The 72,089-nt window shown below is 39.5% G+C and overlaps 1 protein-coding gene across 4 annotated transcripts; it reads right to left on the bottom strand.

Moving 5' to 3' along the window:
• Positions 1–31,690: 31,690 nt before the first annotated feature.
• FDX1 (ferredoxin 1) lies at positions 31,691–67,528 on the bottom strand. 4 transcript variants are annotated; one of them, XM_036861113.1, is made up of 6 exons: positions 67,127–67,528; positions 62,341–62,465; positions 37,666–37,795; positions 37,056–37,101; positions 32,606–32,652; positions 32,362–32,498 (listed from the first exon to the last, which is right to left on the bottom strand). In XM_036861113.1, the coding sequence occupies exons 1-5, from the start codon at positions 67,324–67,326 to the stop codon at positions 32,620–32,622; spliced, it is 534 nt and encodes a 177-aa protein (XP_036717008.1). In that variant the 5' UTR covers positions 67,327–67,528; the 3' UTR covers positions 32,362–32,498; positions 32,606–32,619. The 4 variants fall into 4 exon arrangements, with proteins under 4 accessions (XP_036717006.1, XP_036717008.1, XP_036717009.1 ...); XM_036861114.1 differs by having other exon boundaries at positions 37,070–37,101; positions 67,127–67,527; XM_036861112.1 differs by lacking the exons at positions 32,362–32,498; positions 32,606–32,652 and adding an exon at positions 35,288–35,347.
• Positions 67,529–72,089: the final 4,561 nt, after the last annotated feature.

Below are 72,089 nucleotides of genomic sequence, written 5' to 3'. Positions count from 1 at the left end.
AACCCAGGCCCTCTGCATTGTGAGTGCGGAGTCTTATTCACTGTGCCACCAGGGAAGACCCTAGAATATAACTTTTAAAAATTGTGAATCACTATTGTTGTACACCTGAAACACATAATATTGTACATCAACTATACCTCAATTTTTTAAAAAATGACTAAAAAAAAAGCCCACTATGTTGAAGAGATCTGCACCCACATGTTCATAGCAGGATTATCTACAATAGCTAAGACATGGAAACAACCTAAGTGTCTATTAATGGATGAATGGATAAAGAAGTTGTGGTTTTATATACAATACAGTTATTCAGCCATAAAAAAGAAGAAAATCCTGCCATTTGTGACAACATGGTTGGCCCTTGAGGGCCTTATGCTAAGTGGAATAAGTCAGAAAGAGAAAGGCAAATATTGTATGATTTCATTTGTATGTAGAATCAGAAAGAAAGAGAGAGAGGGAGGAAGGAGGGAAGGAAAGAAGGAAGGAAGGAAGGAAGGGAACCAAATGCATAGAAAAGAGATCAGATTTGTTGTTACCAGAGGTGTGAGGGTGGGGAATTGGATGAAGGTGGTCAAAAGGCACAAACTTCCAGTTATAAGAGAAATAAGTAGTGGGAATGTAATGTACAACATAATGACTACAGTTAACACTGCTGTATGGTATATTTGAAAGTTAAGAAAGTCCTAAGAGTTCTCATCACAAGGAAAAAAAGCTTTTCTCTCTTTTTTTGTGTGTCTATATGAGTTGATGAATGTTAACTAAACGTACTGTTGTAATCATTTCACAATATATGTAGATTAAGCTGTACATCGTAAAATCATACAGTGCTATGTGTAATTATATTTCAATAAAACTGGGACAAAAAGTGTCTCTCTCATAAACAGCATATAACAGATTCTTGCTTTTTTAAAAATCCTGATAATCTCTGCCTTTTAATCAGTTTCATCTATTAATATTTTATTATTTAATATTTTAATATTATAGTATACCCACAAAATTCATGTCCACCCAGAACCTCAGAATGTGACATTATCTGGAAATTGGGTCTTTACAGATGGTAATTTGCAGAGGTTATTCTGAATTAGGACAGAGCCTAAATCTGATGCAGTTACAAGCCAAGGAAGAAAGAATTGCTAGCAATCACTAGAAGCTAGGAGAGAGGTATGGAACAGATTCTCCCTCAGGGCCCCTAGAAGAAACCAGTGCTGCCTGGCACTTTGATTTTGTATTTCTGGTCACCTGAACTGTGAAAGAATAACTTTCTGTTGTTTTAAACCACCTAATTTGTGGTAATTTGTTAACGGCAGTCCTAGGAAACTAATACAACATTTATGGTAGTTATTGACATGGTTGAGTTTGTATCTACTATCTTCCTTTTGGTTTTTATATTTCCCATTTTTCTTTCTTTTTCCTTCTTTCCTGTCTTTTTTATTTTTAATTAAAATAGTAATTTAGTAATATTCAGTATTCCATTTTACTTCCTCTGTTGTTTTTTTTTTTTTATATGTGCCATCCTCATCGTTTGTTTTTATTTTTTAATTTTATATTTATTTACTTTTGGCTGTGTTGGGTCTTCGTTTCTGTGCGGAGGTTTTCTCTAGTTGTGGCAAGCGGGGGCCACTCTTCATCGCGGTGCGCGGGCCTCTCACTATCGCGGCCTCTCTTGTTGCAGAGCACAGGCTCCAGACGCGCAGGCTCAGTAGTTGTGGCTCACGGGCCTAGTTGCTCCGCGGCATGTGAGATCTTCCCAGACCAGGGCTCGAACCCGTGTGCCCTGCATTGGCAGGCAGATTCTCAACCACTGCGCCACCAGGGAAGCCCCCCTCTGTTGGTTTTTTATCTATATTTCTTAGCTGTGTATGTATATTTAAGTGGTTGCTCTATGGCTTCTTATCACGTAATTAATATTATACCTTTTCACATAGAATGAATGAAGCTTACAGCACTGTACCTTCAGGAACTCCCCTCTCATCTTTTGTGTAACCAGTTTCTGCAGTTTTCTTTCCACCAAGCCTCCCATTTTCTCTCCCCATTCTCTTTTCCCACCTTTCCCAGGACCCAGTGATCTAACAGTAAGGCCAGATTTTAGCCCCATCTTACAGACTTGAGCACATCTATTAATGTGGAGTTTTTTTCATGAGGTAACTGAGAATTTGCTCAAGAATTTACCTCTTTAGAGAAAAGTATGAGCTTGTGGCAGCATCACCAGAACTCAGGTTGATGGAGCTGGGAAGGACTGGGTGAAATTGTCAAACCCAGAGCACAAGGGAATAGAGAAGAATGCAGGAGTGGGCTGGTGAGGGGGTGATGCGAGCTGGGGCTGGGGGCCAGTGAGGCCTGATGTCAACAGGGGCCCTGGGCCTCCCTTAGAAGGAGCCTGGATTTTATTCTGATCAAGATTTTTAAACCCACTAATGGAAATTAAGGAGGGGAGTGACATGACATGATTATTGTCTAAAAGATCAGTCTGGCTGAGCTGTGAAGAGCCTGGCTTGTAGGAGAGTAAAAATGCAAGCAGGTTAAGAGGCTACTGCCTTAATCCAGGAAGAGCTGATGGGAAAGACTGATTTCTCTGAACTTCCCTGAAAGCCTGTTTTAAAACTCCATTTCTCTGAATCAGTACGTGTATTTAATAAGGGAGCCGTCTCAGAACATGAGATGAAAGAAGAAATAGCCTGTGTGCACCACAGCTGCAGAGCCTGCTGTCAGACGGAATACATTGCATTTACCTGAAGAGCATAAAGGAAGTGGCTGGATGGAAGCAGAGATTAGCTACTTAAGGGCTTATTCCCTGCTCCCTGCGACCCCTTCAGTGGACGTGGGCAGAGTAGACGTGGGTGAGGCCAAATATTAGGGGTTCTATCAGTTGCCTTGGCTCATTCCATTTTTCTCGAAGTTGAGAAAATCCTCTTCCAAGTTGGAAAAGCAATCCTTGAAGTGTTTGGCTAAACTGCAGACTATTACCAAGGCCCTGGGAAAGCTTTTAATGTGTGTTTGAAGGAAAAACCTGCCCCTTTGAAGATTTGCTGATCTCTTTGAACTCTCTTCTGGGGCCTCCCTAACAGGCAGACACTGGGGGGCTGAGGGGAGTGAGAAGTGAAGGAAGCAGTCTGGCCACCCCAAGGATTAGGGGCAGTAATTAGGAACCTGGCCTAAATAGTCCTGCCATCTCCCACTTCCAGACCCTACTCCCTCCCATGTACGTATATATAGATCAACAGGCCCTACCTGTCAGCCTGGCCCTACCCACTGTATCCCAGAGCAGATAAGATGGCCCTTACCATCAACAGGGGATGGGAGCCTCGCGGCTTGTAGACTTAGGATGTGCTAAAACAGACCAGCACCAGAGAACCTATTTTTTTTTTAATATTTATTTATTTATTTGGTTGTGTGGGGTCTTAGTTGCGGCTCACCAGCTCCTTAGTTGGGGCACGTGAACTCTTAGTTGTGGTATGCATGTGGGATCTAGTTCCCTGACCAGGGATCGAACCCGGGTCCCCTGCATTGGAAGTGCGGAGTCCTATCCACTGCACCACCAGAGAAGTCCCAGAGAACCTATTTTTATGCAACAGATTTTGTGCTATGTGCTGAGATAGAGCGGTTGCCAAAATTATTTGTGTCTGCTCTCATGGAGCTTGCATTCCAGAAGAGGGACGGGAGAAGAAAAAGTTCCCCAGGAATGAATGGTCTTACATCCACCCCTCTCCTCAACCCCTCTCCTCCCGCACACAGCACCACCACATCATACTCTTCTCTGACTGACTTTGTGGGTGTGGTAACCTGATGGTCAAGTGCCCGAACACTGCCTGTGTCACTGCCCTCGCCTCCAGCCTCTCCATCCACTGTGCCTCCCTGAGTGCCAATACTAGCCGGATTCTCTCCGAGTTTTCCAAGCCCTTTGGCACCCTGCTTGCTGTGTGAGCTAAGCCAGTGTCTCCCGCCTCCATCCCACCATTTTCTCTGGAGCTATGATGAAGTTCACGCCCTAAGATGCTTCCTGCTTGAGCTTACATTAAAATAGTTCTGGCACTTGAATATGCTTTATCAAGACTGGGCCATCTATTTCGTTTTCTTTTTCCTTTGGTTGTCCAAAAAAAAATAAAATTAAAAAAAATAACTTGACTAGGATTTTCATTCCCAAGAATATTTGTCTCTCTAAATGCAACTTGAATCCAACCACCATCTCCCATGAGCTGATCACGCCCTCTTTGAAACATTACTATAAAACTTCTCACTACCCTCTCCAAGGGGGGACACAGTTTTTCGAGGCAGGAGCCCGATGACACACAGTTTTGAGTGCATTAGCCCGCTGTGGCCCCCTTTGCCTGGAAAAGCAATAAAGATATTCTTTTCTACTTCACCCAAAACTCTGTCTCCATGATTTGATTCAGCACCAGTGTACAGAGAAGCTGAACACTTGGCATCATTTTTGTAGAGATCCAGGTCTGATGAGGAATGATTGAGTTCTACACCTTGAAGTCCTCACAGGGAGCAGAGCTGGACCAGTGTTCCCGCGAGCCAGGAAGCTCCAGAAGGTGTCCACAGGAGCAGGGAAGAGGGAAAGGGAATCTCTCCATCCCTCCCCCACAATCCTCAAACTCCACCAGCTGGATGGGTTTTTTTGTTTTGTTTTGTTTTTTTGGCTGTGTTGGGTCTTTGTTGCTGCATGCAGGCTTTCTCTAGTTGTGGCAAGAGTGGGCTACTCTTTGTTGTGGCACGCAGGCTTCTCATTGCGGTGGCTTCTCTTGTTGTGGAGCACGGTCTCTAGGAACGTGGGCTCAGTAGTTGTGGCACACGGGCTTAGTTGCTCCACAGCATGTGGGATTTTCCTGGATCAGGGCTCAAACCTGTGTCCCCTGCATTGGCAGGTGGATTCTTAACCACTGCGCCACCAGGGAATTCCTGGATGGGAGTTTTAACCTGGAGAGCTGCAGGCTCACAGATGTCATAAGTGGTTTCTCTTCAGATCTGGAGCTTAGAGGTAGAATGTGCTCCGGTCAGACAGCTCAATCATTCTCAAACCTGGCGGCACAGTAAAACTTAAAAGACCAGAAAAGAGGGGAAAAATTTCCCAGTTCCCACTCCAGACCAACTGAAACAAACACTCTGGAATGAAGCCCAAACAACTATGTTTTTTAAAAGTGCCCCAGGTGATTCTAATGTGCAGTAAGGGTTGAGAACCACTTCTAATCCAACACGCTCATTTTGTAAATGAGAAAATCATGGCCCAGTGGAGTAGACAATAAAAGGCATTAGGCCAGTATAGGAGCCATTTTGGAAGAAATCAAATGAAATCCTCATCATGCACTACACAGCAAAATTAATTCCAGAAACTTAAATGTAAAAAACTCAATCCTTAAAAAAGAAAAGTAGAAAAAATATATGTGCATATTTATCTGCTAGAAAAATTATAAAGAAATGCTCAGCTCCTTTAGTTAGAAAAAGAAATGTAAATTCAAGCAACACTGAAATGTCCTTTTCCATATAGTATATAAATAGGATTTTTAAAAGATGAATGCTGAATGGTGTGGGTGAGGCAGACACACACTATTTCTCCTCTTTTCTGAATGTCAGCTTGTGTCCTCTCACACATTGCTGGGAGGAATATTCATTGTTAAGTCTTCTGAGAAGCAATTTGAAAATAGCTATCAAAAACTTTGAAAATATTCGAGTGAGAGTTAGGGTTTTCCAGAGAAACACAATTGATAGAATGTGCAAATCTATATATATATAGAAAGAGATATATTTTAAGGACTTGGCTCATGCAATTATGGAGGCTGAAAAGTCCAAAATCTATAGGGTGAGCTGGCAGGCTGGAGACACAGAAAAGCGCCAATGCTGCAGTTCAAGTTCAAAGGTCATTAAGCTGGAGACTCAGGAAAAAGCCAGGGGTTGCAGTTCGAGTCTGAAGACATCTGTTGCAAAATTACCTCTTGCTTGGGGGAGGATCAGTCTTCCCCCACCCCCAGGCCTTCAACTGATTGGATAAGACCCACCCACATTATGAAGGACAATCTGCTTTACTCAAAGTCTACCAATTTAAATGTAAATCTCATGCAAAAACACCCTCACAGAAACATCCAGAATAATGTTTGACCAAATATCTGGGCACTGTGACCCAGCCAAGTTAACTCATTAAATTTGCCATCACAGATGTATTTTAGAATTAGACCAACCAGCATTTGAATCCCAATTTTGCCACTTAATAACTGTGTGACTCTCTGAGCCTTCCTTTATCTGTAAAATATAAATAATAATACAGATCCTGCAGGATTATGAGAATTAAATTATGTAATGAATACAGAGTGCCTAGCATATAGTAAGTACTTAATAAATGGTAGACATTTTTATTACCTTTACTCATAGATTCCTCTTTTGGTACTCTATACTAAAAGAAATAACCTGATATGTGAAAAAGTTTTATCATCAAAGATGTTTATTGCTGTACTAGCTATAATACTGAAAAAATAAGAAATAGGAAATAACCTAAATGTCCACCCATTGAAGAATGGTTAAAGAAACTACAGTAGGAAAGAATATTAAGCAGCCATTAAAACTGATGAATGCAAAGTATCTTCAACACTACAGGAAAATACTCATGTCATATAAAGTAATAAAAGCAGGAAACAAAATTCATATACATTGTATGTGCTTAACTATATAAAAAAGGACAATGAAATATTAGTTATTAATTATTCAAATATTAGTGATTTCTTCTTTATTTTCTAATTCAACAATGAGCTTTCATGTTTTAATAATTAAGCAAAATTAAAATAATATAGCTTTACATTGCCCTCTGTGATGAACTCTCTTTGGTGTGGTGGCAGAGTGGTGACCAAGAACACCTTCTCCCTAGCCTGGACCTTCTCCTCTGAGGGTTGAGGGACCTTCTCAAGCTCTGGGCTTGAGCTGTCCATGGGCAGACAAGGTAGGAACATCCCAGGCTGGCTGCCAGGTTCTTTGATGGTTTACAGCCAAGCTGCCCCATGGAAATTCTCCAAATATTTTTTCATTAGCTGGCTTTCTTGAAGAGTAAAGCCACATTTCTGACTCTGCAGGCGATATAGTAGTAGTTCCATTTTCTTAATTTCTTGAGAAAAAGTGCAAAGGTGCCCATAGGCATTAGGGCTGACTCCAGTCTCCTAACATTGGAGGTGCAGTTAGCAGATAAAGTTCCATACCCAGAGTCCCAGGCAGAACTCATGTGCTTGTGGCTTATGTCCAGCTGAAACTACCAACCCCTCCAGGCAACAAAGAGTTGGCTAACCAGAAACCCAGCACCCAAGAACTGAGAAAATGCCTTGCATTGCTCCACCTCATGAGCTCATGTGACCAGGAAAACAAATTACTCACTGCAGAAATCACAAGGTAAGAGAAGCTCAGGAAAGGAGAAAAGAGGAAAGTTGTCTTCTCTCTGCAACTAAATACGTATAACTAAAGCATAAACTAGGATCAAAATTCTGTCAGTGTGACCAAAACTGAATTTCTGCTGGGGATGGAAAGTCAGGAAATGATTTGTGTGTCATATTAATAATTTAATCATAGTATCTGTAATTATCATCATGAATGAGCAATGCCCTTTCCCACAGGCAAGGCCTCAAGCCAAAGAGAAATGTGTGAGTGGACACCATGGCATAACCCATGTCAACTACAAATTGGCATTTTCCATGGGCACTTGCCATCTAACTCTACAAAGATTAAATCAGGTGCTGCTGCAGCAGCCGACTTTCAACACCCTCTGAAAGGAGTTCAGGGTGGAGAGCAGAAATGAGAGACTCTGTGCTCTGGAAAAAACTGGCAGAACAGGTCTTCAGATATTGATAGTTAGATATTTCCAGGAGCCAATTTTATGGGCCCAATTCTTGTATCTCCTCATACCTAGAAAAGCTCTAAAATCCTTCATGGTGACGTCTGCTCCTTGTGACTAGCAGTAACCCTCATGAGACTAGAAAAAACCTTCAGCAAAAGAATATGTGCTTAATTGCATGTACTCCCCCTTCACCAAAATCACATACATCCTGACCTCCCCCCCCTGCCACTTTGGAGCAGTTTCTCAGAGCTATCTGAAATGCTGTCTCCTGGGCTACAGTCCTCATTTTGCCCTGAATAAAACACAACTCACAACTCTCACATTGTGCATTTTTTTAAAGTTGGCACCCCTAACTCTATCTTAGGGGTTTCGGCATAAGATGGCACCAGAGTGATTTTCAGGAATAGGCTGGCTGGACATGACCATGTGAGGGTAGGCAGGAGAGTGAATGCTTCTGGCTCCAGATGCAACAGGAAAGCATTTCCCACCTTCCTCACAGTATCCTCTTCCTCTTTCACACATCTCTTCTTTTATCCTCCCCCCTCCCGTTCTAACATATTCCTCCACCTTGGGTTGCACCATGCTGTTTCCTGCTAACAGCTTGTCTAGATAAGAGGTTAACCAGTAAAAGTGTATAGTGGCCACAGAGCTCCTACAGAGATTCACCAGTAATTAGACGATTGTTGTGAAAAAAAATTGTTTTTTCCATTATGAAAGATAACACTCAACATTTTGTTATAATTCCCTTCCTTCTTTACCCTGTGCATAATTTTCATTTGGACTTTTGAGTATAGCTGAGATGATTACGAAGCCTACTTTATTTTCATTTAACAAGAATTTTCCCCCAATTATTATAGACTCATAGGAAGAATCATTTTTTTCAGGTGCTGATAAATATTCCACTGAGTGGATAGGCCAGAAATCACTTAATTCCTTTTCTATTGTCATAATTCCTTTTTTCACATTAAAAAAATTATTGAGGTATAGTTGACATATAACCTATTAGTTTCAGGTATTCAACATAATTATTTGATATTTGTATATATTGTGGAATGATTACCACAATAAGTCTATTTAACATCCATCACTGTACATAGTTATCAAAAAATTTTAAGAGAAAGTTTAAGATTCACTTTTAGCAAATTTCAAATATTCATTATAGTATATTAACTATAGTAACCATGCTGTACATTACATTCCCATGAATTATTTATTTTATAACTAGAAGTTTGTATCTTTGACCCCCTTTACACACTTCCCCCACTCCCCACCCACTGCCTCTAGCAACTACCAATCTGTCCTCTATCTATAAGCTTGGTTTCTTTGTTTATTTTTACATTCCACATGTAAGTGAGATCATATATTATTTGCCTTTCTCTGTCTGAATTGTTTCACTTAGCCGGTCCATCCATGTTGTTACAAACAGCAAGATTTCTTCTTTTTTATGGCTGAATAGGATTCCATTGTGTATATATACCACAATCTGTAACCATTCACCCATCAATGGACATTTAGGTTTGGGGTGGGGGTATATATTTTTTGAGTTACTATTTTCATCTTCCTCAGATAAATACCCAAAAGTGGAATTGCTGGATCATCTGGTAGTTTTATTTTTAATTTTTTGAATTAAAATAAAACTACTGCTTTCCAGAGTGGATGCTCCAATTTACATTCCCACCAACAGGGCATAAGGCATCTCTCTTCTCCACATCCTTGCCAACACTTGTTATTTCTTGTCTTTTTGATAATAGCCACTCTAAGAGGTGTGAGTTGAAAACTCATTGTGCATTTCCTGATTTGATCAGTGATGTTGAGAATCTTTTCAGCTACCTATTGGCCATCTGTATGGCTGCTTTGGAAAAATATCTATTCATGTCCTCTCCCCATTTTTTAATTGAATTCCTTAAGGAAAAACGGTCTGATCTTACAAAAATGCGTTTAAGTCCTAGAAGAAATAGTAACAGCTAACATGTATTGAATAGTGACATGTCTGGTATTCTATATTCATTAACTCATTTGACCCTCACAGCAAATCATGTAAGAATACTATTGATTTCACTGCCATTTTGTAGATAAGGAAACTTGAGCAGAGAGATGCTGAGTAACTTGCTGAAGCTCCCAGCTAGAAAGTGGAGAGCAGAGCTTCCAAACCCATGCACTTTGGCTCTGGAACTTGGGGACTGAACCACCATGAGATGGATAGTAAAGGTCCAGGTTTGAACTGGAGTCAGAAGTTCAGAGTTCAGGGACAAGGGCAGAACTGCTCAGCATGAGACGAGGAAAGACATTTGTTGTTGAAGCAAGAGAAGGTGGTGGGGAGAAAGAATGGAGGCAAGGAGAGAAGAGCCAAAGGGTGATGTGGGAAAGGGCCAAGAGAAGAACTCCTCATGGTGGGGAAGCCTAAAACAGGTCTTTGGAGAACAGGAATGTTTACAATTTTTTTTTAACAACAGCTTTATTGAGGTATAATTGACATAAACTGTACATATTTAAAGTATACTATTTGATAACTTGAAACCATCACCACAATCTAGATAGTGAACACATACATCACCCCCAAAGTTCCCTCATGTCCCCTTGTAATCCCCAACCCCCTGCCCTCCCAGGTAACCAATTATCTTCTCTCAGTCATTATAGGTTAGTTTGCATTTTGTAGAATTTTATATAAATGAAATCATACAGTATGTACTCTTTTTCTGTCTGTTGTCTTTAACTCAGTGTAATTATTTTGAGATTCATTGTTGTTTTAATGTGTATCAATAGTTTGTTTTTTTTGTTTGTTTGTTTTTTTTAATTAATTTATTTATTTTTGGCTGTGTTGGGTCTTCATTTCTGTGCGAGGGCTTTCTCCAGTTGCAGCAAGCGGGGGCCACTCTTCATCGCGGTGCGCGGGCCTCTCACTATCGCGGCCTCTCTTGTTGCGGAGCACAGGCTCCAGACGCGCAGGCTCAGTAGTTGTCGCTCACGGGCCTAGTTGCTCCGCGGCATGTGGGATCTTCCCAGACCAGGGCTCGAACCCGTGTCCCCTGCATTGGCAGGCGGATTCTCAACCACTGCGCCACCAGGGAAGCCCAATAGTTTGTTTTTAATGGACATATGCTTTCATCCTACTAGGAGTGAAATACTTGGGTCATATTTTAGGTTTATGTTTAACTTTTTAAGAAATTGTTTTCTAAAGTAGTTATACCAGCAGTGTATGAGAATTCCAATTCCTCCACATTCTTGAGGATACTTGGTATCATTAGTCTTTTTAATTTTAAACATTCTAAAGATGTGTATCTCATCTAGTAGTATCTCATTGTGATTTTAATTTGCATTTCTCTAATGACAAATGATGTTGAGCATCATTTCATGTGTTTACTTACCATCCCTTATCTTCCTTTATTAAATGTCCATGAAAATATTTCCCCATTTTTCTTATTGAGTTGTTTTATTGAGTTTTGAGAGTCATTTATATTTTTGGATACAAGCTCTTTATCAGATATGTAGTTTGCATATATTTTCTTCCAGTCTGTGTCTTGACTTTTCATTCTATTAACAGTGTCTTTTGAAGCAGAAGTTCCCAATTTTAATGAAGTCCAATTAATTCATTTTTTTTTTTCCTGGATCATGTTTTTGGTGTGATAGCTAAAAAATCTTTGCCTAATTCAAGGTCACAAAGATATTCTCTTATTTTTTCTTCTACAAGTTTTATACTTCTAGGTTTTACATTTAGATCCATGATCCATTTTGAGTTCATTTTTTGACATGGAGCAATTATGGATCACAGATCATATTTTGCATATGGACATTAATTATTCCAGCACCATTTATTGAAGAACTATACTTCGTCCACTGAATTGCCTTTGTACCTTTGTCAAAATCAATTGACCATTTATGTGTGAATCTATCTCTGAACTCTCTATTCTGTTCCATTGATCCATATATATCTATCTTTACACTAATATCACATTATCTTGATTACTGTAGGTTTATAATACATCTTAAACTAAGGTAATGTAAGTCCTCAAACTTTATTCTTCTCAAATTATTTTGGCTATTCTAGGTCCTCTGTATTTCCATATGCATGTTAGAACCAGCTTGTCAATGTCTATATAAAAGCCTCTTGGAATTTTGACTGGGAGTGTGTTGAATCTATAGATCAATTTAGGGAGAATTGGCATTTTAACAGTATTGAGTCTTCCAATTCACAAAAGTGGAATATCTCTCCATAAAATGTATTTTTTAAATGTTATCTGTTGACTTCAGTAAAGTCATAAAGTTATAAATACATGCTCATAAATGTTTTGTAGGGTGCACGTGTGTGTTTGAAAACTGTTGAAAGAGCTAAGTTTCATGTTTTGTTAACACAGTAGGGGCCAAAGCAGCATGTGTGGAGCCAAGAGCATAGCACTATAGGAGGGTTAGTCCCTAAGAATTGATAGAAGTTTGGCAGTGGACCTCCACAGGCCGTAAAACTGATGTTATTATGTTATGTTAACATGTTATGGAAAGATATTACCTAGATCTTAGAGGCCAGAGTGCTTCTGGTGACATCTGGGTCATAGACTGAAAACCTCTTGCAAGAGAAAGAAACGCCCCTCACCATGCCACCTCAGATCCAACCCCTCTTTCCAGGGCGACAAAAGAAAAAGTCCAACCATAGCACTTCAGAAAATCTATTCACCTCTACTCCATATGACATGAGGCTCTATCACATTGTAATTATATATGTGCACTCAGCCACTTTATAATCCTACTCAGGTTTGGAAAGTTGCTAACTAGAAGTTAAAGAAATCTCTCTTTCTTTCTCGCTCTTCCTTCTTTCCTTTCTTTCTCCCCTCATTTTTCTTTCCTTCTTCTTAAATTTAAGTTCTCCTTTGATAAATTAATAAATAAAAAGTCTTACATCTCCCTAACCATTCTCCCTCCAAGATTCTAATATGCCCTTGGAGGGTGCATTCCTCTCACTTAACTTCTCATTTATATTCACAAGAAGTTGATGCACCAGGTGCAAAGTTCACCTATCTCTACTTGCTTCCCCAGCTGTAGAAGACTTCTGACTTCTAACCGGTGCTAAATGTTTCCCTGTCTGTACTTTTTTATGTGGCCAGTGTCAATCTCACAGTCTCTGGATCTGCCAGGGTACAGTTTGGAATTGCTGATAGGACAAAGATTCTATTTCATTTTTCAGTAGCGTCTTTGCTACCTGAAACATTTTCTGTAGCTACTACCTTCTTTGTGTTCATTAGGAACTGAGCAACAGGATGACAAAATGCATCCTCCAGCTGGTACAAGTTGGAATCCTACCTCAACAGAGGAGCTAAATGAGCATATAAACAGCCACCAAACAGAGAACTGTGTTATTTTCATAGTTCCTTCCTTCTAGGAATGATTTTTGTTTCTTACAAAAGAACAGCATTCTTCTTGCCTTGAGCCTTGTGCAGAATAACATTCCTTCAGGACTAGGGCCCTGGTGTTCCCTGAAAGTCCTCCTGCCAGGACCCACAAACTATCCTGAACCCCACAATGGAGCTGGATATTTGGAGTGTGAAGAGTGGCTCTCTCTGAACCAAAACACATGAGGGAGAGCACTTCATGGTGCGTTCAGGGCTCTTGTCCTGACTTTAATTTATTCAACATTTTTATCAGTGACTTGCTGGAAAACACAGAAAATCATGGAATTATGATAGTGAACGTAATACAGAAAATCAGTGCTCACCAGATATTTCATGTTTCCCAGCCTCCCTTGAAGGTAGGATGGGGTCACGTGACTAATTCTGGCCAATGGGCTATGAGTCAGGCACCTCCTCAATCTTTTCCTTCCTCTGCAGCAGAGACCCTAGGGTACCTCTGCTCCAGATGGCCCTGCCTCAAGGTAGAGGGGGGCAGCCAGACCCACATTGGACCTCGTGTAAATGAGAAACAAACCTTTCTGTATAAGTCACTGAGGTTTGCCGTTTTGTCTGTTAGGGCAGCTACTGTTATTATGTCAGTGAATAGAGCCAAACTTCTTAATGCGGTTGAGAAACAGTCTCTTGGCCTAATACTGAATCAGGATGAGTAGAGCTTTCAGGTATCAGGTGCTATTAGCTAAAATGGAGGGAGTCACTAGAGCCACTTTTTTGCCTTAGAGGTTTCTGAGCTAGCAGGGTAAGTTAACTCAGAGACACCGTTCAGAGAACTATGACCAAAGGTGGTGGAAGCAGCCTTTTGGTGGATATATTTAATGATGTCTTGAAACAGGAATTTCAGTAACCCCTAGATGAGAACTTCATCACCTACTGTTTACTGTGCTTTGAATTGCAGGCGTGGAGGTGTAGAAACCTCTGCTAGCCCTTAGGCAGAACCCATATAAGCAGGCCTTCCTTCCAGAGACCCTCTGGTTTCTCATTCATGCCGAGGGCTGACATCAAAACTTTCTTGCAACAAAAAGAAAGTAGTGTGGTACTTGCCTCCTCACCATTGACAATCTCCAGCTCATTATTAGGAGGAAAGAGAAGTCCTCCCTCACTGGAAGGACTGGGGGTGGTTTTTATCTGATGCAGTGGTTACATAATGCTGTCTCCCTCAGAAATTAAATTGTAATAGGAATATTGGCAGCACTACCAAAAATAAGTATGTAAATAAAGTTCTCTCTCTGGCTCCAAGCTTACCTTAGATTTGCCTTACAGTGATCACAAAGAATACATTAGGAGATTCCATCGGGGTTAGAGTCTCATTCAAGGGGAACTGGTATTAATCTACAGAGAGAATTAGGAAGTGGCAGCTTGATCGTAGTACCGTTTATATAACGTTGCTTTTTCTTTTTCTTTTTTTCTTTTTTGTAGCCGTGGTGAACCAGTCTATTTAGAGCTAATTGCTTAAGTAGCAAAGTGAGCTCTGGGAGAAAAGAAGAAAAGGAACTTTTAAACAGCACATTAGTCTCAAAATGGCAAAGACATCCACGTCTAAAAGAAGAAAAAATACTCAAGACAGTTTTCTGCTCACCATAGAGCTCAGGTACTTTAGAATTCTTTCAGATTTGGGGACGAAGAGCTTTGAAAAATTAGCCAAAATAATAGGCTGATGTGACAGGACCAAGTGACAACTTATTCAAAATGATATTTTCTTTTTGCTGTCTGCCTATAGAGCTGCTACAACTCTTTGCTGCTACCTAAAGGAGACCAGTTCTCATGAGGTCTCAGTGGCCTCCGAACCATCCCCAGACGAGCACCCTGGTTTCTTCCAGACAATCATGGCAGTGTGCCATGTGGACAGAGTTTTAGGTCTGGAGGCAGGTTTATAGAGGGAGAGCCTGGCTTAGCTGTGGCCTGGACCAGTCATCCCAGACATCCTTATCCAATTTATCTGCACAAGGCCGAGGCAAAAGAGATGGTTTTCCATTACGCTCTCCATCAGCCGGCCTTCTCACTTGGTGAGCAGAGGTGCTAAGCCTCATTCTTTCTCTAACTCCAGGGCCACCTGCAGCCTGACTGGTATCAGCTTATCAGCGGGCTGAGAAGGATGGTTCAGAAGTTGAAAGACAAGAATGGCAACAACAACAGGAAAGGTGTTCGACTGTGTTTCTTATCCAGAACCCAGTTTGTTTACTTAGATTAGAATAACTTCAGATGTGGTGAAGATATCAAAACATTATAAAACATACCAATATTCTATATCTGGGGTCTGCTTGAAACTAACTAGGGGGTGGGACTGGGGTAGGGGTGTCAATTAAGGAATGTCACTCGCCACCCAGTTCTACAAGAATCGAGTCATTAGCCACTGCACCCACTGACCTACAACACACCCTGGAAAGAATTCAGGGTGAAGATCAGCGATGAGGCCCTCTGTGCTCTGGGGAAACAGGCAGAACATGCCCTCAGATAGATATTTTCAGGAGAAAATTCCATGAATCCAGATTCTTGCATCTTCCCATACTTAGAAAAGCACTAAAATCATTAGCTGAGAGACCCGTTCCTCATGACTAACAGTAACCTTCTACCAAGATGTGTGCTTGATTGCACATACCTCTTCTCCAAAATCACATATCTATCTACTGACCTCCTCACCCCCAGCCTCTCTGGAGAAGCTCCTCAGAGCTATTTGAGAGGCGTCTCCTGGGCTATAGTCCTCAGTAAGTCCCCAAATAAAACTGAAACTCACGGCTCTCACATTATGCATTTTTATTTCAGTTGACAGGGGCGTGGAGGGTGGGGGTTTGAGGGGTTGAGGTTATAGATGGAACAGTCATCACTGAGAGCTGATACTTGTTGAAACTGGGTGATGGGTATACGGGGGTAGTATTCTTATAGGATGGTTGTTTGGTTCATACAATTTAATGGATGCAAAGTGCTTAGCATATAGTAAATGCTCAATAAATAGTAGCTATTATCCCCACTTTATACATGAAGATGTGAGGCTCAGAGAAATTAAGTAATTTGCCTGGGGTCACAAATCTGCAAGGCAGTGGAGCGAGGTCTCTAAACCACACCTATTGCATCCGAAAGCCTGAGCTCCTAGGCGCTCTCCTCTGTGTCTCTTTCCTCTACCCTTCTCCAGGTTTCTGTGGTTTCCCATCGTTTGGCTCCTTTCTTCCCTTTCAAAGTTACAGTTGCTTAAACCCCCCTCCACTCAGAGTCCTGAGCGGACCAAGCCTGGTTATAAAGTCAAACTTCTCAATGATTCATTCAACTCACATTTGAGTGACTGGCACTGCACAAGGTGCTGGTGTAACAGAGATAAAGCCCCAGCTCTCAGGGAGCTCACGGTCTAGAGCTGCAGACAGAAGTTCATGGACAGAGTTATCGAGCATCTACCATGTGCCAGGCCCTCTTGCAGACGCGTGGGATGGAGCACACGGGAACATAAAACATGCCGAGTCCCTTGTGTTCAAAATGAGGAGCCTGAGGTAGAGCTGAACTAAAGCAAGCAGGACATGGGGTAGTGGCAGGAAAACCACCAACTGTAATAAATGTTGGTAGGTGCTGCTCCTGTGTTAGAAGCGAGAGCTGGATGCTCCAGAAACACAAGGAAGTGATACCTGCACGGAGTCCTAATGCCGGGAGGCTTGGTGAAGAAGGTGTGCGGTCCCCGGGGCAGCGTTCAGTAGAAAAGGTGTGGAGTCGTGCCACAGGGTGGCACATGTGGGTGGTATGGCTGGAGTCAAAAGGGTGTGCGAGAAACGGTGGAATCTGCAGCCAGGCCACAGAAAGCCTTGTCTGCAGGTCTAGGGTGCCTGGACTCTACCTTGTCGGCCCCTGTGTTTCCTAAATGTGCCCGATAAGAATCACCCAGGCGTTTGTTAAAAGCTGCTTTTCAAGTTCTACACCAGGCCTGCTGCCTCAGAACCTTAGAGGAGAGGCTCTGACTGAGGCCTTCTAACAAGCCCTCAGGTGGTTCTTATGACCAAACAAATTTGGAAACAGCCTGGAGGTGATATTGGGCAATGAGAGCTAATTCTAGACCAGTTCTTAACTAAATGAATCCTCATCTCCGCACCCGCCCCTCCCCCTTGCAGAAGTTCACACCCTTGAATCTTCCTAAGTGTCTGCAGGGCAAGCAGGGGTTGGTACACTGACCCGGTCTGCAGACTTCTGGACCTCATGACCTGATGAGGCTGTGTGTGACCTTTGCCACCAGCAGCATCACTGCAGAGCAGTATATTCCCACAGGCAGAAATCAAACAGCAGACGTAGAAGCAATAGAATATATTGTTCCTTGTTTTCACTGTTGTTTTTTTCTTTTCTTTTTGTTAGGGCTTGTGTTTGCACTGTGCACTAGCTATAGCCTGACTGAATATTGCAATCATAAAAGGAGTAGAAGGGAGAGAGGAGGAATCCTGGAAGAGGGGTTGGAGTGGTGAATAGAAATTTCTATGGGTCAGAAAACTATGTTTGTAGCCATCTGGCAAACGGTAATAGAACATGCCTTGATGAAGAGACAAATATCTCCTCCTTCTAGCATTCTCAAGGAGTGCTGGCAAAACCTTCCTCAGAGAGAGTGGTGAGAGATTTGACAATACAGATTTTATACATGCTGTGCATAAGTGGGCTAGGGATTAGGTTTCCTAATACCAAGTTAGTGTTGCTAAAGCTTCCCATGATGGAAAAATGCTCTCGATGTTAAATATCTTGGCTTCAGACAGTTCAGAAAGGATTAGTGAGAAATTCTACTGCAATTCATGGTTGATACCAAATAAGGGTGGGGGGAGGAGAGAACAGAGAAAAGAGAGACAATGCCAAAAAATGAAAACTCATTTTAGCTCTTCTATTAAAGCCAGATGTATTTTAGGCCCTGTTTCTAAGCAACTGCATAACGGTAATATTCCTGAATCTTTTTTAAAGACTCACAACTGTCAGAGTCAGTAAAGGTCAGAAGGTAATTATAAAGTAATAAGGATGACATACGAGAGGCAGAATCACCCCAGCATCGTTGGGGAAGCAGTGACATTTTGTATTTTGCATTCATTTTCAGAAACTCTAAGATCTTCCTTGGGGCACTCAGACATGCCCCTCTGGGAAGACCACTGACCCAATCAAATTTGAGGGCGACACTGGCATTTAGCCTGCGCATCCCATCATCGCCCATCTCCAATCACCCATGGAGACGTATGGAGCTCCCACAGTGCACACACGCCTCCACTGGTTGCTGAGGGGGTGTAAAAACCCTCTCAGACAATGTAGAACCAATAAAGGACTTTCTAACTGGAAATGCCTTAGAGAGCAGTCCAACAGGCGCCATAGATAGGTATGGAAACTGAACCCACAGACAGGAGGGGAAAAGGAGAGAGAAGGAAACTAAGATCTATGAAGTGCATGCATGTGCCCACTTCAGGCTTTCTGAATGCGGAGGCCTTTTATCAAGCATCGACTTTGTTCTTAATTATGAGTGCGACCTTGGGACAAAGAAGGAAATTAGCATTCATTGTGTTCCTCAAGCACTTTGCTAGGCCCTTTATATACATTAGCATTTGATTTTCACAATAACTGCATAGGGTTTATAGAAATCATTCCTATTTTGCAGAGGATGAATCCAGGGCTTACACAGAGGTCAAGTCTCCCTGACTCGCCCACTTACTGCATGCTTGACTTTGAAAAAGGTCCTACAAGCTCTCGCCTACAAAATGATGACACTACCACATACCTTGCAGGGTGCTTTACAAGATTAAATGGGGTAGTTTATGTGAACACCTAGCACAGAAAGCTGGGCATATGATGAGTCAGAACATCACACTGCTTTTCTCAAAACCCTTCTGCGGCTTCCATCCCACAGCAATAAAACCGAGTCCAGGGCTTCCCTGGTGGCGCAGTGGTTGAGAATCTGCCTGCCAATGCAGGGGACACGGGTTCGAGCCCTGGTCTGGGAAGATCCCACATGCCGCGGAGCAACTGGGCCCGTGAGCCACAACTACTGAGCCTACGCGTCTGGAGCCTGTGCTCCGCAACAAAAGAGGCCGCGATAGTGAGAGGTCCGCACACCGCGATGAAGAGTGGCCCCCGCTTGCCGCAACTAGAGAAAGCCCTCGCACAGAAACGAAGACCCAACACAGCTATAAATAAATAGATGAATAAACCCAAAGGTTTAAAAAAAAAAAAAACCAAGTCCATGCCAGCCTCCAGGGCTTGCTCCCTCTGGAAACGCACCTTCACTCACAGACCTTTTAACCCATCCTGGTCCTTCCCGGGCCTGTCCACCTCACTGGCATGCTCTCCACCTCAGAGACCACCTCACTTAAAATTCAGCTCCTGACTCTCCCCACCTCAATGCCTTTATCTCTCCTCTGCTTTGTTGTTCCCCAAAGCACTTACTGCCATCTAAAATATCCTATATTTTCACTTATTTTCTATTCTACCCCTGCCCTGGAAAATAAGCTGTGAGGACAGGAATTTGAGGTTTTTTTCGTTTGCTTGGTTTTTGTCCTCGCTGAATCCCCAGCACCTAGTAGATGCTCAATAAATATTTGCTAAATGAATAAATGGATATTATCTTCCTTTCTCCTTCCCTTCCTTTCTCTTTCAAGGTCACACACCTTATTAGATCAAAAGTCTCTGCCCTTCCAAAATATGAAAAAGACAAGAACAAAACTTAACCATAAGTAACTATGAAACACATTTAAAGGGCTCCAAGACAAAGAACATGTCCAAACCAGGGACAAGCCATGTTACCAGGGCTTCTTTATTCATACTATAACTCCTTGCTGAGTTTGGGATGTTTAGGACTTTATGGGTTTTGGGTTTTGTCTTTAGTGTTCACATGGCTTATCCCCCTAGCATGAAGGCACCCACTCCCTGCCTTCCAACACTTCAGAAAAAGCCTCTATTGACTGATGAGTGTGTGTCAGGCACCATGTTCTGGGCACTATGATACACAGGATGGGGCTTAGTGGCAGACAAACACCAACAGCCAACCTCAGCACATTCTAATATGGCAAATACCCTGGGGAGGCCCAGAAAGGGGGAATTTAACCCCAGCTGGGAATCCAGAGAAGACTTCCCAGAGACATCTAGAAGAGGATCAAGAGTTAGCCAGGCCAGGAAGGGGCAGGAGGGTGCTCCAGGGATCAGTCTAAATGCAGTTATGAAACTGCATGATGTATTCAGGGAACTACCAGGGAGTTTGTGCTACTAGAGCATAAGCTATGAGGCTCAGAGTCTCTTACATGCTATATGCATGGGCATGGACTTCACCTGTGGAACATGAAATGATCCGATTTGCTTGCAGACTGATCATCCTAATGGAGGATAGTTTTAATCCAGGCTTGTGGAAGGTTTCTTAGGTCTATGAAAGCAAGACTTGGTGAGATCTTGGATGACACACCTAGCCCTTTCCATATGATAACAGGAGAGGATACAGACCCTTCAGAAGCCCCTGTAGCCTGGAGGCCTTCTTAGAATCAGGCAGAATACCTAGAGAGGCTGGGTGATCCACTCCAGCCCATGGTCAGTCTGCAGGCTCCCCCCAGGTCTGGCAAGCCTCCTAACACTGGAGATCCCTTAGCAAGCGAATCAACTTTGAGGCTCCTTGAAAATCAGATTCACTGAAAGAGACCCATGTTGACATTTCAGAGCTTTTTGAGTATAATGAAAGTCCTAATAGTTAGGACCCAACTGACTCACTTCCCAGGGATTCTTAGACCAGAGGTTGCAAGGTGGCCGCCCACTTTATCTGCTCATAGCTGTTTTATTTATCCCATATAATACTAAAAACAAAAGCTAAAACAACTTAATATCCTTGCAAACATGTCACAGTCAGGAGATTTCACATGAAAATATGGGTCCCAGCTTCTCTTGGAGAAAAAAAAAAATCTGAAAATACTGGCCTGCCTTCTGACTGGGCAACAACTGGCTGGAGTGAAATAGCAGCTGTGGCCACCCTTCTGTCCTCCTCCCTAGACAGGCCATGACCTCATGTGCCCTCATGTGTAGGGGAGCCTACAGGTGACTTCTGAGACTTCAGAAACTGACCCTAAACATTCTTAAATGTCTCCACCTTAGTCAAAATCATAGCCCCTCATCTCCAGTCTGGGTTTATCAGGTGATCAAACTGAAAAATTCTTTCCAGACTAATGAGTCCTATCAATAAGCTCTCTCCAGCCAAGTACTCGGTGCTAGTATTGGGTTAGACATGGAAGTTACCTTAGTAAAGGAGAACATAATGGGCACTAACAAAGAGGAGGAAAGAGACAAGGTAGGGTCAGGTAGGAGTCAGGGTAGGCAGAGCACCCCCAAAGAATCAGATCAGAGGGCTTTAAGGAGCTGATTTAAAAAAAAAAAAAAAGACATGAAGTGGGGAGGGGCAGGACGGGCTGGAGAGAAGGAGCTAGTGTGGAATTACTATCTTGGCAGGAGGTGGGAGTGGGACGGGTAGGGATTCCTCTCCTTCTCAAACCTCATGGTCAAATGTTTAAAAGAAAAGCATTAATAGCCATGCACTTCTAAGTTTTATTATGGATTCGAATTTAACATGTTTGGTAGTTTGGGATGAGGTGATAAGTACAAAGTATGTTAACTTGGGCAGGGGTGAGATTTTTCCAGTTCAAAATTAATGCCCCTACAAAAAATGAGAGCAATGGAATGTTTCACCCAGATGGTTTGGCTCTTTAATATCTACAAACATTTTGAAAACACTTAAAATATTTTTCAACTTTTCTGTGCAGTTGCATTAGTTGATGATGGCTGACTTTCTTATTTCCTGTTCAGTTTTTCCTTTGCTCTCTCCCCAACTTTTAGTTTGGAAGGCTGTAGTCAGTCCACAAAATTGGACTTGTGGCATAAAAAACTTGTGTGGGGACTTCCCTGGTGGTGCAGTGGTTAAGAATCCGCCTGCCAATGCGGGGGACACGGGTTCGAGCCCTGGTCCTGAAAGATCCCACATGCTGCGGAGCAACTAAGCCCGTGCGCCACAACTACTGAGCCCACATCCCACAACTACCGAAGCCCACGTGCCTAGAGCCTGTGCTCCACAACAAGAGAAGCCACCCCAATGAGAAGCCCGCGCACCACAAAGAAGAGTAGCCCCCGCTCGCCGCAACTAGAGAAAGCCCACGCGCAGAAACGAAGACCCAACGCAGCCAAAAATAAAATAAACAAATTTATTTAAAAAAAAATAACCTGTGTGGGACTTCCCTGGCGGTCCAGTGATTAAGACTCTGTGCTCCCAAAGCACGGGGCACAGGTTCGATCCCTAGTTGGGGAACTGAGATCCCACATGCCGCAAGGTGCAGCCAAAAAAAAAAAAAAAAAAAAGTTGTGTAATAATGGAGACACATGAGTGCCAACAGGTGGTTTCACAATCTAATGCGTTGTGATAAATTCTGTTATCCTGCTGTTCGGCATGAATTCTGAGCTTGAGGATGGATGTTTGGAGGTGTGCACATTAACCACATCAAGATGAGGCTCTCACCTGCAGGGGATGGGGTTTCACTGGGGCTATGGAAGAGCTCCAAGACTGCAAATGATGACTACACAAAGGTAACCAGCCGGCTGGCTGAGAGCTGCTGCAACTGTTAGACAAACCGTTTTAGTCCCTGGTGGAGAAAGGAAAAGCCAGGGAAGTCAGCTTCTTACCACCCTCTCTTCATCCTCTACTATAAAAGAAGCCTCCATACCCTAAAGGTGTGATCGCGAGGCAGGGCACCCCAGGACACACAGTAGAAGCTGGTAGAGCTAGTTGCCAGGTCAAAGTATGTCCACTCCCCTGCTGGGTATATGAACACTTTATTTTCAGTTTTTTAATTCTGGCAGCATCCTTAAAACAAATAATCATTTTGTCTTCCTGAAGAGTTCAACTGTCTGGTAAAAGTAATGAAGACTAAAAAAACACTTGAGAGTTTGTCTCCTCATCATCCTGAAAAGAGCTATAACCCAAGACTTTAACCTCAGAAGCTGTTGATGGTACATAACCTTTTTGCTTTTCTGTTTGGTTTCGCGAACTCATTTAACATAATCACACTTATTTAATCCAAAACACTAACCCGAGATTTTCTCCTCTCAAGCCCCTCCTATTTTTACCCCAGAAACCTTTCAGGGCACAGTGGTGGGCAAAGGAAGTAGGTCCTTTCAGAGGAGCTTCATTCAATAAATTCAACCAATATTGATTGACCACCTATTATGCCTCAGATACTCCCCTCAAGCCATTTGGAATGTAACAATGAATAAAAGAGACTGAATTTTTAAAAAAAACACCACAGGAGCTATGGAGCCGTGGTCTTGAAATCTGATCTTAAGTAGGTCTCATCACCTGAAATTACTGTATACATGAGAATCTGACTGGCAAGCTCACTTGGTTGCCAGGACCCAGCTGAAACCTGAGCAGCCAGAGCACGCTACTCCCTATAATAGAATTACAAACATTTCCCCAAAGTGTTTTAGCTTTTGTTTGAAGAATGGTTTACCTATCATGCAAGATCTATCCAATGATCACACTTTAAAAAATTAGATTGGGCTGTCAAGAAATATGTAAAAAAAATTTTTTGAGCTTGATTTAAAAACTATATTAAAACTCTTGTGTATATCCCAATTCAGTGGGTGGGGAGTAAGCTGATCACGGTAGTGCTGTTACCCCTTTTAAAACAGGTTTCCATACAGCAATTTGTATTTCAGTATTATGAGGAACTACGTGGTTTGAAAGAATTGATGTTGCTCTAAAAACCAAACAATTTTTTTAACAACTTTATTGGAGTATAATTGCTTTACAATGTTGTGTTAGTTGCTGCTGTATAACAAAGTGAATCAGCTAAACGTATACATATATCCCCATATCTCCTCCCTCTTGCGTCTCCCTCCCACCTTCCATATCCCACCCTTCTAGGTGGTCACAAAGCACCGAGCTGATCTCCCTGTGCTATGCGGCTGCTTCCCACTAGCTATCTATTTTACATTTGGTAGTGTATATATGTCCATGCCACTCTCTCACTTGGTCCCAGCTTACCCTTCCCCCTCCCCGTGTCCTCAAGTCCATTCTCTACGGCTGCATCTTTATTCCTGTCCTGCCCCTAGGTTCTTCAGAACCATTTAAAAAACCAAACACACACTGCTCAGAATGGCCATCATCAAAAAATCTAGAAACAATAAATGCTGGAGAGGGTGTGGAGAAAAGGGAACACCCTTGCACTGTTGGTGGGAATGTAAATTGATACAGCCACTATGGAGAACAGTATGGAGGTTCCTTAAAAAACTAAAAATAGAACTACCATATGCCCCAGCAATCCCACTACTGGGCATATATCCTGAGAAAACCATAATTCAAAAAGAGTCATGTACTAAATTGTTCATTGCAGCTCTATTTACAATAGCCAGGACATGGAAGTAACCTAAGTGTCCATCATCAGATGAATGGATAAAGAAGATGTGGCACATATATACAATGGAATATTACTCAGCCATAAAAAGAAACGAAATTGAGTTATTTGTAGTGAGGTGGATGGACCTAGAGACTGTCATACAGAGTGAAGTAAGTCAGAAAGAGAAAAACAAATACCGTATGCTAACACATGTATATGGAATCTAAGGGAAAAAAAAAAAAAAAAGGTCATGAAGAACCTAGTGGTAAGACGGGAATAAAGACACAGACCTACTAGAGAATGGACTTGAGGATATGGGGAGGGGGAGGGGTAAGCTGTGACAAAGTGAGAGAGTGGCATGGACATATATACACTACCAAACATAAAATGGATTGCTAGTGGGAAGCAGCTGCATAGCACAGGGAGATCAGCTCGGTGCTTTGTGACCACCTAGAGGGGTGGGATAGGGAGGGTGGGAGGGAGGGAGATGCAAGAGGGAAGAGATATGGGAACATATGCATATGTATAACTGATTCACTTTATGTTATAAAGCAGAAACTAACACACCATTGTAAACCAATTATACTCCAATAAAGATGTTAAAAAAAAAATTTATACTTCCACTTTCAACAAGTCCTTCCCTTCTTTCACTTTTATTGGAAGTTGCTCCTTGCTTTTTCTATCAATAAAAAGGCAGAGTTATTTCCAGACCACATACACAGCTGTATTCTTATTTGCTTCCTTTTGTAGTTATTACAGCCTAGAAATTTTCAACTCATAACTACTTCTTGAGAATTTAATATATGTGGTTATCAATGGAATATGTCTCTAACATAAAACATTATAATAAAGCACTTCCATATTTAGTGCATTTATCAGATGGGTAGTTAAGTTTTAAATTAATCCCTTTATACATCTGCTTTTTAAAAATAACTACTCTGAATATAAAAGTCAAATAATCAAGTCTCAGTTTGCAATTCATACATAATAGGAATTCTATGTTTTAATACCTAAGGGTTGAATTTTGTCAAGAAGCAACAACCAAAAACCACAGTGCTTTCCAGTTGACAAAGGTGTTTACACGCATCATTTTTGAATTTAAATAATTACTAAACTTTGTCCAGTGGATATTACTATATGGATGAGAGAGTAGTTTGGCTGAAGTATGGGTATCATCATCTCTACTTAACAGATACATAACCAGAGACCCAGTAGGGTTAAGTGACTATCTCAAGATGGAACATTCATGAGGAGGCATAGCCAGGCCTCAAGCGGTCACTGTACAATTTTCTATAAATTATAAAGAACTCTCTTACAAATATATAGTGATCACATGTCAAAGATTTAACTCATTAGCAAGGGGATCAGCAGAATGACAAGGCTGGTTCAAAGACATGAGAAACTGATACACAAATACACACACACACACACACACACGCATGCACAGAGGAGAAAAAGAAGGCTGTAGTAAGACTGCAGAGATAGATACAAAACTGGATAATGCCTTACAAGGCAAGAAAACCATAACTCTTGGAGTTACCTTTTTTAGCAAACAAATCCTTTGCAACTTATCAAGCTTCTCTAAGTTACTTAACATCTAACTTCAGAGGGACTGGGTCCTAGTCAATAGTAAGTACCAAGTTAAACGTTACCTCCTCTGGAGCAGAAGTCAGCAAACTTTTTCTGTATGTGGCCAGAGAACAAATACTTTAGGCGTTACAGGCCATTTAGTCCCTGTCACAGCTACTCAACTCTGTTGTTGTAGCATCAAAGCAGCAAAAGGCAATAAATAATGCATGAGAATGGCTATGTTGCCATAAGCCATTATTTACATAAAACAGGTGATGGGCTTGATTTGACCCACGGGATAGTTTGTCAACTCCCCTGCCCCAGAACATCAGATGATCCGTAAATGGACCAGTTAGGCAATCCTCTAAGTACAACTTTGAAGAGACCTGCAGTAATCTTTTTGCTTTATTTCCAAGTTTTAAATAATTTTTTAAAACATACCCAGGTTTTCAAACGATAACTTTTGTAGTGCTTTTCCCGCACTACATAAGAGAGCTTACTTTGCTGTCTCTCTAAGGCTCATTCAGACTTTGGACTTCTGTTACAAAACAAAGTAAGGCTCTACTAAAGAACATTAAAACAAAATTACTGAGTGTTTTTCAACATGTCTTCGACTTGCTTGGTTTGGTAAGATTCTGTGACTCCCTACCCCTTTTCCACAGCCCTGAAGAATGCCCATCGGGACCAACAGGAAACATAATGCCGATGAGAACTTGCTGAGTGCTATCAGACATACAGGATGCCAGACACTTCCAAGATGAAACAGCACTGATTTGCAGGCGTGGTCGTAACAGTGTCACATGATTCAAAGGGATGGAGTCCATGTACCACCTATAGGACCTCAGCACACAGACTTCAGGAACCAGTGACCTACAAGATGTAAGACCCAGCAGATGGACCTGCATTCAGCTCATTCAAAAACTGTTTCAGCCAAGATGTTAAAAAAAAAAAGACAAAATTTCATTCTTTTTATGGCTGAGTAGTATTCCATTGTATATATACACTACATCTTCCTTATCCATTCATCTGTTGATGGGCATTTAGGTTGCTTCCATACCTTGGCTATTATAAATAATGCTGCTATGAACACTGGGGTACACGTATCTTTTTGAATTAAGAGTTTTCTTCACCTTTTCTGGTTATATGCCCAGGAGTGGGATTGCTCGATCATATGTAGTTCTATTTTTACTCTTTTGAGAAACCTCCATACTGTTTTCCACAGTGGCTGCACCACCAACACTGTACAAGGGTTCCACTTTCTCCACATCCTTGCTGACACTTGTTGTGTTCTTTTTGCTGATAGCCATTCTGACAGGTGTGAGGTGATATCTCATTGTGGTTTTGATTTGAATTTCCCTGATTAGCAATGTTGAGTATCTTTTCGTGTGTCTGTTGGCCATGTGCAAGTCCTCTTTGGAAAAATGGTTATCCATGTCTCCTGCCCATTTTTTAATTGAATTGTTTTTTTGATGTTGATGTGTAGAGGGTGTTCATATGTTTTGGATATTAACCCCTTAGCAGTCATATCATTTGCAAGTATTTTCTCCCATTCAGTAGGGTGTCTTTTCATTTTGTCGATGGTTTCCTTTGCTGTGCAAAAGCTTTTAAGTTTAATTAGGTCCCATTTGTTTATTTTTGCTTTTATTTCTTTTGCTTTAGGAGACGGATCCAAAAAATTTTGCAATGATTTAAGTCAAATTTTGCCATTTACAACAACAACATGGACGGACTTGGAGGATACCATGCTAAGTAAGTCAGACAGACAAATACTGTATAGTATCACTTACATGTGAAATCCAAAAAATACAACAAACTAGTGAATATAACAAAAAAGAAACAAACTCACAGATACAGAGAACAAACTAGTGGTTACCAGTGGAGAGAGGGAAGTGGGGAGAGGCAAGATAAGGGTAGTGGATTAAACAGTACGAACTATTATGTATAAGCTACAAGGATATATTGTACAACACAGGGAATATAGCCAGTATTTTATTATAACTATAAATGGACTATAAGCTTTAAAATTGTGAATCACTACATTGTACACCTGTAACTTACATTATATTGTACATGAACTATACTTCAATAAAAAAAAAAATTAAAAAGATGGCAAGTTGAACACCGTCCTTTTATAGTGGAGACTACCTGACCTCTCAAGAAAACACTCGTATGTATCCGGACTCCTGTTAAGTTAGAGTTAAGATTCAGGCACAGTGTAAGTCCTATATTGAGCTCATGTAATCTCATCAATAGCAGGTGACTGCCAAAGAGCAAAATGCTAGAAGCATAAGACCAGGTTTTGATTAATTCAGCTATGTATTATATACCTACTGTGGGCTAAATACCACAAAAGAAACTGCAGTTACAAAGTTGAACACAACCCAGTCCTTACTCTTAAAAAGCTTAACCTATCAGGAGAAAAATGTAGGAAGTGCCACATGTAACAAATACTAAAAAGGACAGTCTGAGACAGAGGACTGGGAAAGATGAGGGAGCAGTGAAACCCACTGGGGTAAATCAAACTGAGTGTTAATGGCTTCAGAAATGACTAGCAGGGGCTTCCCTGGTGGCGCAGTGGTTGAGAATCTGCCTGCCAATGCAGGGGACACGGGTTCGAGCCCTGGTCTGGGAAGATCCCACATGCCACGGAGCGACTAAGCCCGTGAGCCACAATTGCTGAGCCTGCGCGTCTGGAGCCTGTGCTCCATCCGCAACAAAGGAAGCCAGAAAGGCACAATGGCTCTGCTTAATTTTATAAATTATTACCAAATCAAGTCTAAAACTTAAATGACAAATAATACATCCAGATAATAAGATAAGCAAATGGGAGTCAAAAGGAAAGAGGAATAAGACATTGATTAGGTTATTACTAACAGTTTTTGGAGAGGTAATGCCTCTCACTGTAAAGATCTTTCCCACCAACTTCTCTCTTAAGTTGCTTCTGGTAGACTTAAATTATCTTTTAACTTCCTATTTCTGTTGTTATAGCCACATTTATTTCTGTCTGCAAGTGATCATGCCTTCCTCCCTCCAGCTGGTTTTCTAATTTTTCAGCTTCTAGAAACTTTTAAACAGAAGAAAATCTGATAAAAATAACTTGATATCATGTGATGTGTTGACATATTAAAGGAATCCTGTTGTTGCTTAACCAAGATCATATTTCTATTCTTAAATGTTTCTCCAATAGGCAACAAGGTTTATGTGTAATATTTGAACATCTCTGAATGGTTTACACTTAGAATAAAGTTTCACAGGCTATTTTTAGAAATGTAATACAATTATTTGTCTTTTCATTTAGAGTGATGTTATCCTATACATAAGAAAGCCATTTAAGAAATTCTGATCCCAAAACGTGGTTTACCACAAAATTTCAAGTAGTTATAAAAAGGAAAAGCAATTAAAAGAGTTGTAAAAAGGAAGAAAAAGAAGAGATGGGAAAACATATACTGAATCTAAATTTCCCTTAGAAAACATTTTTCCAAGTGAAACGTAATTATTCTATTGCTGAATGACCATTATAAAAATCACATGGATCACCATATGATACTTAAATAGTTATTTAAAAAATAGGAAAGCAGTCCTTTAAGACAAAAATTAGACAGTATTTTCACAATGAAAGTTAGTCAAAAGGTTTTGGAAATTTTTAGAATGGTTCACTTAAAAAAAAAAAACAAATTCAGCAATTCTGAATTACTTATATAATTACAGGCTGGTTTTATCGGTGAAAACCAAATACAACATTAAGTATTAGCACGTAACCAACAATGATATGGAGTACTATACCAAAGGAAGATGCCTTTCTTGATGACAGAATGACAGAAAAATGTAAACTAAAATTATACAGCATTGAAAGGAAATCCACCACTCTTCCCTCTGATTTAAATCAACTGTCAAGAAGAAAACTGCGAGGAGTCAGAGAATAAAACAAGTGAACCATCATTACAAAGAAGACACAGGAATCTTCTGAAACACAATACAAGAGTAAAATCTAACCCTTCTTCAAAAGTTTAGAACACTGTTAGTTAAAAGGCCCGTTTTCACAGGCAATGGTGTGCCAGTAAATTAACCTGAAAATAACGGTTACTGTGATGGCTTTAAAACATGTCTGCAAATCATTTGACACCCCTCAATTCAAATGATGGGTCAGACTTGATGCCTCACTTCTAATGAAAAAAACGGGCAGAAGTGATACTGTGTGACGTTCAGCTTCTGCCTAGCAATGCTTATACGCTCTCTTAGGGCACTGGCTCTCAGAAGCCAGCCACCATGCTGTGAGGAAGCCCAGGCCACGTGCAGGGGCCATACACGGGTGTTTCGGTCAACAGCCCCTGCAAGACCCCCAGCTGATACCAGCATCAACTTGCTAGTCACATGAGGGAATCATAAGCCTTCAGATGATTCCAGCACCTGGCCTTGAAGTCCTCTAGTTAGGCCACAGACATCGTGAAGCAGAGATGAGCCACCCTTGCTCTGCACTCTCTGAATTCCTGACCCATAGAAACTGAGACGATAAAACTGCAGCAACAGGTAACTGAATACCATTACCTAGAACGCACACACATCTAACATGGATTTTTTTTCAAACTGAAAAAAATAACTTTTATACAAAACAATTATAGGCTATATGCTCCACTTAATAAGTTTAGTAGGTTTTATTTAAGTAATACAATTAAACTTCATTAATAAGAAGCTCTCTTAATTTGAAATCTGAGACAATTAGACTAAAGTGTAGAGTCTTAAGCTGGGTGTCATCATTAAAGTGCCCTGGAAAGGAGAATTTAGGGAATCCATGCAAGAACACGTGGAGAATATGGAAGCTAGCTAAGAGGTCAGACTGTTCTGAAGTGCTCTAAAAGTGGGACACTCTCCACGAAGAAGGCACTCGATGGTTATCAAGTGTCAGATGAACATTAGAAGCCCTGAGTTCTTCCTTAATCACTTTATACATGTTAATTAGTTTAAAAGTATTCTATTTGGCAAATTGGTCAGTTTAGTTGAAGCAAATGATTTGTGCATACATATATATTATCTTTTCCTAATAAAAGGTGAGCTCCCTGAGGGCATTCCTGATCATGTTCATCTCTGTACCCCGATGGACATAACACAACGTTGTAGGTCCAACACCATACTTGACAAGTATTTGTGCAAATGCTCAAAGTGCACAGATGTACCTGAAGCTAACTCAACTTTATAATTCACTTTTAACTAGTTTTTTCTGCCCTTCCCCACCATTAGTCCAAACTAATGTTTTATTATACTTCCAAGAGCATACTTTGTACCCCTTTATTATCATTTACCAGTGTATTCACAGTAAAGATAAAGTACAAAGGCCTGCCATGCGCAGATAGTGATCTGAGGTGCTCGAGCCCCCCCCACCGCCCCCCCAGGACCGTGCCCATAGTGCTCAGTGCACAATGTGAGGCTCTGTCCTCGCCGAGGGGATGGCAGCCCACTCGCTTCCTTCTGCAGCTCAGGACAGAGAAAACCTAATCCATAAGATGTCCATTCTGTCACAGGCATTATTTTTAAAAGATTACAAAGACAGGACATTCTGATTAGGATAAAAAAATAAAGACATCTAATTTTTAGTTTATTCCTCCAGTTCAGTCAGAACTGACACCAAACATCTTTGACAGCGCTCCATTACCTGTGCTCAGACGTACACTTTTCACTGAATCAAAATTCTGAAATATTGATTTATAAGGTCATAACTATCTTTGAAATTAATCAGCTTACTGAGCAATTTAATACACATCCATACACATTCACATTTAACTACAGCTATAACTATGATATTCCTAATTTCTCCACTTTCGATCTCAACACATAACTTGTAATAACAAGATACAGTTCTAGTACTGACCTTCTAATTTGTTGTATGGCCCTAGACAAGCCATTTTACATCTCTGCCTCCACCACATCTAACAGAGATAATGATACCTTTTTTTAACCTATTTTATAGGTAAGTAGGCATAAGATTTATGTGAAAACATTTTGCTAATGCTGCTAATCAAACACAGATAAAATATATAAGGTTTTTTCATATTAACTACTTTCTAATATTTGATTTGTTTTTATAATTTAATCAAAATAAAGATGATTCTTTCAGAACTAAAAAATTCAGCAGTTACACAAGGTGAATTAAAGTAATAAATCTAGTCATAACAATAAATGCATTCATCCATGTTCTCATTTAATTACATTAAGAAATAATAATTATAAAAATAGGTAAAATGTTGTGAAAATATTCCTATTTATTCTAGCTTAGAGGAGTTCATGCCCATATCAATGGACTCTCTGGCATCAGACACAGCATCAGGTACTCGAACAGTCATATTGTCCATAGCCTTTGTCAAACAGATTTGGCAGCCCAACCGCGATCTGTGTAAAAAAGGGGGGAGGTATGATTTAGTATTAAGTATATATTATTCACAAGGCAATGCAGTTACCAGGACCTTTTCTTACCCAAAGCATAGGGATTTATTTACCTTTTAAATTTCCATTAAGTAGAAAAAGATACATCCAACCCTTTCAACTAGAGGAAAACAGAATGTAAATATGAAAAACAAAAAGTGTGATACGCCAAAGCTTCATTTTAATCTTTCTACTTATTGTTTCACTGGAACTACTGCTTTTTGGTGACAGGACTGACAAGCAATGAAATGATGAGAAGGCACAACAGTGGAGAAGAGAACTGAGGTTTTAGCAATGCCAAGAGAATGACTAATCAATTCCCAGATAATTAAAACCATACAGTCTATAAAAGAAAGCTACACTTTTTAAAGCCTTTAAAACAAGAAATTTGGAATAAACACATAGACGTAAGTCATCAATTATCAGATGCATATTTTTCCCACAATTTTAACATCTCTGAAACCAAATGCATCTTAAAATCAATGGCATCTTACAATCACAGCTACACTGTGAGGTGGCAGTCACATCAGAGGTGTCTCTTCAATTGAGTTATGGGAACTATGTTAATACTATGTGTTGAATTTTATTACCATTCAAAATAAGTCCAAAAAGATTACAAAACAAAAATTAACAATACAGAGACCCAGCATAAATTGATATTAGGAAAGTAAATATTTGCCATTGAAAGAATAACTGTAATTCCATTTTCTTTTATTTTTTTTCAGTATTATGACCAATTTTATTCATATTTTCATATTTGTACAGTGATGTACAAATCTGTCTAAATAGCTCTAAATCTAAGTATAAATAGCTCTTTCAATATGCATAAAACGCTAAGTGATAAGATCATTTTACACCATATTTTAATCAGCAGAGCTTTTTCTTTCTTAACGGCACATAAAAATAAATACTATATTAGTCTTATAATCAAATTGTCTTCAGTTTGATGGAATGTGGTATGTAGGTCTTGGTTTTGTCAACATATTCGTCAAGCACCTGCTGAGCATCAAAAGGCACAGAACTAAATGTCAGTGGGTTTGCAAAAGAACAGCAACTCACTTTGATCCTTACTGAACACCTCTTACATGCTGGGTGCCAGGGATGCAGGGGTTAGAGCCAAACAGACCAGTGGTCCAGAATCCAACACTGAACATGACGTGTTCACAAGCAACTTTCTTAACCCTGCCAAATATTAGTTTCCCAACCTCATCCTAAAGATGGATAATAAGTGGGTTCCTCACAGGACTGCCATGAGGATTAGTTGCTAATATCAGTACTAAGGCGTGAACTTTCAATCAAATAGAAGAGCTGAGACACATTTGCAGATAATTAACACGTGAGACTGTGACAAATGCCACAGAGAGAGAAAGCTGAAAGGGCTGAGGAGAAAGCACTGACTTCTGACGGGGGAGATGGTGTTTCTAATGGGCTTTGAAGGCTGGCTAGAACTTAATATTTTAAAAAAGATAAAGGAGAAAGGCATTTGAGGCAAAGCTAATAGGGATTCAAGGCATGTTTGAGGCAGTATGGGTTTTTGGCCTGGCTGCTGTGCAGGCCAGATGAGGACAGGGGAGTGACGGGCTAGAAAGGTGGCCAAGCCATGGACAGCTCTGAACACCAGTGAAGGGGTTCAGGTTCTTACTGGTGAGCAATGAGGGACCACTGGGAGGTTTCTGAGTAAGGAGTAAGTACTACTGCCATGGGAAATATTGATTGCTGATAGAAAAAAATCCCCTTTTACCAATAATTCCTATTTGTTGAATAGAAACAGCCCTGACAATACTCAATTATGCATTAAGCTCTGTCTGCAAGAGAAAAAATAAGGCAAGCCAATTTAGACAAATTCATTAGGACTGTGGTGAGCCCTAGAGAGACTGTTGGTTACTCTTGGTGTTCGTACAAAGATGAGTAGGGTAATGCTAGCCTTCAAGGAACTTTTAGTAAGGGGCACAGGACAGAAAGAGCTACCAGTGATACAGGGCAGAATAAAGTAAGTGTAGTAACAGAAGAACAAGAACTGTGTGGGGGAACACAGGGAGGGGTGGCACCGAAAGCCCTTGCTGGTTCTATAGCCCTAGAAGATAAGGCAGTGGCACTGTGGCTGTTCTCACTCCCCTACTTCCTCCTGGAAGGTCTCCGGCTCTAGGGTCTACCAGTGTAGAAAGTGTCTTACACCTCTACAGAAGGAGACGGACAGCAAGTCTTCCTTGACTTCACTATTAATCCTACAAAATCTCACACTTGTGCAAACCTTGAAGACATTTTCTCCATATACACCTGACAGTGGAAATATACTAGGTGTTAACGTTAACTTTACTTCTAAAGTTTGGTTTTCAATGCAGAGAAGAAGCGTCAAATAGTAAAAAACCAAGGGTTTGGGGGTCCAATGTAACTGATCCAAACCAGGGCTCTGTCATTCTCTGTGTGGCCTTGAGCAAATCTACAAGAACTAAGCTTTGTTTCCGGCATTTGAATTAATATTATTATAGTCAGAATGCCAACAAAAACCATTTAATGAATGCTTCCTTCACCAGACACTGTTCAAGGAGCTTCACGTACATTTATTAGTTGACACGACACAACAACCCTATGAGGTAGGTACTATTATTATCCTCATTTTACAAATATGGAAACTGAGGCCTCTGTGTAGATTATCCATGGAAACTGGTAGCAGGGAGCAATGACAACTATCAAAAATAGATTCACAGATAATTCCTGAATCTCTCTACCAACCATTAATTCCAAAAACAGTTGGTGACGCCTTTGGTGAATCAGGCACTGGAGACACAATGATGAAATAAGACATGGCTCCTGCTCTAATGGGGAAAAGGAGACACGTAACCAGTACAATAAGTGCCATATGAGCCCGTGTATCAACAATCCATCATTAGTCAAGGTTAAGTACACCCTAAAATAAACATTAAAATGATGCTGTTTTATCCTAAAAATTATAGACACTTACATAGCACTTAATTTTAAAAATAAACCTATGGGACTGCCCTGGTGGTCAAGTGGTTAAGACTCCACGCTCCCAATGCAGAGGGCCCGGGTTTGATCCCTGGTCAGGGAACTAGATCCCACATGGATGCCACAACTAAGAATTTGCAAGCCACAACTAAAGATCCCCCATGTTGCAATGAAGATCCCGCACGTGGCAATGAAGATCCCACGTGCCTCAACTAAGACCTGGTGCAGCCAAATAAGTAAGTAAGTAAGTAAATAAATAAATAAATAAATAAATAAAATAAACCTAAGAACTAAAGACTGAGTTTCCTTGTTTCTTTGTTTGGATGTATATGGTACCCTAGAAATAGAAGTTTACATGCAGTTACTATCTTTGAGCAAAATTATTTTCACTCCAAATATGTCAGTGTTTTCTAAATCCTACCTGTGAAAAGCATTATACTCTTTCCCCACAAAGCATTTCTACAAAAATTCTGTGTACTTAAGAATATCAGCTATAAAATGCCATAAAAGCTATTTCCTGCTTTCCATTATCTTGTTCTAAAACTTCTGAATTTTATTATCAAAGTTCTTGGCTAGTTTACATTTACAACAGGTCTCTTGTATCTTCTCACACTCATGTACCTCTCCTAAATGCAGCTCTCCAATTTCTCTCATTTTTTTTTCTTTTCATTCAGAATATTATCTGTTACATGTGCCTACAAATTTCATCTGAATAAAAGGGCAAGCAGTTAGCTATGATTTACCCCTCACATTGAAAGAAACAATTTTCAGAACCAAATTAACACAACATTGAGTGTATTCTGTGTGTTATCCTTTAGAAAAAAAAAAAGGAGGTGTTGATAGAGAACGTGGCACCTGAAGATGTGAGGGGAGACAGGCAGATGGCAGCCACAATAAATACCAATGACCTAAAAACTTTTTGAGGATTATTAGATAAGAGGGTTTATCTTAAGGATCTAATAAAATTGTGGTTACATGATACACATGAAATAAAGCTATTATTATTACTATTATTTCTTATTTTTTTTAACTATTTTTCATTAGGGCCACCAAATTACAGTTAAACACCAAAGCCAACCTTAATTAAATAAACTCTTATCTTGTCCCTTGAAACAGTAAATTAACTACCTATCTTCCCTAACTCAAACCAAAAGACTAGATAATTAAAAAAAAAAAATAAGGTATCACTTGATATCTCTTGCTACTATAAACCTTACCACTTTTAAGATTAATTCTACTGGGCTTCCCTGGTGGCGCAGTGGTTGAGAATCTGCCTGCCAATGCAGGGGACACGGGTTCGAGCCCTGGTCTGGGAAGAGCCCACATGCCACGGAGCAACTGGGCCCGTGAGCCACAACTACTGAGCCTGCGCGTCTGGAGCCTGTGCTCCGCAAAAAGAGAGGCCGCGATAGTGAGAGGCCCGCGCACCGCGATGAAGAGTGGCCCCCGCTCACCACAACTAGAGAAAGCCCTCGCACAGAAACGAAGACCCAACACAGCCAAAAATAAATAAATAAATTTATAAAAAAACCCAAACAAACAAAAAAAACCATTCACTGAGTCCAGTTGACCTCCTTTGTTGTCCTTCTTGACGTCCTCCTTGCTTTGCCATTTAAAAAAAAAAAAAAGAGTAATTCTACTTATTAATAACAAGAATAAGCTCTGATTAATTTACTTTAATGTACAGTGAGAAATAGAAGTATTCATTTTAACATAATTACTTATATTAAGTTTTTTTAAAAATTGTATTCTCTCAAGTAGGTAAAATTTTCCATTATAATTTCTTTCAATTATCAAATCTGTCCTTCAAGAATACCATAAAAAGCATTAAATTTAATCCCAACTCATTAAATTGTGATAAATATTAATTCCTGGAATAAAAATAGATGAAAAAAGATTTATTAGGATCTAGAACTTATGCTTCTAATACTTCCAATTAATCTTTTTTTTACTTCTGTTAAAAGTTTCATAAGGGTTAAACTGTAGAATACATAACAGAAATGTCACATATTTGATATTCAAAGTCTGTGACTGTTATCTATCTACACTGGGAGAACCCTATTACATGCATGCATATTACATGTCTCTGGTCAGAGACAGACATGAACTAATAAAACTTTTATCCTCCTAGATTATTATTACAACGGAAGTGGTCCAAAAATCTTACCTATCTGTTAGTCCATATGCCAGATCAAGCATGTCATTCTCCTCATCACTGATTGCTTCTAATTTCTCAAATATGTGCTGTTCAAAGATGAGGTGACAGGTGGAGCAAGCCAGGGTTCCCTCACATGCACCTACAAAAGCAACAAACATTGACTATGCTCCCCTCTACATTCAACACAATTCAAAATTGACTTGAATTAATTAAATAATTTCTAAATTTAAAAATCAGCATTAGCATACATCAATGATAGGACTTTATTTCTGAATGACAATGAGAATTAGGGACAACCCCCCCATACCCAACACACACACACACACACACACACGCACACACACACAATTTGAAATCACTTTCAAATATTATTTTTAAAAGGTATGAACTAGATGCTGTGAGGGGAAACATAAAAATACAAATCCTAATACCAAAGAGCTTACAAGTTAATAATAAACTCAGATATGCATACATACAAAAATGCATGCATTTTAAACTTATATAGTAATGATTTATATAACAGCTATGCAAGTTACTTACCTTTTCCTGGAGAACGCAACACAATGTATAAAGCCGCACAGTATATAAGAGGAACCAGAAAGTAACCAAACCAACATCTAAAGTTAAATATTTTTCTCTCTCAATCTCTCCTTATAATCAGGACAGAATCAAATAAGTCACTTTAAGAGTCACATTGGTTTGGGACTTCCCTGGTGGCACAGTGGCTAAGAATCCACCTGCCAATGCAGGGGACATGGGTTCGACCCCTGGTCCGGGAAGGTCCCACATGCTGTGGAGCAACTAAGTCTGTGTGCCACAACTACTAAGCCTGAGCTCTAGAGCCCACGAGCCACAACTACTGAGCCCATGTGCCACAACTACTGAAGCCCACGCACCTAGAGCCCGTGCTCTGCAACAAGAGAAGCCACCGCAATGAGAAGCCCGCACACTGCAATGAAGAGTAGCCCCCGCTCGATGCAACTAGAGAAAGCCCGCGTGCAGCAACAAAGACCCAACGCAGCCAAAAATTAATTAATTAATTAATTTAAAAAGAGTTCTTTGTACATTAAAAAAAGAGAGTCACACTGGTTTAAAATAAAGAGAGAAGAATATTTCTCCCGTTCCATGTTTTTAAAAGTCACTAATTTAACAGTTATTTATTGAGTGCATATTAATATGCCAAGGACTGTTAAAAGGGAACTGAAAAGTCATCCAGTCCAACTAAACTATGAATCTGCTCTGCAACATCCTTTTCCCAGGGGTTACCCAGCTTTTGCTTGAAAACTTCCTGACAAAGAAATCCTCACTGCTTAAGCCAGCCAATTTCACACTCGGCTTCTACTGAGCTAAAAGTCTGTCACTCTGTAACTTTCCACCTACTGCTCCAATTCTATCCCATGAAGTCAAATCCTTTTTTTCTCTCTGGCTCTACCGAGGTATAACGGACAAATAAAATTGTAAGATATTTAAAGCATACATCGTGATGATTTGATATACGTATATACTGTGAAAGGACTCCTCTCATTTAGTTAACACATCTGTAACCTCATATATTTACTTATTTATTTTTAGTGAGAACATGTAAGTTCTGCTCTCTCAGCAATACAGTGCTATCACTGCAGTCACCATGATTTACATTAGATCCTCAGTCCTTAATCATCTCAGAGCTGAAATTTTATACCCTTTTACCTATTCACCTCCCTATTTCCCAACCTCCCCCAAGCCCCTGACAACCACTTTTCTATTCTCTGTTTCTGTGAGTTTAGTTAGTGAATCCTTCTAAACAATAGCTGTTCATATATTTGAGAATGTTCTTTCTTCTCCAGGTTGAGCGTACCCAGGCCCTCCAAATTTTTCTTACGTAATGACATAGTTCTAAATCCCTTCCCTCAGTCTGGTTGGGCTTTTCTTAAAATACATCCAGAAGAGGATCTGACAAAACAGAATCATCCAGAATCATGTTCTCATTAAATTCTACCTAAAAAAGTTATTCTGGTTTGTTTTTGAATAATAATTTTTAAAGCCACTATACAACTGTAAAGATTATAGAGTCCTAGGAGTAACTTCAGTTTGATTTAGATTCTTTTGGTCAATAAACACTATATAAAATATTAATAGAACTACTATCAATAATTAGTGAACTTCTTAATTTTCCTCAGAACAAATTTATCATTTTAACAAGAGTTGTTCTTTTATAAGTTAAACATTTGTTACTCATATTTTATTTTTTAAAACGTCAAGAAAGAAGAGAGAGGCTTCCTTAAACATTCATTTTTATTAAATCTCATTCAAAGCAGTAACAAGATAAAGCACAGAGACACCATATAGTGATGTACAGGGGTCATAAGCATGGACTGTGGAGCCAGATTCCCTGGCTTCCATCTCAGCTCCACTTTTTACTAATGGCATCACCTTGGGCCACTACACCCTCCTGCCTTAATTTCCTCAATAGTAACTGTACCAACCTCACATAATAGTTGCAAGAATTACATATGAGTGTGTACTTAACATAGGTACTTGCAACCACAAGTGACTGGTAGAAAATAAGAACTATTCAAGTGCTGGTAATTATTATGATTTGGAAGTTATAAGAAAACTTAAGAGTCATTCAACTTTTTTAAACCTAAGAGTAAGAATTAAACCCAAGAAGTTAAATGAATCAACTATGAATTTCTGCCACTCAATAATCTAATCCACTTTATGTGAATATTAAATATATAAACATTATATATACATATATTCAGTACATTTATGTAATACACAAATATATACCCACACCAACTGGTTATTTGAACAAGTACTTTCCTTTTCTATTTTTGTATAAATTTGAGGCATTTCACAGAAAAAGGTAAATGGATATATTTTACTTAAAAAGAAGTAAGCTTCCTCTGCTTAAAAAAATACAGATAGGTAGGTAGGTAGGAAGAAAGAAAGAGAGGGAAGGAGAGAGGGAAAGAGGGAGGGAGGGAGGGAGGGAGGGAGAGAGAGGGAGGGAGGGAGGGAGGAAACCCCTGCAGTAAAAGGAGAACTGGTGTAGTACAACCCTGAGGCCATCTGGGCTCTAGATGCATCTGCCATACTGTCTGCTGTGTCCTGGGCAAGCCTCTTAAGGGCCTCGGTTTTCTTTCATCTGTACCATGAGAGACTGAAGCAGATGATATCTAAGGGCCTGTTCTCTCTAACATTTTATGACTCCACAAAGAAGAATTACAGTTCTTAATGGATTTGTTCCCTAGTATTCAATAAATATATACTAACTTTGTTTTCTGTTTTTATCTCATCAATACCCAATCAAGACAAACTCAAAACTAAAACGGCAAATCGCTCTGAAGATACTATGGGACAAAATTCAGGAAATCCAGCATCTTTTGTCTTAAAAAGTACGTAAAACCTCCTTATAAAGTATACCAAGCAACTCTCCTAATTTAAAAAGCTTATAACTTTCCTTCATAGTTTTATTATTAAAAAAAAGACAAATCCTGAGAACTGCAAGCCATGTGTAACAGAAGATGCAAGAAAAACAAAACTCACAGTCCAGGGCGGGATGCGGCGCTAGGGGCTATAGAGGCAGACAGGGGACCAAGCACGGAGGTCTCTCATGTTCTCCTAAAGGAGCTTGAGCTGTCCTGTAAGCGCACTCCCTGCTTCCTGACACGGTGGGTAAACTAGCATGCTCGTAGTGGGTGGGTTGACACAGAGATGTTTCTGGCCAGGGGTTATGAGCACCTGTCACTTCACTGCCCCTCTCCTGGATCCAGACCCTGGAGGACAGTGGTTGCTGTTGAAGTTACGGGAAGCTTCTAAAGGATTCTGAGTAGGAAAGTGACATGGTATGTTTATTCTGGATAGATCTTGCTGGTGCCTGTGTGTAAAGGATGGATTTGACATGAACAAGACAGAAGCAAAAGTCAGGAGATTTCACCAAGGAGGAGGGGGAAAAAGAAGAAAAGAAGGATAAGAAACTGAGAGAGTCAAGGAGAGACCCGCCCCCTCCAAGAAAAGGAGTCAAAATACAAATGTGTCAAATGGTAGAGAGAGAACCAGAAAAGTGTGACATCAGAAAAGCCCAGGGAAGAAGAGAGTGCATACAATATGGTCTCAATCATCTCGGAATGCAGAGTAAAGTTCACATGTTAATAAATCCCTCCAGAAAATTTAGGACATTCCTTTTTTTTGCCATCTGGTCAGTCAAAATGAAGAGTTACCATCCGTGTTCCAGCTCTTCACTTTCTTCCCTAGGAAACCTCAATTCTTTTAACCTTCTCTTAAAGGCTTTATTTTCATTCTCTAACAATTTTCATTGCTCCTCTCAGGAACCTTGCCAATTATTTCCACATCTTGCTTAAGTTGCCAAGTTCAGAGCTGAAGAGAGTATTCTAGTAAGAATTTGACAAATGTTGAATATATACAGAAGATTAACTTTTGGTTCCTACACTCAAGTTCCTATTATACATTCTAGTCCCATATTTATTCTTTAGATAAACGCACCATGCTCAGGATTCCTCCTTATTTTACAGTTCCTTTCAAACTTTTTCTAGCACAAGTTGTCAACAGGTATGCTTTTCTTATTCTTTGTACTAGGAAGAAACTCAAATATAATAGAAACTTTAAAACTCAGAATGAAATCAACTCAGCATGCATAAGATGGCTACCACTGAACCAGAGACACATATGGTCATATAGTGGTACAAGTATCACTACAGAAAAAAATCTGGAGCAAAGATTTACAAACCCTGTGGATAGTACTTATAAGGAGAAATAGTCAATCCTGAAAAACTCCAAAATAATAAGACAATCTGAGCAGTTTTTTGGAGGGTTTTTTTTTTTTTAGATTTAAACTATATGTTCTATAAAAAATATGTTCTATAAAAAAGAAAAAACTTTTAGAGAACAGTGAAGACATGTCTCTGAAAAGGTATTAGGAGGAAAAAAGATTTTAACAGTGAGCCTAAAACTGTGAGAAGAAAACTTTAAGAAAAAGTTACTCCGTTTTTTTTTTTTCATCTCATGATTTCATGATGGGTATTTCTGCCAATTTATTTGTTTCTTGGTCTTGAAATTAGAGGGAGCTCCCCAATTAATAAGCATCTGACTTTTGCCTTTTTGGCATACAGGTCTATGAATCTTAACACATGTATAAGTTTGTGTACCCACTATCATAACCAGGATACAAAATAGGTTCATCATCCAAAAGAAACTCCCCTGTGTTGCTGTGCCTTTGGAGTCACAGCCTGCATTTCTATATAGTAACAACGAACCACAAAGACAAATTAAGGAAAACGATTCCATTTACAATCGCATCAAAAAGAATAAAATACCTAGGGGTAAATGTACCTAAGGGAGTAAAAGACCTGTACTCAGAAAACTATAAGACACTGATCAAAGAAATTAAAGACAACACAAACAGATGTAAACATACACTGTGTTCATGGGTTCGAAGAATTAATATTGTTAAAATGACCATACTACCCAAGGCAATCTACAGATTCAATGCAATCCCTATCAAACTACCAGGGGCATTTTTCACAAAACTAGAACAAAATTTTTTTTAATTTGTATGGAAACACAAAAGATCCCAAAGAGCCAAAATAACTTGAGAAAGAAGAACAGAACTGGAAGTATCAATCTCCTTGACTCAGACTATACTACAAAGCTACAGTAACCAAAACAGTATGGTACTGGCATAAAAACAGACACATAGATTAATGGAACAGAATAGAGAGCCCAGAAACAAACCCACACACCTATGGTCAATTAGTCTATGACAAAGAAGACAAGAATATACAACGGAGAAAAGACAGTCTCTTCAGTAAATGGTGCTGGGAAAACTGGATACTACATGTAAAAGAATGAAATTAGAACATTCTCTAACACCATATACAAAAATAAACTCAAAATGGATTAAAGACCTAACTGTAAGACCTGAAACCATAAAACTCCCAGAAGAAAACAGAACACTCTTAGACACCACAGCAATACTTTTTAAATCTGTCTCATAAAGCAAAGGAAATAAAAGCAAAAATAAACAAATGGGACCTACTTAAACTTAAAAGCTTTTGCATATAGCAAAGAAAACCACTGACAAAATAAAAAGACAATCTACTGAATGGGAGAAAATATCTGCAAATGATATGACCAATAAGGAGTTAATCTCCAAAATATATAAACAGCTCATACAAATCAACATCAAAAAAAACAAACATCCCAATTTAAAAATGGGCAGAAGATCTGAAGAGTATAGCCACAATGTAATACAGTATGGAGGTTCCTCAAAAAATTAAAAATAGAACTACCATGTGATCTAGCAATCCAATTTCTAGGCATACATTTAAAGGAAATGAAATAACTATGTCAAAGAAATATCTGCACTCCCATGTTCACTGCAGCATTATTCACAATAGCCAAGATAATGGAGACAACCCAAGTGTATGTCCATGGATGAATGAATAAGATGTGGGGGGTGTGTGTGTGTGTGTGTGTGTATAGATACACACACAATGGAAGGCTATTCAGCAATAAAATAGAAAATCCTGCCATTTGTGAAACATAAATAGACTTTGAGGGGATTATGCTAAGTGAAATAAGTAAGACAGAGATAGACAAACAGTGTATGACCTCACTTATATGTGGAATCTAAAAAAGTCAAACTCGTAGAAACAGAGAGTAGTGGTGGGGGCTAAAGGAAATGGGGAGGGTGGTCAAAGAGTGTAAACTTTCCGCTATAAGATGAATAGGGTCTGAGGATCTACTGTAAAACATGGTGACTACAGATATAATACTGTATTATACACTTGAAATTTGCTGAGAGTAATCTTAAATGTTTTAACCACACACACACAAAAAAGGAATGATGTGAGGTTAACCCTATTGTGGTAATCATTTTGCAACTGAGATGTGTATCAAACCATCACGTTGTACATCTTAAACTTACACAATGTTAATTGCCAATTATATCTCAATAAAGCTAGAAAATAAATAAAACAAAACCGTGGTGATGGTTGCACAACTCTCTGAATATACTAAAAAAACAACGTATACTTTCAATGAGTAAACTGTATGGTATGTGAATTATATCTCAGTAAAGCTCTTCCAAAAAAAAAACTCAACTAGATATATTTTTAATGGGTCTACCACTGAACTCTTAATTCTATTTCACTCATCTGCATGTCTATGTTTTTGCTAATATTACACTGTCTTGATTACTGTAGCATCAAGTTTTAAGATCTGTACTATACATATGTCTTCCAGCTTTATCTTTCTCTTCTAAAATTGTTTGGCTATTCTAGTTCATTTGTTTTTCCGTAAAAAGTTTAGAATCATCTTGTCTGTATCTAGAAAAAATCCTGCTGAGATTTTAATGGGAAATGTATTAAATCTATATATCAATAAAAACTGACATCTTTACTATGTTGTCTTCCAATCCATGAACACAGTATGTCTCTCCACTACTTAGGTCTTTGCTCTCTTTCATCAGAGTTTTATAACTTACAGGATACTGATGCTATACATATTTTATTAGATTTAAACCTAAAAATTTCATTTTGAGGAGCTATTGTAAATGTTCTTTTTTTTGTAAATGTTCTTTTAAAAAATTTTTTTGGTTTCCAACTGTTCATTGCTGGTACACAGAAATACAACTGATTTTTGTGTGTTGACCTTGTATCCTAGGACCTTGTTAAACTCACTTAGTTCCAAGATTTTTTTTATAGATTCCTTGTGATTTTCTATGTAAATAATCATCTAAAAACAAAACAGTTTTATTTCTTTTCAATCTGTATGCCTTTTAATTTTTTTCTTTTTTCATTATTTTATTTTTATTTTATTTTACTTATTTATTTAAATTTTATTTATTTTTGGCTGCACTGGGTTTTCGTTGCTGCACACAGGCTTTCTCTAGTTGCAACGAGCAGGGGCTACTCTTCGTTGCGGCACGCAGGCTTCTCATTGCGGTGGCTTCTCTTGTTGTGGAGCACGGGCTCTAGGTGTGCGGGCTTCAGTAGTTGTAGCACATGGGCTCAGTAGCTGTGGCACACGGGCCCTAGAGCACACGGGCTTCAGCAGTTGTGGTGGGCTCAGTAGTTGCGGCACGCAGGCTCTAGGGCACACGGGCTTCAGCAGTTGCGGCGCACAGGCTCACTAGTTGTGGCTCGTGGGCTCTAGAGCGCAGGCTCAGTAGTTGTGGCGCACGGGCTTAGTTGCTCCACAGCATGTGGGATCTTCCTGGACCAGGGATCAAACCCATGTCCCCTGCATTGGCAGGCGGATACTTAACCACTGTGCCACCAGGAAAGTCCTCTTTTTTCTTTTTTTGCTTCATTACACAAAGAGTTCCAGCATGATGTTAGTAGGGTTGTGAGAACAGATATCCTTGCCTTGTTCCTAATCTTAGGAGAAAGGCATTTCATCCTTCAGCATTAAGCATGACGTTAACTGTAGGCTTTTCATAGATATCCTTTATCAGCATCTGATTTTGCACCACAGCTGATCTGGCACTGCCCACTTGTTTTCAGTTAAAACACGGGAGCTGCCACCAATTCTATATCCCGTTTGAACAGAGTTCACATCCTTATTGAACGTCCCTGCTGCTCCCACCTCCACTAGAGCCACAACCCAAAGGCTATAGGCAAGAACAAAGTGGATGACGTTCCTGGTGGGCCTCATCTTCTAACTCCTTTTCAGCATCACAGAATTCCCAGGCTCCTATCCAACATGAAATTATCTGCATTGAAAATCAGCAGTATATATATTCCCAATGCCAGACTGCAAAGTGGAGTCCCCATAGTGTATGTGGGGTGTGTGCATTGTGTGTGTGCAGTAGGTGGGCCCAAGGAGTTAAGGAGTTCTTGATCTGGTATTAAAAGTTAGAAGTTGCAATGCATTTTCTCATAGAAACCAGGCTATAAATGGTTATTAAGTTAGTCGTGAAGAAACAGGTTCTATGGGTTGGCCCAAAAAATTTAGCCACCGTGTATAACAGTATTTCCATGGGAAAACAAATTCCAAATGCCAACTAGTTGACCTGAAAATGGATTTGGTAAAAAAAACCTATCCCTAAAATGGGAAGTGTTTGTTGTTTTTTATGCTTATCACATACACAGGGAACAACTCTACAAAACACACAGTGGGAGGCAATCTATCAAAGGAAAAGGGATACAAAAGCAACAACTATAGAACCTTCAATCTAAAACTGATAGCTGATCAAAATATGGGTACACTGATATAATAATACACGTGGATAGTTGGGGATTGAAAGCACAAAAGTTATGTGACTTATGCTTATATACAGCCCCAAAGCAGCACTGACAGCTGTCAGCTTTTAGTGTCTTTATAAGTGGTTGGTTATATAAGAGTAAATTAATAGGGTAAATGTGTATATATGCGTGTGTATATACATATGTAAATATAGATACATACACATATATTAAACATAAAGTGAACACATTTTATGAGTAATACATTCTCAAAGATTTTGAAATTGCTGAAGTCTCATAATTCGAATTATATTCTCAATGAAACAAAATGTAAAGTAGGGAGTGGGTTCTTATAGTTTGTAAATCTATAATCCTCATATTTTTGTTGCAAAATATACTCAGAACAAACATTTGAAGTGAAACTTTTTACATTACTATGTCCACTTTTCAAATAATCAAAAATACTCCATGGCTTACAACAGACGATAATCTGAACTGACTTAGGGACACATTACAGCCGTATTAGTCCCTGATGCCAGCATTTTATCCATCATCCTTGCTTGGTTACACAACAACTGTCATGAACTTAAAGGTATGTACAGTTTAGTGCCGCTTTAATATTGTTGGCATTCTGGCTAATGATTCAGAGTTCTGTCTCCTAAATTAACAGTAATACAAATCATGATAGGTTTTTGGCTTTCTTCATTGCATTCTGTCACATTTAACTTCTGTCCCGAAATAACTCGCTTTTGGATGCATTTTTCGGCATTAACACTTAATGAATGCTTGGCTGAAACTGTCATAGGCTTTAAAATGATATTAAATTATAACCACAGTTTAAAATATCAGCACTACAGTCAACAAAAATCACACAGACATCAGATGTCTGGAAACAGCACAGTTCACATGACACTGACAAAGGCTGACAGGTATTTGTTTACAATTGTAAAAGGCATGGAAGCAAATGTAAAATTTATAATTCGCACAGCCTGCCAGCTTGAAATTATGGGATTCTTGACAAAAGTTTTGGTTTTCACAGTACTTCTGATTTTACTAGAGTGAGAACTTTAATATTGTTAACCTGTACAATTTCAAATTTGCATAATTTAAAAATTACATTAAGAATAAATAAGGCATGGTTACTGGCTAATTTCAAGGTTGATGATGAATAAAACTCTGAACTGAGGTGTTCTTTTTTAAAACAAGACTGATACTAAGCTTTTGCACAAAAACTTAGAAATTCCTGCCATAAAACTAATTCCCAGAGAAAATTAGCTATCTGCAGACTATTGCTCCTTTCATGTAATTTGAGAGTTTTCCACCAGGAAAAGATCGTTTCGTGTTGTGTGTAACCATACTAAGATAATTTGGAGATCTGTAATGATGCTGACAAGATAGACTGCCTAACCCCTTTCCCAAACAAAACTCCAGGGGATAGCTATGTGGAAATATTATATATTAAAAATATGAAACTATATAAAAATATAAAACCTAATTTTCTAGAGTAAACCTTGATCCACCAGAGCTGGAAATACATTATGTTAATAAGGAGTCAATAAACATGATACAAATAAATAGAGATTTATATGATCATTATCACGGTCACCCAATTTGAATAATTTCCCTCCAAACAGACACATGAAGGAAATACGTAATATTTAAGAAGAAAACAAAGCCTGAGATAATAAACTAGGTAAATTTGATCAGAGAGGTGTAACTGCCCCCTAGTGACAGAATACTATAATACACTCTGAAAACTTGAAGATCATCCAAAAAATCTACACTGATTTAAAAGTTGGATAGGAATGTTCATAAATTTATTGCTTCCAAAATTTACAATTGTCCCTTTTTACTCAGTTATCCATTCATTACTTCACTTCATATATAAATAAAACAAGGATGATTTTATCCTTCATCACAGTCTCTTAGGAGAAAAATGCACAAGTAGACAAATATATAATTAACAGATTGTGATGAATGCCATGAAGAAAATGAACAGGATGCTGCGATGGAGAATAACAGGTTCAGGGTAATGAAAGAACTATTTTGGATTGGGTGGTTGGGCAAAAGCCCCACTAAGGAAGTATTACAATGTAAGATAAACTGAGACCAGATGTATAAAAAGCAAACACATACAGGATATTCAGGGTGGAGTGAGAGGGAAGTGTCCCAGGCAGAAAAAAATGCAAAGCGTGTACAAAGTCTCCAAGCTAGAAATTCTGGGTGAGTTCAGCTCTTGATAAAAGACCAGTGTGGCCAAAGTGAGAGAAAGAACAATGAGAAATGGGGGAGAGAAAGAAAGGCAGATGGGGCCAGTTAATGCAAAGCCTTTTAGGCTAGGGTAAGGAATGTGGATTTTATCCTAAATGAAAAGTTATTCATGGATTTAAATCAAGGAACCTGTCTGATGTGCATTATGATGAATCACCCTAGCTGCTGGGCTCAAGAGCAGAAGCAGAGTAGTGCAGTTCCTGGAACATAGTAACTAGCCAGCCCCAAGTAGTGACTGCAGGGATGGTGAACACAGGACACATTGGAGACATACATGGAGCACATCTGACAGGAGCTGCTGATGGACTGAAGGTAGAGGATAGAGAAGAAGAAAGAATAAAAGACGCTCTCCAGTTTCAGGCTGGAGCACCTGAGTGATGCTTGCTACTGGCAGAAAAGATTCTCAGAAAGATAAGCTTCAGTGGTGGGGGGGAAAGAATCAAAATCTGTTTAAATATGTTGACTTGTTTAAATGCCTGTGCAATTTCCAACAAAGATATAAAGTAGGAAGTTGAATCTATAAGTCCAGGGCCCAGAGGAATGGTGTGAGCTAACAATGTAAACTTAAGAGTCTATGAGCATCTGCACACCAGTCAGAATGGCCATCATCAAAAATACTACAAACAATAAATGCTGGAGAGGGTGTAGAGAAAGGGAACCCTCTTGCACTGTTGGTGGGAATGTAAACTGATACAGCCACTATGGAGAAGAGTATGGACATTCCTTAAAAAACTAAAACATAGAACTACCATACGACCCAGCAATCACACTACTGGGCATATACCCTGAGAAAACCATAATTCAAAAAGACACATGCACCCCAATGTTCATTGCAGCACTATTTACAATAGCCAGGTCATAGAAGCAACCTAAATGCCCATCAACAGATGAATGAATAAAGAAGATGTGGCACATATATACAATGGAATATTACTCAGCCATAAAAAGGAATGAAACTGAAGTATTTGTAGTGAGGTGGATGGACCTAGAGACTGTCATACAGAGTGAAGTAAGTTAGAAAAACAAACACCGCATGCTAACACATATATATGGAATCTAAAAAAAAAAAAAATGGTCATGAAGAACCTAGGGGCAAGACGGGAATAAAGATGCAGACCTACATGGACGGATACGGGGAGGGGGAAGGGTAAGCTGGGACAAAGTAAGCGAGTGGCATGGACATATATACACTACTAAATGTAAAACAGCTAGCTAGTGGGAAGCAGCCGCATAGCACAGGGAGATCAGCTCGGTGCTTTGTGACCACCTAGATGGGTGGGATAGGGAGGGTGGGAGCGAGGGAGATGCAAGAGGGAAGAGATATGGGGACATATGTATATGTATAACTGATTCACTTGTTATAAAGCAGAAACTAACACACCATTGTAAAGCAATTATATGCCAATAAAGATGTTAAAAAAAAAAACAAAGTAAATTTTATACAAAAAAAAAAAAAGTGTCTATGAGCATCTGGATGGGATTTAAGGTCACAGTAGGGATAAGATCACCCAGGGAGAAACTGTACAGACACTCTGTACTTGGCCAGCCTCGTCTGCATATGGTGTTCACCTGTGAGCATGACTATAACAAAGGCAATACGTAAAGGGCGTTCTGTATTCGACTTTAGAAATGAATGAAATAGTTGCCCCTATAATGTTGTTATCACAACCTCTTCTGTATAAACATAATATTTCAGACTTCTTGACTGCATTTCTGTCATCTATGTTCTAGAAAGTGGCTGAGTCTTAACTCTATCATTTGTGACCCTAGTTTAGCTTACCTCAAATGTGTATTTACATGCCAAAATTTCTGAACACATTAGGATCCTTGATGTTTAAAGTTTCTCTTCTAAGTCGGTATAAATTAATGCAGAATTCTTATCAAACTACTGAAGACTGTATTGGCATTAAATTTTCTGTATTTCTGGGGCATCAGGGGAAAAAGATTCTGTTCATGGTTATCTCTGTGTGATAAGACTACAGGGAGAAGCAAGAGGAACTACAATCCTGCAGCCTGTGGAACAAAAACCATTCACAGAAAGATAGACAAGATGAAAAGGCAGACGGCTATGTACCAGATGAAGGAACAAGATAAAACTCCAGAAAAACAACTAAATGAAGTGGAGATAGGCAACCTTCCAGAAAAAGAATTCAGAATAATGATAGTGAAGATGATCCAGGACCTCGGAAAAAGAATGGAGGCAAAGATCGAGAAGATGTAAGAAATGTTAAACAAAGACCTAGAAGAATTAAAGAACAAACAAACAGAGATGAACAATACAATAACTGAAATGAAAACTACACTAGAAGGAATCAATAGCAGAATAACTGAGGCAGAAGAACGGATAAGTGACCTGGAAAACAGAATGGTGGAATTCACTGCTGCAGAACAGAATAAAGAAAAAAGAATGAAAAGAAATGAAGACAGCCTAAGAGACCTCTGGGACAACATTAAACAGAACATTTGCATTATAGGGGTCCCAGAAGGAGAAGAGAGAGAGAAAGGACCCGAGAAAACATTTGAAGAGATTACAGTCGAAAACTTCCCTAACATGGGAAAGGAAATAGCCACCCAAGTCCAGGAAGTGCAGAGAGTCCCATACAGGATAAACCCAAGGAGAAACACACCGAGACACATAGTAATCAAATTGGCAAAAATTAAAGACAAAGAAAAATTATTGAAAGCAGCAAGGGAAAAACGACAAATAACATACAAGGGAACTCCAATAACGTTAACAGCTAATGTCTCAGCAGAAACTCTACAAGCCAGAAGGGAGTCACATGATATACTTAAAGTGATGAAAGGGAAGAACCTACTACCGAGATTAATCTACCTGGCAAGGATCTCATTTAGATTTGATGGAGAAATCAAAAGCTTTACAGACAAGAAAAAGCTAAGAGGATTCAGCACCACCAAACCAGCTCTACAACACATGCTAAAAGAACTTCTCTAAGTGGGAAACACAAGAGAACAAAAGGACCTACAAAAACAAACCCAAAACAATTACAAAAATCGTAATAGGAACATACATATCAATAACTACCTTAAACGTGAATGGATTAAACGCTCCAACCAAAAGACACAGTCTCGTTGAATGGATACAAAAACAAGACCCATATATATGCTGTCTACAAGAGACCCACTTCAGACCTAGGGACACATACAGACTGAAAGTGAGGGGATGGAAAAAGATACTCCATGGAAATGGAAATAAAAGAAAGCTGAAGTAGCAATACTCATATCAGATAAAATAGACTTTAAAATAAAGAATGTTACAAGAGACAAGGAAGGACACTATACAATGATCAAGGGATCAATCCAAGAAGAAGATTTAACAATTATAAATATATATGCACCCAACATAGGAGCACCTCAATACATAAGGCAACTGCTAACAGCTATAAAAGAGGAAATCGACAGTAACACAGTAATAGTGGGGGACTTTAACACCTCAGTTACACCAATGGACAGATCATCCAAACAAAAAATTAATAAGGAAACACAAGCTTTAAATGATACAATAGACCAGAGAGATTTAATTGATATTTATAGGACGTTCCATCCAAAAACAGCAGATTACACTTTCATCTCAAGTATGCACAAAACATTCTCCAGGATAGATCACATCTTGGGTCACAAATCAAGCCTCAGTAAATTTAAGGAAATTGAAATCATATCAAGCACCTTTTCTGACCTCAATGCTATGAGATTACAAATCAATTACAGGGGAAAAAACGTAAAAAACACAAACACATGGAGACTAAACTATACGTTACTAAATAACCAAGTGATCACTGAAGAAATCAAAGAGGAAATCAAAAAATACCTAGAGACAAATGACAATGAAAACATGATGATCCAAAACCTATGGGATGCAGCAAAAGCAGTTCCAAGAGGGAAGTTTATAGCAATACAAGTCTACCTCAAGAAACAAGAAAAATCTCAAATAAACAATCTAACCTTACACCTAAAGGAACTAGAGAAAGAAGAACAAACAAAACCCAAAGTTAGCAGTTGGAAAGAAATCATAACGATCAGAGCAGAAATAAATGAAATAGAAACAAAGAAAACAATAGCAAAGATCAATAAAACTAAAAGCTGATTCTTTGAGAAGATAAACAAAATTTGATAAACCATTAGCCAGACTCATCAAGAAAAAGAGGGAGAGGACTCAAATCAATAAACTTAGAAATGAAAAAGGAGAAGTTACAACAGACACTGCAGAAATACAAAGCATCCTAAGAGACTACTACAAGCAACTCTATGCAAATAAAATGGACAACCCGGAAGAAATGGACAAATTCTTAGAAAGGTATAACCTTCCACAACTGAACCAGGAAGAAATAGAAAATATGAACAGACCAATCACAAGTAATGAAATTGAAACTGTGATTAAAAATCTTCCAACAAACAAAAGCCCAGGGCCAGATGGCTTCACAGGTGAATTCTATCAAACATTTAGAGAAGAGCTAACACCTATCCTTCTCAAACTCTTCCAAAAAATTGCAGAGGAAGGAACACTCCCAAACTCATTCTATGAGGCCACCATCACCCTGATACCAAAACTAGACAAAGATACTACAAAAAAAGAAAATTACAGACCAATATCACTGATGAATATAGATGCAAATATCCTCAAAATAGTAGCAAACCAAATCCAACAACACATTAAAAGGATCATACACCATGATCAAGTGGGATTTATCCCAGGGATGCAAGGATTCTTCAATATACGCAAATCAATCAATGTGATACACATTAACAAATTGAAGAATAAAAACCATATGATCATCTCAATAGATGCAGAAAAAGCTTTTGACAAAATTCAACACCCATTTATGATAAAAACTCTCCAGAAAGTGGGCACAGAGAGAACCTACCTCAAAATAATAAAGGCCATATATGACAAACCCACAGCAAACATCATTCTCAATGGTGAAAAACTGAAAGTATTTCCTCTAAGATCAGGAACAAGACAAGGATATCCACTCTCACCACTATTATTCAACATAGTTTTGGAAGTTTTAGCCACAGCAATCAGAGAAGAAAAAGAAATAAAAGGAATCCAAATTGGAAAAGAAGAAGTAAAGCTGTCACTGTTTGCAAATGACATGATACTATACATAGAGAATCTTAAAGATGCCACCAGAAAACTACTAGAGCTAATCAGTGAATTTGGTAAATTTGCAGGATACAAAATTAATGCACAGAAATCTCTTGCATTCCTATACACTAATGATGAAAAATCTGAAAGAGAAATTAAGGAAACACTCCCATTTACCACTGCAACAAAAAGAATAAAATACCTAGGAATAAACCTACCTAAGGAGACAAAAGACCTGTATGCAGAAAACTATAAGACACTCATGACAGAAATTAAAGATGATACAAACGGAGATATACCATGTTCTTGGATGGAAGAATCAATACTGTGAAAATGACTACACTACCCAAAGCAATCTACATATTCAATGCAACCCCTATCAAATTACCAATGACATTTTTTACAGAACTAGAACAAAAAAATCTTAAAATCTGTATGGAGACACAAAAGACCCGAGTAGCCAAAGCAGTATTGAGGGAAAAAAAGAGCTGGAGGAATCAGACTCCCTGACTCCAGACTATACTACAAAGCTACAGTAATCAAGACAATATGGTACTGGCACAAAAACAGAAATATAGATCAATGGAACAGGATAGAAAGCCCAGAGATAAACCCACGCACCTATGGTCAACTAATCTATGACAAAGGAGGCAAGGATATACAATGGAGAAAAGACAGTCTCCTCAGTAAGTGGTGCTGGGAAAACTGGACAGCTACATGCAAAAGAATGAAATTAGAAGACTCCCTAACACCATACACAAAAACAAACTCAAAATGGATTAGAGACCTAAATGTAACACCGGACACTATAAAACTCTTAGAGGAAAACACAGGAAGAACACTCTTTGACATAAATCACAGCAACATCTTTTTTGATCCACCTCCTAGAGTAATGGAAATAAAAACAAAAATAAACAAATGGGACCTAATGAAACTTAAAAGTTTTGCAAAGCAAAGGAAACTACAAACAAGACGAAAAGACAACCCTCAGAATGAGAGAAAATATTTGCAAACGAATCAATGGACAAAGGATTAATCTCCAAAATATATAAACAGCTCATGCAGCTCAATATTAAAAAAACAAAAAACCCAATCGAAAAATGGGCAAAAGACCTAAACAGACATTTCTCCAAAGAAGACATACAGATGGCCAAGAAGCACATGAAAAGATGCTCAACATCACTAATTAGTAGAGAAATGCAAATCAAAACTACAATAAGGTATCACCTTACACCAGTGTGAATGGGCATCATCAGAAAATCTACAAACAACAAATGCTGGAGAGCATGTGGAGAAAAGGGAACCCTCTTGCACTGTTGGTGGGAATGTAAATTGATACAGCCACTATGGAGAACAGTATGGAGGTTCCTTAAAAAACTAAAAATAGAATTACCATATGACCCAGCAATCCCACTACTGGGCATATACCCAGAGAAAACCATAATTCAAAAAGACACATGCGGGGCTTCCCTGGTGGCGCAGTGGTTGAGAATCTGCCTGCTAATGCAGGGGACACGGGTTCGAGCCCTGGTCTGGGAAGATCCCACATGCCACGGAGCAGCTGGGCCCGTGAGCCACAACTGCTGAGCCTGCGCGTCTGGAGCCTGTGCCCCGCAATGGGAGGGGCCGCGATAGTGAAAGGCCCGCGCACCGCGATGAAGAGCGGTCCCCGCACCGCGATGAAGAGTGGCCCCCACTTGCCGCAACTGGAGAAAGCCCTCGCACGAACCGAAGACCCAGCACAACCAAAAATAAATAAATAAATAAAAATAAAAAAAAGTAGCTAAAAGGAGGAGGAAATTATTTAAAAAAAAAAAAAAAAAAAAAAAAAAAAGACACATGCACCCCAATGTTCACTGCAGCACTACTTACAATAGCCAGGTCATGGAAGCAAACCTAAATGCCCATCAAGAGACGAATGGATAAAGGACATGTGTTACATATATACAATGGAATATTACTCAGCCATAAAAAGGAACGAAACTGGGTCATTTGTAGAGACGTGGATGAATCTAGAGACTGTCATACAGAGTGAAGTCAGAAAGAGAAAAACAAATATTGTATATTAACACATATATGTGGAACCTAGAAAAATGGTACAGATGAACCGGTTTGCAGGGCAGAAATTGAGACACAGATGTAGAGAACAAACGTATGGACACCAAGGGGGGGAAGCAGCGGGGGGTGGGGGTGGTGATGTGATGAATTGGGAGATTGGGATTGACATATATACACTAATATGTATAAAATGGATAACTAATAAGAACTTGCTGTATAAAAAGATAAATAAAATAAAATTCAAAAATTCAAAAATAAAAATCTCACCCCCAAAATAAAAAAAATACTATAGGAAGTTCTGATTTTTTTTAATGTACTTTTTAAATTTGTTATAATGAACAATGAGCCTGTAGTAATAACTATGTTAACAAAAATAGCTAACATCTATTTAGCCTTGCTTAGATAAACTCATCGGATCTTTACAGCAACCTTACGAGGTGGATACTAACATAATTCCCATTTTACCCTTAAGGAGACAAGGTATGAAGGGGTTAGAGACGTAACCCAAGGTCACAAAGCTGGCAAAGTGACAGAGCTGGGGAACAAATCCAGGCAAGAAGACTCCATTCTTAATCATTCTAACCAATGGCTTCCAAAAAGAATGTTTTAAATTTTGAGTTCCATTTTACATCACAACCTAGTATACATATACTTTGTAAAATAGCTAAACAAGCAGTTCATGGAATAATACAAAAGACGGTCTGTTTTTACATGTTCTTTTTAATTACTTTAAATTCTAGTTGAAAGCTATTGATTATATGACCCACAAATGGCTGCAACCTGCAGTTTGAAAAACAGTGTACTACAATATATACCTTTTAAAAATTAAAGAAAAATACTTTTTAAAAATTTTAAAGATACTTTCAAGTATTAAGGTCAAAATACTTACACTTTTATTTCAAAGAAATGGAAAGCAACTCATGAAAATTATCTACTATAAATAAAGTAATGTAAAATACTTTATGTAGCTACTGAATGTAGCTTCATGTAAAACAGAAGTTAAAAGCCTTTCAAATAAATGTTTAAAATTAATTTTCTTTTCTTTTTTTTTTTTTTTTTTTGCACAATTGAAGAGCCTTTCCTAACGGCTGAAAATAAACAATACCTCATTTGAAAAACAGGCAAACAGTTTGAGCAAACAATTTATAAAACAAACTTTACTAAGTAATTCCATCCCCAGGAATTTAATGCAAGAAAATTATAGAATATAAACATAGAAAGGGGGGGCTTCCCTGGTGGCGCAGTGGTTGAGAGTCTGCCTGCCAATGCAGGGGACGCGGGTTCAAGCCCTGGTCTGGGAAGATCCCACATGCCGCGGAGCAACTCGGCCCGTGAGCCACAATAGCTGAGCCTGCGCGTCTGGAGCCTGTGCTCGGCAACGAGAGGCCGCGATGGTGAGAGGCCCGCGCACCGCGATGAAGAGTGGCCCCCGCTTGCCACAGCTAGAGAAAGCCCTAGCACAGAAACGAAGACCCAACAAAGCCATACATACATACATACATACATACATAAAAAGAATGTAAGCAGACAAGAATAGCATTAAAAAAAAAATAGAAAAAAAGAAAAAAAAAAAAAACATAGAAAGGTATTTCTGGGGATGTTCACCTTAAGGTTATTTACAATAGTTGAAAATTGGAAGCCACCTAAATGTCCAAAGAAAGAGATGGATTAAATACACCATGGCACGTAAAGTCTACCCTCTGCCTCCCTCCTATCAACAGGTAATCACTGATATTTGTTTTTAAGACTCCTTTCAGAGATTTTTTTCTTTTTTAAACACAGCCATATAGTATTCCCTTGTAGGACTATATATATCAGTCCTCTATTGATGGGCATTTGCTTATTTCAAATCTTTCGCTGTTACAAACATCTTTGCAGTAAACAGCTTAGTATACATGTCCTTTCCTAAAGCTGAGATGGAATCTGTGAAGAAATTTATAGAAAGAGATTTACCGGTTCACAGCCTCCACATTAGCCTTCCCAGAGCACAGGAGATCAGCTTTCTCAAGGGCAGAAACAAAGTTCACTCTTTCTTTTATATACCCTCACACAGAGTGGTAACAGGGTCCACACACACAGATGTGCAAAGGCCCAAGAATATCTCCACATACTTTCCTTAAGCTCTCTGAACTTTTATAACAGCTGATTTAACATCTTTGCCTAGTAAGTCTAATGCCTGGGCCTCCTTGGGGACAGTCTCTATTGACTGCTTTTTTTTTTCTGAGTATGGACCATACTTTCCTGTTTCTTTGGGTGTCTTGCATTTTTTGCTGCCAAGTGGACATTCTAAGTAATATAATATGGTAACTCTGGAAGTCAGATCACCACTGTCTCCCCTGGGTTTGTTGTTGTGGCTGGCTTTTTGGTTTTTGTTGTTGTTGCTATTTGTTTCTCTAGTGACTTTCCCAGACTAACTCTGAGGTCTGTATTCCCTGTAGCATGTGACCACCAATGTCTCCACTCAGTGAGCTTAGTGGTCAGCTAGATGACTGGATGGAGGTTTCCCTTCAGTGCTCTGAACCAATACGGCTTCTACCCTTTGCTGAGGAGCTCGGTGCGTGCTTAGGCGCACCTTCAGCATTCAAGCAGTCTACATGTCTGTCTTGGCCTTCACCTGCATGGGACCTCAAAGTCAGCCAGAGATGAGAGACTGGGGCCCTGTCGGGTCTTTCCTGGGCACAAACACAGTCCTGCATTTGTGCGTGGTCTTCTAGATCCCTGAAGCATTTCAAAGCCCACTACAGACATCTCGTTCCCCAGATCTACTTTTAGATTTTTGGCCGGGCTCTTGTTTGCTCCAAGTGGCATCACAGCCTCAGGCAGCACAGTGTTCAACAACTGCAGGTAATTATTTTAGACGGAAGTCCTAGGGACAGAGCCTCCCCACAGAGCAATCTCTGAGGCAGGTCAAGTAACAACGCCCTGGAACAGAGCTTTTCTGAGAAGCTGCAAGACAAGTGACAACGTTCTGGAGATGGGACCTTCTGAGGAACTCAAACCAGTTTGCCCCTCCAGTGGCCACAAGGCTGCTGGTTTTTAAGGCTACTGTTGAACTGGGGAGAGGAGAAGGCGAACAGGGCAAGTTAAAATGTCACAAATCCTACTGTTCTTACCAACGTAGCCACTATGCTAAGCACTTCACTTCCAATATCCTATTTAATCTTTAACAACCCTATGAGGTTAGAACTATTACAATCCTATTTTACAGAAGAGGAAACTGAGGCATACAGACGTAAAGTAGCTTGCTCCAGGTCTCATGGCTAGTAAGTGACAATGTTGGTTTATGAACCACAATTTGTCTGATTCCAGAGTCTGTTCTCAATTACTGTGCAATGTAATACTTTTCATTTGTGAGAGAATAATTCAGAGAAACCAAGCTTAGTCAAAAGTGTTGCTGAATATGAACTCATGAGGGAGATCAATAAAATATAAATTTCATAGAATATATATATAAATTATCAATGGGTTCTTTTCCATAAATTAGTTGTTCTTAACCATGGTATGGATCTGAACCAGGTGGAGCTTTTTAAAAGGATACCTGCACAACTTCCCTCTCTCCCTTACCATCAAGGATGTAACATTTTTAAAAGTTCTGCAGAATTCTGAAACTCAGTCCTAGCCAAGAACCACTGCATTAGAGTAAAAAATTCCTTAAAACTAGAACTATATCAACTATTTCATCACCTAATTTCTGTAACAAGTGTTCACAAAGGAAAGATGCTTCTTAGAGAAAAAGGCATAAAGGAAAAAGCAGAGGTTTAGGAGTTAGAGAGACTTAGGTTTGAATCTTAGCCTTCTCACTTTCTACCTGTATGACCCAGGGAACATTAATTTCTCTGAACTTTAGTTTCTTCATCTATAAAACGGAAGTTAAAAAAAAATCTACCTCTTAGAGTTGTTACAATAATAGATAACACATGCTGGGATGTAGTATGCACTCAAGTGGTATTTGTTACAGTTATCCCTGAAACTGACATTAGATTCAGAAATTCAGCAAATATTACTGAGTGCCAACTCTGGTTACCTGAGTGATAACAGTCTTCCAAAAGCACAAACTCTAATAAAGGAAAGGGATATTCCCTCTAAAAAGGAAAACTGAGATGAATATTAACATAGAGAAGTATATTTAATATATCATGGGAGAATGGAGGAGGAGAAATAATTCTGATATGAAAAGTGTTCTTAAAAGTGCAATGTGGGGGCTTCCCTGGTGGCGCAGTGGTTGAGAATCTGCCTGCCGATGCAGGGGACACGGGTTCGAGCCCTGGTCTGGGAAGATCCCACATGCTGCAGAGCAACTGGGCCCGTGAGCCACAATTACTGAGCCTGCGCGTCTGGAGCCTGTGCTCCGCAACAACAGAGGCCACGACAGTGAGAGGCCCGCGCACCGCGATGAAGAGTGGTCCCTGCTTGCCGCAACTAGAGAAAGCCCTTGCAGAGAAACGAAGACCCAACACAGCCAAAAATAAATAAAATAAATAAATAATAATAATAAAATTAAAAAAAAAAAAAAGTGCAATGTGAACAGCGCCTTGAAAGAAGAATAGTCAGATATGCTCCTTGGACCTGACTGCAGACCAATGGTTCTCAAACTTTAACATGCAACCAAATCACATGGAGGGCTTGTTAAAACACACATTTCTGGGCCACACCCCAGACTTTCTGAATCAGTAGGTCTGGAGTGGCGCCTGAGAATGTGCATTTCCCAAGTGACACTGATGGAATCCTCTTAAAGAACCACCGTTCTAGACAGAGAGAATGCTCGAGCAAAACTGACAAGTGATATACAGGGTATCCCTGAGCTCTAAGATGGCAGCTTCCAGGACATGGGCTTTGTGTGAGTGGTTAAGGAATATGGTCAAAAGCCTAGAAATGAAAACTTTCTAAACAAAACACTTCCTTCTCTAGTAAGACGTAGATTAATTACCCTTTCTAGGAAGGTGAGCTGGCGTTCAAGACTATGTATGGTGATGAATGCTAACTAGACTTACTGTTCAGGTGATCACTTCACGGTGTATACAAATATCAAACCATCATGTTGTATACCTGAAACTAACATGTCAATTATATCTCAATAAAAATAAAATAAAATAAGAAAGTCGTAAGTAAAATAAAACTCACTTAAAATAAAAAGAATGCACAAGCTCAATGTAATTAAGAAAACACCAGTCTGGGAATTCCCTGGAGGTCAAGTGGTTAGGACTCGATGCTTTCACTGCCAAGGGCCCAGGTTCAAGCCCCAGTTGAGAACTAAGATCCCATAAGCCACATGGTGCAGACATACATAAATAAATAAATTAAATAATTTTTAAAAAATTAAATTAAAAAAAAAGAGAGAAAGAAAACACCAGTCAAACCCAAATTGAGGAACATTTTACAAAATACTTACCAGTACTTTTCAAAAGTATCAAGGTCATGAAAAACAAGACTGAGGAAATGTCAGACTGAAGGAGACTAAGGAGATATGATAACTAAATGCGATGTGGGATCCTGGATTGAATCCCAAAACAGAGACATTAGTGGAAAAGCTAGCAAAATTCTGTAAATCTGTAGTTTTTTAGTTATTGAACCAATGTTAATTTCTGCGTTTTGATTATTGTATTATGGTTATATAAATTGTTATCAGTAGGGGAAGCTGAGTGAAGATTATACAGAAACTCTCTGTACTATTTTTGCAACTTTTCTATAAGTCTAAAATTATGTCAAAATAAAGTTTAAAAAAAAAAAAAGACTAACTTAAAATGATTTAACTACCCCTGTGATATGACATTTATTATCTCAACCTGGTATCTTTCAATTCCACTTCCTACTCCCAGCTTTGCATTGCACACATAATCAATAACATAATGAAGCAACAGACTTTGGGGCATATAGCTAATTAAATGTTCAAAGAAGAGAAACACGGTGTCACTCTTATTCTTTATAGGTGAGAATAACACTAACACATCCTGAATTTTAATATTTCACTTAGCATACTCTAGTTAAAATTCTTCGAAAAAACAAAGCTGAAACCTATTCAATAGTTTCACTTATAAATTTTAAAGAATGTTCCATACTCACCAAAACCATCAATATCTAGATTATTTTCAACCACAACATCTAGTAGAGTGTCACCAACTTTTCCTTTGCTTGTTAATGTTTCACCATCACGGTTTATAAAGTGGACTGTTATTTTATCTTCTGAGCTGGAAAAGGAAGCAGTCCTTTATTATTTTTAGTAATTTCAAAAGATACTTTAAAATAATTGTTTTAAGAACCTGTAACGTCAAAAAAATAGGTTGTGTGTGTGTGTGTGTGTGTGTGCAAATATCCTCCTTTACAGTATTTTCTTTTCTTTCCCAAGTTTATTTGGGAAGGAGACACCACAAATCAGAGGCATATCTATCTACCCATCTACCAGGAGGGAAGCTCTGCCACCTTAAAGGAAATAGCAAGTACGTCACTATCAAGGCCACCTTGTAGTATGTGTCTCCCCAGTGGTCACTGTCAGGTCACAGTTACATGAAATGCTTAGCAATCATGATCACTCGTGAAGTTTGCTTTGCTCTCACATAGCTCTCTGAAAAACAATGTCTCCATGAATGTGTCCCTAAAAGACTAAGTGACGGTAGTGGAGAGCTTTAAAAACAAATCATTCTGCTATTGATAAGGCAATTGTTATGCAAGTGTCTGATAAGTACGGTCACTGAGAGCCAGCAGTTTGATAGTTTTCTGAGTATTTGAACATCTCATTTTGGTCCATATAGTGTACTCGAAAAACAAAGGGATTAGAAAAAAGGTATTCTTTGTTTGAATATGTGGGAAAATAAATATAATACCTCCCTACATGTTTCATTACTATAGGATATCTATCAGCTAGTTATCAGTTAGCTAACTAACTTAAATTTCTTACCCTTCTCACAAACATCAGTCCAAACTTTGGGAAAAGAAATCATATTATCAACTAGATACTTATCCTCCACTACTGGTCATTTAAATTTGTACCTCACAATTGAAAAGATGTACTTCAGCTTAAACGAATTAGTTGTAATTTTCACTACTGCCAATAGATGGTAATAGTCCATCAAAGAAAACGTTGTTTAGTGTGAGTAAAACCTAGAATTACATAATTTCAGAGCTATAAATATCTTGCAAATTACCAAGTCCATCATCTCATTTCCCAAACAAGGCAGCTGAGGCCTTATCAGATAATGTCATCCTTGATAACTCAATGTTGAAAAAAGAGGATCCTAGTAATTAAAAATTTTGATCAGAAGTGTGTGTGTGTGTGTGTGTGTGTGTGTGAGAGAGAGAGAGAAAGAGATAGAGAATGTCCCTTAAATGGGCATATGCTCTCCTACTTCTTTTCATAGCAAAAAATGCTTTAAAGCAAGTATTCCCAAACATTCATGATTTTCAGCTAGGCAACTGCTATTTTTTCGAAGAAGAATGACTAGGAATGAAGATACTCTGGAGGCAGGGAGACCACACTGGAGGTTATTGAAAGGGCATACACAAAGCAAAGATGTAGGAGACACTGATTTAAGAGATATTCAGGAGGCAGAATTAAAAGGTTTTGGAGAGGGAAGAAATAATGTTGAAATTTCTAGCTCGGGCAATGAGGGAGTACAGTTTAACTTAAGGTTAACTTAGGAGGAGAAGGAGCTTTGGGGAAGATTGCAAATGAGTTCAACTTTAGACCTGTTTGATTTAATAATAAACAGACGCAGATGTCCAGAAGCCTGATGGAAATATGGGTCTGAGCCCTGCAGAAGTCTAGAGATTTGACATCCAAAAATGCCTGGCAGCCTAAGGTACAAGAAGTCCAGCAGAAAGAATTCCATCATTTATACACACTACTGAAGGCCGGAGGTTTGGGCACGGCTGCTCTTCTGCAGCACTCTAGAGCTGAGCTGCAGCCAAGGAATTGCAACTCTGACATCAGACTCCTCTTCTGTAAAATCCGGGTAACATTTATCTCATAGTTTTGACAACATATGCAAAATTCCTAACATACTGTAGAGCTCAACAAACACTGATTGATAACTTTTATTTAAAGCCCCGGTCCTTTTGTTAAGGAGCCTGAACTGCTGCTACACATTAAAAAAGGTGTACAGCCCCAGAAAAAAACTGTAGAGTAAGAGTAATAATAGGTTTATCAAAGAACAGGAGAGGAAGCAGAAATGAGAGAGAAAAAGTAATTTTGCAGCTGAGAAAGTATGGAATGTAAGAGTCAGAACACGTAGATTCTAGCCCTGGTTCTGACATACGTGTACTCATTGGGTGACCATGGGTAAAATGGCAATAACAGTGACTTCACCAAGCTGCTGAGAGAATTAAAGGAGAGAAAGTTTGTGGAAACATTTTGTTCCTTAAAGCATTATACACATGTACTTTATCCAGGTAACTTTATCCATTCACTATTAACAAGTGGTATTTGTGGGTTTTGTACAGATTTCTTCCCCAATTCTAAGAACTAGCAAAAAGCTTCTAGCTGTTCCCAAAAAGGATAAGATTTCATGCACTGGGAAATAATTAGGATCCTTCTAAATTCTCTGTCATCATCAATGAATCAGCCAGCACCACAAACAACTATTTTCTTCACTTGTTACCCTTTATGCACCGCCATTTATTCTGCTCAACCACAGCAGATATTTTGACAAAGCTGTCCAGGGGCTGCTGTGGTAAAGCCCTTAACAGGCTTCTAATAGGGAGAGGAGTTACGGCTGCTGATGCCCACCCTTTCACTATGTGGGGTAGCCTGGGGTAGCTGGTCCAAGAAAAGGGCGCCGTCTAGGGCTCCCCACTTCCATAGCCACCTTAACTCTTCCAAATGACCCTATGGGCTAAAGAATTATCAACTCTAATGGTGCTCAAAAAACAAACAGAAACTATGTGAGTTCTAGTCGTAGTTTTGCATGCTACTTAATATAAATTTTTATTCTCGTTTATCTACCTCACCTATCTCAGAGGATTTTCTTAAGAGTCAAGGGAAATAATACACGTAAAAGCCCTTTGCAACCTAAATCACTACAAAATATCAAGTACTATATCAGGGTATTTTGGAGTAAAAGGAGTTTTTCGACTCTCAATTACTGAAAGCTTATCTAAATGTTAAACTTCAAAGTCAGAACTACAGCTTCTGGACTGTTCTGTCCAAACTTTGTGCAATAACAGAGATGTTCTATAGCTGTGATGTCCCAGACAGTAGCTACTAGCCACGTGTGGTTATCCAGTACTTGAAATGTGGCCAGTGGAACTGGGAAAATTATTCTTTAATTTTATTTAACTTTAATTATCTTAAACTTAAATGACTACATGTGGTTAGTAGTGACCATATTGGAGAGCATAAGTCTTAGATAATAAGAGTCAGAAAACCTAGTTGTAGCTCCAAAGTCTGTGATAGGAAGCACAGGCCACCAATGGAAACCGTGCCAATGAGGGGGAAAGCAAGTTTATAAGGGAACAGACAGATGTGCTTCCCTTTAAGACAACCTGATGTACCAATTCAAACAGTAACTTTGGGGTAGATAATTCCCATTTACAAAAGCAATCATGTTCCTTTAAATATTCGTTACACAAATATGTTCAACATATGTCCCAATTTATACACAAATTTTCAAGAAAGCATACAGTGCAGAAAACAAGGCATCCTGGCAGAGGAAGGTCAAAGACAGGAAAGTGTAACGGAAACAGGGACAAATAACCCCTGCTTGCCTTCCCCATTATCTCCCTCGCAGTTCATGCAACAAAAATGTATTGAGCACCCACTATATTATGGGATTACAGGGGAAAAGATGAGTAACAACTCCACCCTATTCTCAGGAACCTCATGAAGAAGAAACTAGAGAGGAATACACATCCAACCCTTTCTCCCTGCAGCTCCTTCTTGCTGCTACACAACAGCAGGGAGTCAAAGACCTGCATTATATAAGGCGCCAACACAGTGCTATACTCTGAAATTATGAGGAAATTTTATCTCTACTGTATGTAAGGGGATTCTGTCTTTGAGAAACGAATCTGCCCAATAATATAAGACTGCAACATATTTTGGGCAAATTTTCTCTCACCTCTTTCGACACTTAATACAAAACACAACGCTGTGAGCCTAGGAGGCAGCTGACGCTCACAGGTGGGATCTACTGAGTCCTCGCTACGGGCCAGACCCAAGACTCCTTGCATTACCTGTATGCTCTCGTTTGTTCTTCAAATAATCCTGTGAGGCCGACACGATTGTTATCCTCTAACAGTTTGTCTAACTGTTAGACAAACTGGACAATAAGTGTCAAAGCCCAGTTTAAAATCCTGCCTTGCCAGTCCAACGCAGGGGCTTTTACCCCGACAGCAACCAGAAGAGAGCACACAGGGAAGCTCGGGGACGGAGCGGGTGTATCCTAAATGGACACGGACTTGGAGACAGAACGTCCTGACCTAGCAGGAGGAAGGCACGATGAGAAACTGCAGGCCAGGACATGAACGGGGCGCATCTTACGAAGGTCACCGCGGTTTCGGTCATAGCAAAGGTTAGATCCTCGCCAAACCGCACGGAGAACCAGCGGCAGCAAAGTGCCCGGCTTTCCTGAGGGTACAGGAGGCACTGGGACAAGGAGATCGGGGGTCCCGGGCCCCCATTCCCCGCCAGGCGTCAGTGGATCCGAAAGGCAACTTGTTAGCGGTAAGGAAAGGAGGCCGCGACCACACCGAGCGACCAGCCGGGGACACGGAGAAGGCGGAGCAAGAGGCGGGCGGGGCCGGGCGTGTGGCCCGCACGCCGTCGCCGGGAGAAGCCGACGGAACCGGAAAGCGGGCGGAAGGAGCGCGGCCGTTCTGCCAGGGACCCAACGCCCACGCGCCCCCCGCGCCTCACCTGCTCTGCGCGCGCGCCGACACGCTCAGCGTACGCGTCGCCGCCTCTGCGCCGCCGCCCAGGCTCGGCCTAGCGCTCCCGCCCTGCCCCCGGCTCCCCCGGAGGCCGCCGGCTCCCGCGCGGGGTCCGGCGAGGAGCAGCCACCGGCCGGCTGTGTCGCCGAGGGCGGCGGAGGCGACACGCAGGAGACGAGCGGCCATAGCCGGTCGAATAACTACGGGAGGCGACGTAGGCCGCAAGGCAGCGGCCACGAGAGGGAGGCTCCAAGACTGTGGGCGGGCTGACGCTGCGCCTGCCTGACGCCCGGGGTCCCGGCGAGGGCCTGCTCAGTGCACCGCCAAGGCCCCGCGCGCCTTCCGGGTGGCCTATAAGTCCCGAGCGCCGCGAGCGCGGCCCCGCCTCCCGGGCGTGGTAATAGAGGCGGGGCTACGCGCCTGTGTTGTTCTACTTACTGACCAGGTTTTGTATTGATCTTGCTGCTTTGTTAGCTTCTGGAGTTGCCAAGCAGGAACAATAAATTTTACAAGATAGCTAAACGTCTGACGGAAAGATACAGTAAAACAATCCCCAGTTAACTAAACCACTTTCTTTTGTCCTGCGCTTCCCTCCTCCTCCTGCCCGTTAAGAAAAAAAAATGGGAGAGTGTCATCTTGGAGTTCAAAAACTACGATAAAAGGGAATTCTAGCCATTGTCAACAAGGACAGTGGGAAATTTCAGAAAGCCAATAGGCAGACACCCAGGAGAATAACTATGACTATAAAGTTATAAATGATCCCGGTAATGAATAAACGAGGATGCCGAAGAAGGCAGATAATGATCCTAGGCTTTGAATGGCAAATAGATGCTCGTTGAGCACCTGAAATCCATGAGCCTGAACAGGAAACTTCGGTGAACTGAGATTTTTTAAAAGAATTTTACAAAACCAGGAAGATGAATTTTAAAATACACTTTATCACGGTTAATACGTTGTGGTGGGAAAAGCATGGGCTTTGAGGTCAGAAATAACGATGTTCAAATCCAAGGTCTACCACTTTTGAGCTCTGAGACCTTGGATAAATTATTCTTTTAGAGGGTCAGAATCTCCATAACAGTTTTACATGGATAAGATGTTCCATCCTTCAGGGCCATCCTGAGGGTTAGAAAAACTGACAGGCAGGATGGGATAGTGCGTCACAAAGAGCCATAACTCTTCCTGGGCCTTCCTGCCTAAGGCTACTCTTCAAAGGCTAAAGTCAGGTGGATATTGCAAATATGCTAAACACAATAGAAGATACTTTAAAGAATATTCAGAACAAGAAAGTACAGGCCTGAGTAAAGTCCCTCGAGACAATGTATGGTGAGTACTGAACCTGAGGGCAGAGAGTCAGCAGTCATTCTGCTCCTAAATTGCCTCAGTCTTCTGGTAAAGAGAAAGACGTTCGAGTTGAACCGGTCACAACAAACCCTGCAAGTAATCTGGAAGAGGAGGTTGTAAAAGAACAGTTAATCTTTTTTTTATAAGATCAAATCTCCAAAGTCAGATGAATGACTTGTAGGAGAACTGGAAAACAAAACAAAAAACAAACAAAAAAACCCCGCTGCAGATGATCCCTCTCTTCTCAGCCCTCCTAGTGTAAATCCAGCTTCAGCTCCGTTAGGGCACTTACAGCTCTCTGCTTTGTGGGGTAGTTGCTTGTATACATAGTTCATCTTAGTAGGCCCCGCACTGCCAGGGACAAGGCCTTGAGCATATCAAGGTTTCAATAAGTATTTGTGAATAAATGAATACTGTCATGTAATTTCCATTAGTAATCATCAGAATTTATGAATCATGTGCCTGAAAATTAAAGATGAATAAAAAAAGGTTTTCCAGATTTTCAAAGGCCAGTAAGGGTAGATTCCAAAAATTACAGATATCAAGATTTGGCACTATTCCAGAGGGAATTTATAAACATATGGTTTGTGAACACAGATAAAAAAGTGATACGGAATTACGGAGGACACGCTTTTGCTTGCGTATTTCTCTGTCTTCTAAAACTCCCACCCTTCCATCTTTCACTCCTGTCAAAATCCATCTGTATTCTGAAACTCAACTAAAATTCCATCTTTCCCATGAAGTCATGCTTACTCATCACAAAAGATCATCCCTCCCTCTGCTGAATGCCTAAGACTTTTGTTTATTCTTGTAAAATTTATGGTACCCATTGTTTCAAATAGGATAATGTTCATGAAAGTGCTTTGTAAACTGTAAAGTGTTATAAAATTTAGGTTCAATGTTTATAGAGCACCTACTCTGAGCTTCGCAGTACCATGTGCCCCATCACAAATACTTTGTGTAGCTCGTTTAGACTGAAGATCCCAAGAGTAGGAAGGTTGTCTTATTCATCTTCATATCCCCAGCAGCTGGCATAGTGCCTGGCACAAAGCAGCCATTTAATAGTATCTTTGTTAAGAACTGTGTTAGGAACTTGCACAATTTTTTAAAATTAAAGTATATTTGATTTACAAAATTGTGATTGTTTCAGGTATACAGAAAAGTGATTCAGTTATATATATTTTTTCAGATTATTTTCCATTATATGTTATTAGAAGATATTGAATATAGTTCCTTTTGCTACACAGTAAATCCTTTTTGCTTATCTATTTTATGTATAGTAGTTTGTATCTGTTAATCCCATACTCCTAATTTATCCCTCCCACCCTCCCTTTCCCCTTTGGTAACCATAAGTTTGTTTTCTATGTCTGTGAGTCTCTTTCTGTTTTGTATATAGATTCATTGGTATTACTTTTTAAATTCCACATATAAGTGATATCATGTAATACTTGTCTTTCTCTGCCTGACTTACTTCACTAAGTATAATAATCTCTAGGTCCATCCATGTTGCCACAGATGGCAATATTTCATTCTGTTTTATGGCTGAGTAATATTCTATTGTATATATGATAACCAGATCTTCTTAAACCAGTTGTCTGTTGATGGGCACTTCGGTTGTTACCATGTCTTGGCTATTGTAAATAGTGCTGCTATGAACATTGGGGTACATGTATATTTTTGAATTCGAGTTTTCATCTTTTCTGGATATATACTCAGGAGCAGATTGCTGGGTCACATGGTAGCTCTATTTTTAGTTTTTTAAGGAATCTCCATACTGTTTTCCATAGTGGCTGCACCAATTTACATTCCCACCAACAGTGTAGGAGGGTTCCCTTTTCTCCACACCCTCTCCAGCATTTATTGTTTGTAGATTTTTTGATGATGGCCATTCTGACTGGTGTGAGATGATATCTCATTGTAGTTTTGATTTGCATTTCTCTAATGATTAGTGATGTTGAGCATTCTTTCATGTGTTTGTTGGCAATCTGTATATCTTCTTTGGAGAAATGTCTATTTAGGTCTTCTGCCCGTTTTTGGATTGGGTTGTTTGTTTTTTTGATATTGAGCTGCATTAGCTGCTTGTAAATTTTGGAGATTAATCCTTTGTCAGTTGCTTCATTTGCAAATATTTTCTCCCTTTCTGAGGGTTGTCTTTTGGTCTTATTTATGGTTTCCTTTGCTGTGCAAAAGCTTTGAAGTTTCATTAGGTCCCATTTGTTTATTTTTGTTTTTATTTCCATTTCTCTAGGAGGTGGGTCAAAAAGGATCTTGCTGTGATGTATGTCATAGAGTGTTCTGCCTATGTTTTCCTCTAAGAGTTTGATAGTGTATGGCCTTACATGTAGGTCTTTAATCCATTTTGAGTTTATTTTTGTGTATGGTATGACGAAGTGTTCTAATTTCATTGATTTACATGTAGCTGTCCCGCTTTCCCAATACCACTTATTGAAAAGACTGTCTTTTCTCCATTGTATATTCTTGCTTCCTTTGTCATAAATTAATTGACCAAAGGTGTGTGGGTTTATTTCCAGGTCTCTGTTCTCTTCCATTGATCTGTATGTCTGTTTTGAGCCAATACCATGATGTTTTGATTACTGTAGCTTTGTAGTATAGTGTGAGGTCTGGAAGGGTTATGCCTCCAGTTTTGTTCTTTTTTCCTCAGGATTGCTTTGACAATTCTGGGACTTTTGTGATTCCATATAAATTTTAGGGTTATTTGTTCTAGAAACTTTCACAATTTTTATCTCATTTCATTAGCACAGCAACTCTGTAGAGTAGACATGCCTTTAATCAGTAAATATTTATTGACATTAGCAGTGTGTAAATCACTATGCTAGTGCTGGAGGCACAGCAGTGAACAAAACAATCCCTGCCATCTTATTTTAAAGATGAACCTCCTGAGGTGCACAGTGGTTGTGACTTACTTAGAATTATACTGCTATTAAATTGTGAATCCAAAATTTAAATCTAGGTCTTCCTGGTCCCAAGTCCAGGACATAAGCACAAGAAATGACCATTTTATTATTTTTATTATATTTAATTATATACTTACACATTATATCCATATAATTTTATTATTATATTATTGTAAATTATATTATTATTGTAAATTATATTATTAACATATATTTATATCACATATATTTTTCACATCTATATTCAATAGTAGATGCTTAAGATTCTACACAATCCATATAGTTTAGGAATAGGGTCAGAAATTAGCATTATCTAAAATTTTTAAAAGGAGTATGAAATTAAACCTAAGTATATTTCACTCTAAGAAATTACTCATTCCACTCCCAGGTGATTTATTAATATGGCTGATGATATTGGTGGGTTTTCTAACTTAAATTAAATCACTGATATTTAAATAAATTGCCATCTTTGTCTTAATTGACCTTCCTTCCTGCAATCTTATCTTGCTCTAAAGTATGCTTCATACTGCCAGTAGGCCAATACTATTAAAATATTGATATGATCAAGTTACTTTTGTCAACCTTAAAAATAAAATAGCCAGTTATTCAACCAGCAAAATGAGTTTATTCAGGGATAGCAGAGGAATTGCAACTCAGGACATGCAAGCTATGGCAAACTACAGGCAAGGTCAG

Source organism: Balaenoptera musculus, chromosome 8, assembly GCF_009873245.2.
Source record: "Balaenoptera musculus isolate JJ_BM4_2016_0621 chromosome 8, mBalMus1.pri.v3, whole genome shotgun sequence".
Lineage (NCBI taxonomy): Eukaryota > Metazoa > Chordata > Mammalia > Artiodactyla > Balaenopteridae > Balaenoptera > Balaenoptera musculus.
The sequence above is the reverse complement of the archived record's forward strand: the minus strand, read 5'-3'. Positions and strand labels throughout refer to the sequence as shown.

What these genes read in the sequence shown, in the direction of transcription:
- FDX1 (XM_036861111.1), bottom strand. Translation starts at nt 67,326, where the DNA reads ATGGCCGCTCGTCTCCTGCGTGTCGCCTCCGCCGCCCTCGGCGACACA. An exon ending in TCGGCGCGCGCGCAGAGCAG is followed by an intron (nt 62,466 to 67,126) that starts GTGAGGCGCGGG and finishes TTCCTTTTCCAG; the next exon opens with CTCAGAAGATAAAATAACAG. An exon ending in TCTAGATATTGATGGTTTTG is followed by an intron (nt 37,796 to 62,340) that starts GTGAGTATGGAA and finishes TTGCTTTTGTAG; the next exon opens with GTGCATGTGAGGGAACCCTG.